The sequence below is a fragment of the Rutidosis leptorrhynchoides genome, chromosome 5 (genome assembly GCF_046630445.1).
Source record: "Rutidosis leptorrhynchoides isolate AG116_Rl617_1_P2 chromosome 5, CSIRO_AGI_Rlap_v1, whole genome shotgun sequence".
In the NCBI taxonomy this organism is placed as follows: Eukaryota; Viridiplantae; Streptophyta; class Magnoliopsida; order Asterales; family Asteraceae; genus Rutidosis; species Rutidosis leptorrhynchoides.
The window spans coordinates 435715494-435787582 of NC_092337.1; the positions used below are offsets into that span (position 1 = coordinate 435715494).

Below are 72089 nucleotides of genomic sequence, written 5' to 3' on the forward strand. Positions count from 1 at the left end.
CACATTCTCGAGCAGCATACTACCCGGGCTCTGATGAGAAAGGATCAGAAAGTGAGAAATATGTCATATAAATATAAATAAACATACACATAAACATAAACATATATACATGTAAACTTGATAAAGTTATAACATTTGATATTATATTTGTTTACAGTAGGGAGATGTGGATATGGACCGTTTGGAGCAACAATTAACGATGGGTATGTAGCAGCTGGATCTGATCTCGTTTATCGAGATGGTGTAGGATGTGGCGCATGCTACCAGGTGATAATAAGCATTACATTTACATGATTTTTTTTATTATATGAATTACTAAATTAATCAAAATAATTAAATAAAATCAGGTGAGGTGCACAAACAGTAAAGATTGTTCCAATGAAGGAGTGACTGTTGTTGTAACTGACCATGGTTCGAGTGACCGTACAGACTTCATTATGAGCCAAAAAGCCTTCCGTAAAATGGCTCAGTCTACGTACGCAGAACCGTCTTTACTATCACAAGGAATTGTGGATATTGAATATAGAAGGTGATATTATATAACTGAATATTAATTATTAATTAATATTATGAAATTATGAATGTTACTATCATTTAACAAAAAAACATATATATGCAGGGTTTCATGCAGGTACTCAAAGAATAATATCACCATAAAGATTGATGAGAGTAGTGATTATCCATATTATCTTGCTTTTGTCATATGGTATCAACAAGGGCAAAACGACATAACTGCAGTGCAATTATGTGAGGTAAGTTTATGAATGTCATTTATATTGATATGCATATATATACTTTTTACTGTGGTGATATGTTTATATGCTGTAATTTATACGCAGACACAAAATTTTAACTGCAAACTGTTGGATAGAAGCTATGGATCCGTGTTTACAACCACATCACCACCTAGTGGATCGTTGTCTTTAAGAATGCTATTAAGTGGTGAAGATGGAGATGAAAAATGGGTCGTTCCGGTTAATAATATACCTGATAATTGGAAGAAGGGAGACATATATGACACTGGAGTACAAGTAGACTAATAAGTGGATAATAGTATTTATCAACATTTGTTTATCACTAATAAGTAATAATATAGAATTAAAAGACCACAATAAGCAGAGACAGATCATCTCTAGTATGTTTGATTTAACAAAAAAAAGTATATGTTTATTATCACTTTAATGTTATGGTTATTCATTTACAATAAGTTAGGATTGTTAAAGAGTTTATTATATTCTTTGTTATTTGATTTTGTTGAAAGTTGTAACAATGTTTGTTATGGTTTCCTTGTAAGAATTGTCCAAACAGTAGAAGTATATTCATTAATTTACATAAACAAATCATGGTCTGGAATTAAGTGGGGGACTAATTAATAGAGTAAAAGTTCTTATAATGAGTAGATAAAAATCTTATCTTTTTTTTATATGATTTGTGGAGATAAGGAGTTCTTTTTATGGCAAAAGGAATGATGTGATGCTTCTCAAAATGCAATTTTCCTGACCTAAAGAGTGGGATGCCTTTATATAAAAAGTGATTTCAAGCTTTTGTTCTAAGTACTGTTTGAGTTGTTACCATAGTGTAACTAGCATTTTTCCATAAAGATGATTTTTTTTTTTTTTTTTTTTTTTGGCAGAAATAACAAAAAAATTTATAAGAAACGGAAAATGTTTTCGAACAGAAAACGAATTCAACGTGAGATACAAGAAAGAAACACCGATGAGTAGAAATATCAGTATATTTATGATGGAAATTTTTTGTTCTATACCTAGTTTTCCATTTTATATATATTTTTATTTTTATTTATGCGTGCGGAGTAGCGGTGTTCTGATTTTAAATAATAAATTATACCGTATACAATGTTTGTCATAAGTAGATATAGTACAGTGAGGTTAATATCTGAAATCTGAAATCTGAAATATACAAGAAAAGAAAGCATGTACCAAATAGTGTTTAGCTCTAATTTATACTATAAGCTACTAATTCAAGTATCAAGGAGGAACTTATTTAAGATATAAACAAACCTCATAAATTTTAATGGGACAAATGTATGAGTTTGTTTCTTAATGTGACACAATAGACAAGAGAACAATATCAATACCTCTTGCAACGTGAAGTACGTTTCTATTAAACACAAGCATTAAGATGAATCAGTTTAGATGATTACTCGAAGGAACCCTTTGGTGGTCCTCTTATGCAGTAGACATTTGTTCCTTTGCCTCGTGTGTTTGAGTTTTCATCTCCTCTTTAGAACACATCACCATGAAACTAGCATGACGCTTGGTAGAATAGGTGGCAAAACGGGCGGGCGGGTCAGTTCTGGTAATCATGTCATAATAGGTTGGGGTCAAAGCAAATAAGGTAATAGCAAAAGTGTTTTATTGGAAAATGAGCAAAAATCTTTCTCCTCCAACTACTGACCCATTGTACTCATTACGGTTTTCAAAAGTCGCCCATTTTACGCGTCACTACTCACTACTGTCAAAGATGCCAAAAACTACCCAAAAACATAGATAAAGATGCCCAGGTTGACCCATTAAATGTCTGAAATTTCATAATCCTTGTGTACATAAACTTTCTATTGAATCTTATCTACTTATTCTTCAAGGTATCATGTTTCTGTATGACGTTTTCATTTGAGTACCCATATCACTCAACATGGAGTACACTAATTTTCTTTTACGACCCGAAGCGCCTCCTTCAACACCATAATTTTCTGAACGAACAACGCTCGATCCTACATATTTATGTAACCCTTTTTTCTTCATCATCTCTCTCACATTTTCAACATCATCCCATCTCTCACCAGCAGCATATATATTCGATAACATCACATACGGTCCCACATCACCCGGTTCCAATTCAATTAACCGTTTGGCAACCATTTCACCTAGTTCTAAATTAGAGTGGGTCCTACACGCCGCTAGTAACGCTCCCCATAAAGCTGACCCTGTTCCCACATTCATACTCTTTAACATCTCTTCAGAATCATTCATTAAACCAGCTCGTGATAATAGATCGACCATACAACCATAATGCTCGACTTTTGGTTTGATCTTATAAACGCGTTGCATTAGGTCAAAATACCACCATCCTTCTAAAACCATTCCCGCATGAGTACACGCACTAAGCAAACACACAAAAGTAGTATCATTTGGCACAATGTCACTTTTTTCCAAATTCAAGAACATTTCTAATGCCTTTTCTCCTTGACCGTGCATACCATATCCCATTATCATTGAATTCCATGATACAATAGTTCTCTCAGGCATTTCATCGAACACCTGTTTAGCCAAGTCCATAGCTCCACATTTAGCATACATAGTCAACAAAGCAGTCGAAAGTAACACGTCGATAATAATATTATTCTCGTTACTCTTAATATAAGCGTGTACCCATTCACCCTTATCAAGTCTTCCCAAATGTGCACACGCCGTTAACACACTCATAACACTCGCTTCATTCACCCTCACATCTTTTTCCTCCAACATATCATCAAAAAGCACCAAACACTCATCATACTTTTTACACCGCACGTAAAGCGCTAACAAAGTATTCCACGACACAACATTTCGCCGCGGCATCCAATCAAAAAATTTACGTGCACACACTACATCTCCAATTCTCGCATACCCGTCAATCAAACAATTCCACGAAACGATATCTCTACAAGGCATTTTATCAAACAACTCTTGTGCATTGCCCATGTCCTTAACGCAAACATACCCACCAATCATCGTATTCCAACTAAACACATCTCTCTCAGGCATTTCATCAAACACCTGGCGCGCATCATCAACCATCCCATTCTTCACATACCCATCAATCATCGAATTCCACGTCACCATATCCATTACCAAACTCATATCAAACACCTTTTCCGCATCCTTAATCCTCCCACAAACCGCGTACATATGAATCAAACCGTTTCTTACAAACAAATCAATCTCAAACCCTTCTTTCACGACCCGCGAATGCGCTTTTCCACCTTCTCTAACCAACCCCAATTCACCACAAATTTTCAAAACCAATGGAAACGTGTAATGATTTGCAGGCACGAACCTCCCCACCATTTCTCGAAGATAAAAGTCCAACGCTTTAACTGATTCATTCGCGTTAACTAAACCTCTAATTATAGTATTGCATATAAACGAATCAGGGTCATCTAGAGAATTAAACACATCAATTGCATGAAAAACAGTTGATGGTGATGAGCATAGTTTCTTGATCACTCGACCTGATGCGAGTGAGTGTTGAGAGAGACCTGAAAGAATGAGTTGTGTGTGAATTTGATTGAATTGTTTGAGAGTTAGGATTGGGAAGGATTCAAGTTTGGCTAAAATGGGATGGGTTAAGCGTAATGTTGGTTCGAGTTCATGGTGGCTGTTGTTGTGGTCGTGATCGTGCCAAAGTTTAGGTGAGGATCTGAAAGATGAGAGGTTTTTGTGGATTTCGCGAAATTTTTCGATGGGTTTTGAGAGTTTAGGAATTTTACCGGTTGCAGACATTGTGTATGTGTTTTTTATGAACCTTGAGTTTATCCTCCATTTTCGGCTTTTATTTTGAAATAGTGAGAATTAAATTAAGCGATTTATACTTTCATAATTTTGTTAAAACTGAAATGCGAATTGAAAATTTAAACGTGAAACTGAAAACTAAAACGTGGAAACTGAGAGAAGACAAATTACTATGTTTAGAAAAACGAGTCTCGACCCAATCTGGCATAGCATAACCCATTTAGACTCGACCCATTTAATGTTTAGATCGGGAAGCGTTTAGATCCAAACTCATTTTGACCTTATCCAAACTCATTTGCTTGAATGCTAAGTTCAAAATTCAGTGGTAAAAAGTGAGAAAATGTGAAATTGATAAAGCGGTATTATATAGAGGGTTTTGCTAACGTATGACACGGTAGCATACGTTGAGGTGCAATCAATGAATTCGAAATTTCAATAAATATTAAAAATTTGTTATTAATACACGCATGAAAATAGAAATAATTAGATTGAATTAATGAGTATTAAATATAAATAATACGGAGTAATATATAAGAAAAATTTCGAGTTCATTAAATGCACCTTAACGTATGCCCGTGACATACATTAGCAAAACCCTTTTAATTCTCCAGATATGGTTTGATTAACTTATCAAGGAAACTGCTTCATTACCATGTGATTGAAAATTGCATCTATTCTATGTACCATTTATATTTGTGTTTTTTTTTAAAAAAGGATTTAACATTAAGATTCAACACTTCTACTTAGTTTGTCTAATTTTATTTCTATATAAGGGTTTTGCTAACATAAATCACATGGTAATAAAGCAGTCTCCTTGATAAGTTAATCAAACCATATGTGGAGAGTCAGAATTATCAAGAAAATACAAATATGTTGATTTTTGGCTCAAGTGGAAAGCTTTATCTCACTATACTAGTTCAAGGACCCGTGAACTCACGGGTTTATTATAGCTACCATTGTTGTTAAAGAGATATGTGATTTAATTTAATAGAAACTGATGATCTAAACTGAATTTTAATTTAATTTTAAAGATAGATTGAGAATAAAACAAATAAAGAGGAACACAGATACAAATGTTGAATATAATTCTATTTTTAATTTAATAAAATTTTTATAGATGTGATGGATTTATTACATCTGACTTTATTTAAATTTATTATTTTATCTAATATTATAAAATTTTAACATATATGAACATAGATATAGATACTTGTTTATTGTGAAAGATTAATTCTTTTATCATATGTCTAAGGAATAAAATTATACTTGACAGAATTTTTTATAGAGAATTAAAAATATAACAATTGAAATGTCAAAAAACCCCTGTAAAGTTACAAACATGTATCTTATGTTGAATAATGAATGAAAAAGACCGAATGAACAAAGTCTCTCACATGTGAAAATATGAAAAAGGTTGTGATACATAATGACTAATAAAATATATAATGGTTGATAAAATTTAAGAAATGATTTTAATTCTCAAGGTTTTTTTTTTTTTACCATATTTAATTATTCCAACGTTTTTTGTTTTGTTTAATTTTCGTGAATTAGCTAAAAAAAAAAAAGTTTGTTGATTGTATTGACTTATTTTAATTGAGGAGTAAAAACAATTAAAGTCATTTAAATTAGGCGAAAGTTATTTATCTATTTTTATAAAGTTTTTAATTAAAAATTATATGTAGTAATTAATTAATTAATAGATGATATATGATATCAGCACAAGTCCTCACATCGCGACACGTGTCAAGTCCTTTGTTTAAGATGACATCATCAAGTTAGCATTTTAATATTAACTATAGATAACGAGTAAACGAAAGAGATTTTCACTGTTCAAATTATTCAAGAAGAGAAGGTACACGTCATATACTCATATCACTATCCCTTTGTACATAGGTACATTTTTTTCGGTTCCTATGATATTATCCGATATTGAAGATGAAGCACAACGAACATAACTGAAGCAGCTAGACATAGAAATCGATCTACATTTCTTAATGTTAATTAAAATAACATTTGACTTGCTAGCTGTTTTTTTTTTTTGTTCAAGACAAATGACTAGACAACACCAAAAGGAAGCTTCTAAAGCAACTCAAAACCAAAATCCTTGTTATTTCCTCAACCAACAATGTGATAATTAATTCTTAACCTAAGACATTTCTCTGAATCTAGCGAGTGCCTTCTTATGAACCAGAGTGCGGTAGCTATCACCTGGTTGCACCTCTAGGCTAGGATCCAACTTCTTGTTCGGTTGACTGCCAAGTCCTGCTCTCTTTTCACTTGCTTGTGCCTGCACCGGCTCCACCATCCCACTCCCATCTTTTCCCAACCCCTGTTGTTGCATCAAATCACCAAAAGTAAAAAAAAAAAAAAAAAAACAACAATCCCCCGGTTCAAGTCAGAAGATATAACATTTGAATTTGATTTACTACGACCTTCAGGAGTTTATCATTTTGACCTTGTAGAGCCAACTCAAGACAACAAAAAAGTCCGGTTCTTCTCATGTAATCTGGCTAAAAGGCACTATCTATTGAGTTTGTGACTTAAATAAAGTAGGAATTTCAACCCATTTAAGTAAAAGTGAGTTTACCTAGGCTTTACTAAAATGCAAATGGGCCAAAGAATGCGAATTGAAAGTCGCACATTAGACAATCAATTGTTGTATAACCTTTTAAACTGCATTATTTATACAAAACTTAACAATTTAAATAAATTGTTTTATTATCATATCTATATTAGTGAATAACCCAACGCAGCTCGACCAGTCCAAAAAGTTTACTTCCCGCTATCCAACCCAGTTGTTTTACTACCTATTGTAAATATTGTTGATCAGTTTCAAGTTGCAACTATATGACCTTGACTTGAAAACTTTTAACGTGTATTGTTGATCATTAATTGTTTCCTACTTAAATTTCAAAATTAATATTAATATAAAATGATTATTGATGAAATTAATTATATGACTATTTTGTTTCTTATTTTTTGGAAGGATGCAAAAACATCTAGAACATAAAATTTACTAACTTATCAACAATGTTACAGATGCCATAAAAATTAAATCCTGCCCCTTAAAACCTCCATCCATGATTGCATGAGCTTATGGATCATATAGACAAGACACAAAAATCTAAGAAAATGACCAACTGACCATTGACATGTTGCAAACAGAAAAACTTAAAATAGTGACAAAAGGAACAAAAGGGTACTTTAGGATATTCACATACTTAGACCATTGGAATTGTGAAACATGACATGTTGTAGGTTGTGTGAGATCATAATATCAATCCAATGTACCTAATTTTCCGAAAAATGGGTATAACACAACACCATTAAAATGAGTAATGAAATAACATGTATCTATCTATATCTATATGTTTAATATATCGTATGCAATGTTAAGAAAATAATTACTATTTCTTGCAATGGAAAAATACAGAAAGAGTTAAAAGACTTACTATGCCTTCTTGCCAACCCATGTTGCGAAGCATTCGGTTGCCAACATTACTCTCATCAATTGCCTTTTCACCTGTGATTACCTCATAGCTCTGGGCCCCACTATTACCACCCTCTTCACCTCCACGTCCTCCAACACCAGGAGGAAATGGCATTGACTCCATCACACCCCTTTTCAATCCCGAATCTCCATCTTACAATTTCAAAATTTTATATAATAAAAAAAATCCACACATGTCAATAGGCGAATAACAATCATATTTACAAGTCCTTTTACATATCCATTTTTTTTATTATACTTCTATAAAAAAAGAATCGTTGAGGTGCTTACCATCTCCAACCCCAAGATCATATAAATCATCGCCAAAAGACGATGGACCGTATAAACTCCTCCGTTCAGCAGCTCGATCTCTATAAGTAGTAGTATGAGTCTGCTCTTTAACAGACGATGATGACTGTACAGGCAACTCTGAAAACCGTCTCTTACCACCCACAGCAGGTGCAGGTGGGGTGTAAGAACCTAAAGCAGATGCATCTGTCCTAAAAGGCATTGCGGAATTGTGTTGTTCCGTAACTGTTGGCGAACTCGTAGAAACATTTGTAGACGGTCCCACATATGTTGACCCCCTTATTACACCTCTTAAAGCTGCGGGCCTGGTGTTATCATGTGCATCTAAGCTAGCAGATGTGTTTAATGAAACTGGAGCTAAATTGTCTTTAACCAATTTTCCCTTCGTCGATGGTGCAACGGGCTTAGGTTTTTCTTCTACTGCAACCGATGGCTGATTACGTGTTTGACTTTGACTCTCGTGGCTTCTTTGTTTCCACATGGACAAAACGTTACTCATTTTCTTCTTATTAGCCAAAATGCTACTTTTTGACGCAAGTCTTATTTCTTTTATTTTCTCTTTTTCTAATTTCTCTGCAGCTACGGCTGCTGCAGCTGCAGCCTGAACAGCATCTGGTAATGAAGTAGTTTTATCAGTCGATGTTATTGTTGCAGCTGGTGCAGATATAACTACTTTTCTACTATTAGACGCCTTGACGGGCTGCTTCTCGTTTTCAGACGTTTTATTGTTTTGGTCATTACAAGGCATGTATTGTTGACTCTGTTGATCGTATGAATACCAGATACCGTTATTACCATCATAGTACAGACCTATACATACATGAGTAACATAATACACATGTTAAACAAATGTATGCACTGATATATATCATTACAAATATTGTTGTGTAGCTACACACCTGTATTTCCATCGTAATAGAAGCCAGAAGTAGCATCATAATAATAGCCAGATGCTTCATCCCAAACGAAACCAGACTGCGGTGCCGTGGCATCCGTTGGATCTCGACTCTGATCTTGCTTGCCGTTAGATTGCTTGTCATCTGGATTATACTCTTTTGGTGCCCATCCAACACCATCATACTACAACAAAATAGGTAAATTAATGATAATATCACTTTATTTCAAGATACATGCATGTGTAACCAGCAAATAATAACAATAACAATAACAATAACAATAATAATGAAAATTGATAATAATAACTTTGCATAGCCTTTAGAGATTATACAGTTACGTATATTCTAATACTCTCCCAATTGCAGTGTTGCAGAACTCAAAATTACTCAGTGAGTACTAGGCAAGTACTCGGTCAAACTTGACAGAAACTCGGGATTACTCGGAAAATCGGTCAAAACTCGGGATTACTCAAAAAATCAGTCAAAACTCAGTCAAAGTCAAACTTAGTCAACATCTGAGTACTCCGAGTTGCCTACTTCTAAACAAAAAGTCAACCTTAGTCACCTTGGTCAGCATCCAACTTAGTCAAAGTCGGTCAAAGTCAAAGTTAGTCAACATCCGAGTCGCCGAGTATTCCCCAAAAAGTCCCGACCGAGTACTCCGATTTTTGCAACCTTGCCCAATTGTTTTACCTGCTGAGAAAATGCTGCAGCTTCGATGGCTGCAGCAGCAAGACTACTCGAGTGAGACGACGATGCACCAGTTGCGGGTCCCAAGATGCCTTTTGCATATGCTACTCGTAAAATTTGGCCGTTTTTATCCAATGTTGTCCCATTTGTTGCCTTTAGGGCTTTGGTGGCATCTGCAACCTAGAAAATATTTGATTTCTTAATGCAAAATCTCTTTACAATGAGTAACAAAATAAGATAGTCGTATATGAGCCATACCGAATGAAAATGAACAAACGCAAATCCCCTTGAAACATGAGTAAATTTGTCTCTAACAAGTCGAAGATCCTGAAAAATGAAAAATTAGTATTTACTATAACTTTTTATATCGAATAGTCTAAAGCAAAGATACAGCAATATGCACTTTAATTGCAGCGTGTTTAGAAAATTCGTAGCGAAGCATTTCCTCGTCAGCATTTTCATCTAATCCTCTCACAGCAAGAACATGTGTGGGACCTGAACAATCGAGACGTTAAAAAAATGCTTCATACGTGTCCAAAACACATGCTAGTATGAACTATGGAGAAACTAACCTGTCTCCCCTTTCTTAGTGTTTGATGATGCCATGTCAGCAAGGGGAGCATCGTCTGTCCTAGGTTCATTACACTGATATCAAACAGCCAATTAGCAATCAATAATCTCAAATGCTCAATTATAACTTTGGTTCTATCGATTAATTATTTATTACCTGAAAACATAATGTCCTGCGAGCAAAATTAACACAACTACATATTGTGCACAACCAATCAGAAACAAGTGTCGTACTTCTATACTTCATATGCCCTGACCTCGATGAACCATCTGATCCAAATGGAAGACCAGTTGGCTTACTGTACAGCAATAAACAAATTCACTCAACCTAAGATTATAGTATAAAGACCCGTTATACACACACTAACACAACTTTGACGACAATATAAACAGAAAATAACTACATAAATATATAAGACTGTACACAAGCAATTACCTGTACTCGAAGAATAGCTTCCTACCATCCACAACAAGTCCCTCATCACCAACCGTGTCCATCATTGAACGTGCAGATCCCTGATTCGCAAAATTAGGTTCATGTATTTCCACATATAAAACTACATGACAAAAAAGTAGATAAAACACACAATAATATTACCATGGTAGGGAAATCTATAAACGCAAATCCACGAGAAACGCCAGAACTTCGCTCCTTAATGAGACGAACATGGCGAAGTGGTCCCCATTCAGCCTAGTTAAAGACCCAAGAGTATGATATCGAAAACTAAGCAAACAAATACCAAATATCGCAAAGTGATAGGTGAGAAAGATACAAGGATTTGATGTAAATCTTCTTCAGTTGTCTTCTGGGACAAACCCTTCACAACAACAGTTGCAGATGGTGCCTACAAATAACAGATAAGCATAAGTCATCAAACTAGACCTAGAAGTTTCATAATTGGAAACATCTCTAAAACAATCTATACCGTCCAATAAACCCCGTGATGACGCTTTTCATCGCGATCTCGTCTTCTCTCTGACCTGTCATATCTATCATCATCATAACTGTCCTCTCGGTAACTTCTCCCAAGACTACAGCTTCGAGGAGATCTTGACCTAACACGCTTGCCGTGACCACGAGACCTGGACCGATCGTACCTTTTGTATGGACTTTGGTCCCTTTCACGGCTCAAACCTTTTCTCTCACATTCTCGATCACGGGACCCACGGCTTCGCAAACTACCCTCTCGTCTACCACCTCTATCATAATCAAAATCATAACTGTGTCTTCCATATTCATAATCTCTCTCACGGCTATAGTCATAATCATCATATGTATAATCATCACGATTACGTCCACTATATCTATGAGGTCTCTCATATCCATAATCATCATAATAATCAACCTCGCGATATTTTAAAGATTCACGAGGCATATCCATTTCATGATATGAATCAACATGCCGCCTTGAATCTCGATGAACCGGATAATACCTCCTATCATCGTATGGATCACCCTCACTGCCAATTAAATACAATCCAAATGCAAAATGAAAAACAAATTGGTGATATAAGAAATATAAGTAACATATATAACACAAAAGTGTGGTGGTAGAATCATGGAAGTATAACTCACCGAAAATTATGTTCATGGATTTCACCATATCGATCAGGGGCCTGTGGATTAAAGTAAATAAGGTGTGTCAGCATGTTATAATCAAGAGAACTAGAAAGCGAATCGATTCCATATCCTCACTGTCCATGGCTTTATCTCACAGTCAAAAAATCCCTAATTTCTTTGTATATGATCCCATATACGTGATTAAAAAGAAAACCACAATTACGCTGTTATTTTCCCATTCATGCTGAAGACCGTAGCGATTCGGATCCATTTTGTATGACCCGTCAATGTTACCCCTGCGAAGCTCTTGAGATCGCTTACTTTATAACCCTTTTCCTGTAAAGGATACACAAACACAGTCGAAACAATCTTCAGACCTTGGCCTTCCATTTTACTAATTCTCCCAAATATTTTACACTTCAAATTCTTAAATTACAGAATTAAAACTTTTCAAAAACAAACCAACACAAGATATATTATAAACTTACATACAACTAGCTACTCAAAGAATAGCATATTATATATTATATATTATATATTATATATCATAATCAAAGCAAATTAATATCAACATTATATGTTAAAATGTTAACCATACAAATCTTTCACAATACTGCCATGCGAAATTTCATCATAAAGATTTACATTTTACTTTAAACAATTCACAACAGGATAATAGAATCATGTATAGCATAAAACTAATCAAATAGAATATAGAGAAGCTAATATGAGAACAATTTAGTCCGTGCCACCTGGCACTAAATAAGATCAGATGTACAAACATCCATAAACCCTAAATAATTCAATATTCATAATAAAATACACACATAAAGTCACAATTCTTACGTTGCAGACGATTAATCAGACTGCGCCCGTAGCAGATAGACGATTACGACGACTGTGTATAATCGAACAAAACGATTATATATGAACGATTCAAAAACAAAATTGAAGATGAAAATATGCAATTTGTGATAACTAATGACCTAAAAATACACGAATATTAATAAGGAAAATGCTAAACTTAGCCCTCAGCCTAAGAGCTACGTTTAAGCATACAAAAAATAATTTTATTCCATTTATATAATTTAACCGTGCCATTAACATCAAAGTTATATAAGGAAAGTCAATACTAAAAAATAAATATTTATACTTTATAATTAATTAACCGGAGTTTTCAAACTTAAATTTGATATGCTTAAGCGTAGCCCTAAGGGCTACGTTTAGGATTGTCCTATTAATAAATAATCATCAGATATCAGATAATACAGGGAAGAACTTGTGTTTCTGCAATTAGGTTTTTAAATTCTATATATATAGATTTGAGTAGTTACACATAAAGTCCTTGTACTTTTGTTAGTGCAAAATTGACCACTCTGATAGCAATACACATGGTACTTCAATTTAACAATACACGTGGTACTTCAAATTAGGCTTTTGTTACTCTAAACACTCATGGTCTAAATGGAATTAGCATAACACATGGTAATTTAAATTTGGAACTAGCAATGCACATGTTACTTCAAATTTGAGCATGTTATGGTTACATTGACAAATTAAGGGTGTGTTTGATGAGTGTTAATTGAATGGCTAAGATTGAATGATGAATCATTTAATATTTAGTGCGTTTGTTACTGACATTTGAATGACATATAATGAATTAATGATGAATCATTCGACTATCTATGCCGAATCATTTAGAGTTGAAATAGTCTTTTAACCCTTCAAAACATTCATTTATTTAATATACTCATTAAATTATATTTAAAGCATTTATTAAACCGTTATATACTTTTATTTTTTTATTTAAAAGGTTTATACATTAATTTTACATCAGTCATATATTTTATTCAAAATAATTATAACAACTTATTGTCGTTCAAAATTAAAAAGTTTAAGCGGAACCTTTAATCATTTAGATATTGAACTATACAACGATTAATTATTATTATCCCTATATACTAAATTTGCAAATTTAGTAGTTTTAGTTTTACCGTCTTGTCGTTTTGAGTTTGCGTTCCCACTACAAACGGACCCTCAACTTTCTTTCAATTTACACAACGACCCCTCAAATTTACACATTTTCAGGATAAAAAGTGTAAATATATAATTTTATTAAAATAAAAGAAACTAATTCCACCCGAATTTATAACGGGCCCTATCTTTTCGCTCAGTGCGAGTTAAATTTTTCCGAGACCACCATTCAACTCGAAAAAATCTGATGAACCCAACGGGACTAACTATACGCGAAACGGACATCGTTAAAAAAACACTAAATAACGGGCCCTATATTCTCGCTCGGTGTGAGTTAAATTTTTTCGAGACCACCATTCAACTCGAAATACTTTTACGAACACAACGCGACTAACTATACGCGAAACGGGCATCGTTAAAAATATATAATTTGGACTATATTTCATACATATACATACACGTCCAACAAACAACCCAACCTACGAGATATATTAGGTACCAAACAACGTATATCCAAATTCGACCGCACGTTGAATAGAACCGCAACAACGCGCGGTCGAATTTTTTTCTAGTTATGTTTATCAGACCATTGTTAGCGGGCCTCGTAATAGGCTAGTGATAGCCTTGTCCTCGAGGACACCGTTATCATTGGTGTGCCATGGGCTCCGCCCTCGAAATGTCTTTCATGATTCGCCCTGTTTTTTACAAATAGCATATTGCATCACGAGTCAGATTCATATTTCTTTATTTATTTGTGTTATATTTATCCGTACTCATAACTTTAATACTTGTAAGCTATTTTATTTAATTAATTTGGCGAGGTATATGATGAGAAAAAAGTATGTTATGATCGGGAGTGTTATGTGATGGCTGCGTGATAGGAGAAAATGTTGATGTTACGTTGACATGCCGTTGTGTGATGGAAAGGAAGGGTTTCATGATTGAGAGCGGTCTCTTTTTTTTTCTTTTTTTTCTTTTTTTTTTTTGCTAAAATAATGATGATTATTAATTATTAAAATAGTTGATGAATTCATACAAAAATGAAGACACTCGAGAACCAATACATTCAAACTGTGACCATAAAGGCTCGAGAAGAGTAAACAAATTAGTCGAGCATAAACAAAAGCGAGCAAACTATACCCGAGCCCAAACAAATACGCCTAAGTCTATGACAATACAAAACCAACTAACCAGATTACAACAGAACAAAACGCACAAGAGACCAAAGGAACCAATTAGCCGGCATTGGAGGTACCTTTTCGATTCTGTTTGTCCGGGTGCAACGTCTTCTCATTTACTTTGTCAATGAAAACACCTTTCTCACTCGGGGAGACAAAGAAGTAGGATAAAACGTTGGACGACAGACGACTTATTAGTTCACTAATAAGAAGAGTCGTCTCATATTTCACCTTAAATTTTATGAAGCAACATGGTCCGTAAACGGTAAACCCAAGCCAACCCAACTTTTTTGTATCTTCATGTCTTTCTGCACTCCTTTAAACCTTCTCCTTTTTACTTCCCAATCAGACCCTTTACAGTTCATCCTGCATCTGCTTTTCAGTCTCCCTTTTAACCGGACCATTCGCTCCAAATTCAATTACTGCTAGTGACATCCGGGTCGGAGTCAGCCCGACCCTGCAACCCAATCCCCACCTCGTCATTCCCATGAACCTGAACAACCCAAAAGATCTAGATTCAAATAAAGAAAGCATCTTGATCAAGATTATAATTCAGTACCCAATTTAGATGAAACCCTAGACAATAATTGCAAGAACGATTGTACAAATAATGATTTTAGTGAAAATGGTAACGTGGGTATAGTTGAAAGAGATTGTACGAAAACAGTTGCTGATATAAATGGGATTTTAGGAGCTCAAAAGCTTGGTCATTTATCGGTATTGTTCTATTAGTTTGAGCATAATATTTAGTTCTACAGCCTTTTTAGTTAACAAAATTCATTACATACAGTTTTAATACTATTTAGAGTTGGAATTAAAATATCTTTAATGGTTAAGCTACATAGTGTTTGTGTTCTATGTTTTGATTAAAAAAGTTTTAATCAAATGTAGAACATTATACCTTGAACAGTTAACATTCTTTATCTTTATTTCATATAATTCAATATCCATAAACCGATTATATCGTTCATTTAAGCTCTATACACACTATATACCACTTCATTGCTCAAATGATGTCCTTTTTTTCGCATTCGTTTGTATATATATAAACCACCCCCTTCTATAACAAGAAAACTGAAAAAAATCATAATAATTCTAAATCTACAAAAATTCAAGATCAAGAATGCATAAACTCGGGTTTATGTTAATGCTATAGTTCCAGCTCTTCATCGAAAATGATAACAGGGTGCACAGCAGCACTAGTCAAATTGAGAGCTCTACGTAGCTTTCGTGGGTCAAATATTTCAACCTCAACTGCAAATACTGAACTAACGGGTCGATGATCAGACATCTTTATCTCTGCTCGGTTGTAACAAAGTTGTTTTATACCTTTTCCCAACCATAATATTCGATCACACCTGCATATTTGAGTCAATTTAATATCTTATATCTGATACCCCACTTATGATATAGCAACACATTTTGACTTTTGAGGTTAAATAGGCTGCTTTTGGAAACAAAATGCGTGAACCTTGTGACAAATCTTAATCAATCACAAGTTCACAACAACTTCACTTGATAATAAAACTTGGTAAAATGCATGCATCTATGCATACATCGAGTTTGAAAAAGGGCCAACCCTTGACTTCTAAGGGGAAAGAGTAATTTTAAACGAAACGTTTTGATAATTTTTCTTAGGTGTGAATTGTTTATGAAGTTCAATTCAATATAGATACAACAACTTCAGGAGCTTTTAATACATCAATCAAAAAATTTGTTGAAAATGGCCAGTTTGACACCAAAAGTCAATGTCTACTCTTGTTGAAAGAGAGGTATGCATCAGACTATGGCGTTTTACAATTGTTAGCCGAACTGTAAAAGTTCACTAGGTAAACATATCATTAATGGAAATTTTTATGAATTTTACTCCCCAGGTGAAATGTTAATTTAAAAGTATTCCAGTACCAAAGAGCAAATGGCTTGATGGTATCGAGGTCACTCTTACAACCTTGAGTTTGAGGGTTCGAGTCCTGCTTAGGACATTTCGTGGTGTATATATTCGTGTCAGTATTAGGTGGGTGTTTGAGTTTGCCTTAAAAAAAACTATTCCAGTTGACTTGAGAAAGTCAAATCCTACTTGTTGAAAAAGAGAAAAGACTTACCATGCTGGTGTTCTCCTTTTCTCTCCTTCTTTTGGATTTTCACCTACATATCGATCCGAATTAACTTCATATTTGTATGTCGGAGGAAACTTGATAATTCCTTCGTTCCATCCCTCAAAAACATGTCCCCTTCTCAGTTCTTTGCAAAGCTACAACGTGTAAAACACTTCGCTTAGCATCATTAACTATTCATGTCATGTGCATTGATGTCACTATAGGTGGTAAAATGGGTAAGTTGGGTAACATATCTAAAATTTTAATAAATGCGTTGGATGTACACTTTTAGTTTTGTGTATTTTAATTTTATTAATTATATATATTTGCGAACCCATTTGAGATTAAACAGAACCCATATCATCCCACTGATAAGTATATGAATTGAAATTGCCACATACACAAAGTAGTTAATACCTGATCGCTATAAAGCAGTTCATCCCATTTTTTCGCGCCAACAAGCTTTCTAACGTCTTCATCGTGTTTATTGATACGATAATTCAAGTCACCAAACCAGAATATTTGACTGTAAAACCAAACCAGAAACTTAGCATCATATGAATGTTTTGAAAACACAACACTAAATGGAAATGGAAATAAAACATAATAAAGATACCATAATGGTTTTTTTTTTTTAAAAAAAAAAAATAGATACAATGATAGTTAATTTTAAATGTGCTTACTCATGACATGGGATTGTTTGTGGTTGATCATGATCTAAAACAGATGAAAAACGTGTGCGTTTCAAGATCTCAGATACATTCGAGTTGCGTCTGTCTTCATCCCCAACCTTGTGTCCCGAAGTCAAATGAGAACATACAAAGCATAGACGTGTTTGATATAAAGACATACTAATTGAAACGGATCCCTGAAACATAAAAGAGTTATCAGTTTGACCTCTTAAACAGACTGAACAAATATCAGCTGTTGAGGTGGCAAAATGGGCAGGTTAGTCTGGTTTGCGGGTCAAAAAGTGTTTGGGTCGAAAGGACACATATGGCCCAATTCATTTTAATTTCTTTTTATTTTAGTCAGTTGATCCATTAGATAAAACTTAACCCAAATCAACCCATTTTCAGATAAATGGGTTGAAATTGCCACCCGTATGTTGAACGAATCACGTACAAAAAATCTAGGCAAGCTTGAGACCGAGCCAATTACCTTGTTACCCATGTAGCCCATAAGCCCGACACCAACTGGTGCAACTTTTAAGTTGTTTATACGCCTTCTCAGCCTTTTTCGGACCCATATTGAAATGTATATCCCCACCATTTGCTTACTAACGATCCTTACATACCTGAAATATATCTTCAACAATTAGCATGTGCTGCATCATACACTAAAATGGGTCTAAATTGCCCCATCAAACATAACCCAAAATGACCATTTACATAAATGGGTCGAAATGGCCCCAGTATACACTTAATGATCCGTAGGAAAAGGGATAAAAGATGTTGGTACCTATGATTTGAGTATATTTGATCATCTAAAGGCAATTTCTCGCGTTCCATTTCAGGTAAATCTTCAACAAAATCATCCTCTTCTTCCAAAACTTGTTGCGATGCATCTTTAAGTGATACAACCATGTCGGTCCTCTCTTGCTGCTCGGTCCAAAGCAGACCCAAATCACCCGAGCTATGGTGCACCCGTTTTAACCCACCGATAACATCTTGTGGTGCGAACCAATCAGAACTTACTCTTGCAGAGCTACTTAACACCCTTCTTAGCTTTGCGCCAGTAGAAATAATCTTTGGTTTTATGTCCAATGCTTTTTCGGGCCAAGTTAATATATTAATCACTTGTGGTTCAGGCGCGATTATTATCTTTGTGGACCCCATATCACCATTGTTGTTCATAATTGGAGAAGTTGGAGCACTGTAGCTTTTATGTATGGCTACTCGCTCGGGTGATTTGTTTAATGCTTTTCGAATGATCTCTTCCCATTTTAATATCGGTCTTCGAGTTTCGGCTCCCAAAACATTCCCAGCACTTAAGGGGACAACTTCCTGGAAACTGTAAAAGTAATTCTTGATTCAGAACAAGAAGGTGCTTTGACTAATAAAGTCAAACTTGTTTCTTTCAAGTTTCAGATTACTCATATGAAGTTACTACAAATATTTAAAAAGTTCATTCCTTTTTTATTCAAAGATTCAAGATTTCAAGAAAATAGCACTTGAATCTATCTAAATTACTCAATTAACATCACTTTTGAAGTGTGAACATTATCTGTTTGACTTAAAAAGTCAAACTTTATGGTTTATGAAATGGATTATTACCCAAGAATGTAGATATCAGCTGGTTGTTGCATACAAAGCCACTCATCGATTTCAAGATCTTCGTTAGGGAGCCTTCCAGCAACATTCCATGTCCCAATTGTCATTCTGCATTTTAATAATTAATAAACAGGTGATATTATAATCACAAAATCATTTTTAGAAGTACAAAAAAGTCTGGTAATAACTATATATTCTAGAGCCAAACCTCACATCTTTTGTTTTAATATAATGAACACGCATCGTCTCTGATTGTCGCCTCTTATGTTTTATGGTTCCTTTTGCTGGGATCCCTGAATCAAAGCCATAATTCAATGGTTAAGTCATAAGTGAATGAAACGGTGACAAATCTTACCCGAAACTCTATTTTATGTAACAAACTTATAATTTTCTATTTTTTTGTAAAAAAGTTCCTTTATTGCTAATGTATCGTACTCATTCTTCATCAGGATTCAGTAACAATTTTTGTTTTTAGGCCATACAAGTTGCCAAGTTACATACATACAATACAATAACAGTAATTGAAACTTATGAAACAGTAAGAAAAGAACTATCAAGAATTTTGGGTTAATTAATATTACTCAATCTGTCCATTATAAATATCCATGTTACTATTTTAGATTGTAAATATCACTTAATCCATTACAAATATCCATGTTACTATTTTAGATTGTCTCGTTATAAATGTCCACTTTGTTGTTTAACAAATAAGAACAGACTTTAGGTAGAGATAAAACTTGATTGGTGAAAATTGTAAGTAACGAATTTCTTAAAACTATGTGTCCAGTAAAGTGGACGTTTTGACCAGGACAGACAGATGGAGTAAGAGCACTCGGTGTCTGCTGTTTCTTTTTGCCGTCGTCCCTCACCGACGCCGGAATCAACCGTTGGTCGACACCGGGCCGGCGTTAATCTTGCCGTCGGTTGCCGAAGTCGTTAAGAGACAGTGGGTTTAATAAGATTTTCTTTTGTTTTTCTTATTTTTAAATTATTCTATTTTCACACGTCATATTCGACCTTGAGATGTACAACGAAATGAACACCGAACGACACCTCACTTTAATCAATTTCAAGGTCCATTTTCGAACTTAAAATGGACACTGAAAAATATACACCGGCATCTCGTGCTCTAATAATAGAATCCGGGCGTTTGTGGATCATATTAACCGCGCAAAAGATTGCTATGATGAGCATATATGGTCATTTTCACTTTACCAAAAGGTGAAAGCTTGTGGTTCTTGTAAGATACTCAAAGAAAGAAAAAAAAATTTGCCACACAACCAAAATGTTACCATCTTGTGCATGATTAGTACATGAAGTCATGTTTCTCTGTGTTCGGCGAGCTTGAATCTTAACAAAATCCATTTGTTCTTCTTTAACAGAGCTAACTGGGAAATTTTGAAAAGAAAAAAAAAATTAGAAACAACCAAAAAAGCTTAAAAGGTATTACCTTTTGAAATTTGATGATGTTAATATATAACTTATATATACCATCATCTTCACTTTCAGTTTCTGTATCAACTTCATCTTCACTAAAATCATTATTTTTCGGCTGAATGTTTAGCCATTTCTTCATCACCATTGATGGCCAAAATGCCTAAAAATAAACACACCCTTCATAAAGATCAAAACTTTTCACCATTTTTTTTCTACCTTTTTATCCAAATAATTGTTCAAAACATACCTCAGAGCGTTTTCCTCTTCGGGTTTTCATTGTCTCACAAGAAAAAGAAAAAAGTTGATTTTTTTTTTTTTTTTGGTTGTAGATTTTGCAAGCACTTAGAAAGGTGCATGTAGATTTATATACGGCATGTTTTCATGGATATAAATATTATTATAAGGGCCTACTACTTGTTATAGTGCAATCTTACATCGTTTATTTTTGATCTACACTCTACAAAACACGCTAGGCATGCACAACTTGGCCACTTTTCATATTTAAGGACAATTTCATAAAGACAATAATACCCCGGATTGTTGGAGTCTTCTCATAACATCCAAGATTCTTAGTGGATAATAATTGTTATATAAAATTAAAAAATGTTATTTAAAAGATGGAGATTGACATTTTGAGCCATCATGCACAAAATATTTGTAGTAAACAAACCAATAACCATCAGGGCCTACTCTGGTACGGGTTGCATGAGGACCCATAACTTCCAAGTATTGTTGAGCATTATAAAATTGTGCTTACCTGTATAATTTTGGTTTAAAAATGCAAGAAGCGTCATTTTGAAATAATTTATATTGAACATATAATTAATTTAGCCCAAAGGCAGATGTAATATGTAATGACCAGTATCACGCGCTACCAATAAAATACACGATTTTATTGGGAAAAAATGGACTTTTTTTAAAAGCATCCAACTAATATTGATATACTCGAATTGAAGATTTACAATGGGAGCCTTGGAGAAAAGGCCGAGAATCCGCGGATCTAAAATATTAACCTATTAAACGGATAAACAATTAACATATACCACATATACTAATAACGAAAAGCAAATAAACTCGAGACGAAAAGCAAACAATTTTACGATTAACTATGATCTTCTATAGTGTATGGATTAAGAGACCATCGGAGCCAATCGAAGGAATTTCTCTTCAACCGATTTGATATCCACTCGTAGCTACGGACTTGAATTTCTTGGAAAACAAATCGGACCAACCAATCCAAAATTTGAAATAGCTTATTGTTTATGTTGTGCCAAATCTTATACGCGCAAACCCACACACAAGCTTGCCACACAGTGACATTATTTACTTGTGGTGGGCTCCCGGATAGTAGATGATCGATCGATTAGAGTGGGTGATAAATCTGAGCCCACCTATGGAAAAGTCTTTGCCATATATCCTTTGTGAACGCACAATTTAAGAGAATATGCTCTAAAGTTTCAACGTCATTGTCACACACCGGGCATCTAGTTGAATCAAGATCAATTCCTTTCTTGTCTAGCTCTGTTCTAACATGAAGACGGTTCCTTAACGCTCTCTAAATGAATACCTCGATCTTTTGTGGTAACAGTTTGTTTCGTGTCGTTGCTGTAGACGAATTTAAAACATGCAAGCAACCTGTCGTTAATGATATCATTTAAAACACGCGAAGAAAATTTACCGATTCTATGAAGAGACCATTTCCAAGTGTGTTTATCTTGGCTTCTAAAACCAAAAGATAGAACCTATGCTTCCAATGACTGCAACTCGGATAGGGATCTGCCTGTTGGTTCACGGTTCCAGTTACAAATATCATCTATGACCGAACAATTTCTTGCAATTCTTTCCTTGACTAAAGCATTCTTGCTGACTTCAAACTTGTAAAGTCTATCAAAATGATCGCATAACAGTTGACTCCTAAGCCATGTGTCCTTCAAAAGAATATGTCTTCGCCATTGTTTATTACCTTACAAAAGAGTTAGCATAATGGATGTTCAATTTAGCAAAACCCTAAGTTAACCGAAGCAATACTTTTCCAAATCGAACCAGAGATGATAATGGTATTATGACCATTTGAACCCACACCACCCTCCCGACCATGAATACTTTTGATAATTGAGTCCCAAAAACATCTTTTTCTAGGCGAAAACGCCACCACCATTTTTCAAGTAATGCAAATTATACTTATATAAAACCCGCCCCGCCATATGGAGAAAGGATTGTTTCCCATTAAACCCATGACATTTTAGCATTATCACCCGACCTGCCCTAAAAGAATTTTCGTCTCAAACCTTCGAGAAAGTTGATGATACTTGAAGGCGTGGAATAGTAAGAAAGCATACAACGGAAGGCTACTAAGTACCGATTTAATGAGGGTGATTCGCCCACCGAAAGACATAGAATTAGCTTTTCAATCCGACAAACGTTTCTTGAACTTTTCCACCGCGAAATCCCATTCCTTTTTTATTTTATTTCACATCCAATGGAAAAACCGATATATGTGAAGGGTAGAGAACCGGTGCTACAAGTCATGTAGTTGGCCATGTCTTTCAAAGATTCATTCGAAATACTTAAATGCGAATACCAAATAAGCTGCTTTTAGAGTAGTTTACTTTATGTCTCGAGGCTTTCTCAAATCATTGAAGGATTTCTACAAGACTACACACATTGCGTCTACTCCACTCCTTAAAGAAAATGAATTTTTTTCACGTATTGTAGATGAGAAACAACAATCCTATCTTGAACCACTTCAATTCCTTTGTACATTCTCAGATCAACAACCTTCTTAACTAGTCGATTTAGTGCTTCAGGTGCAATTATGAATAACTAGTCGAGATGGAACTCCTTAGTTGGAGATCCATTTACTAATATAGAAATTGCAGCAGATTTGAGACACTCACTTATCCACATCCTCCATTTTTGTCCAAAGCTCATACATACCATAACCGAGTCAAGAAAATGCCAATTTAAGCTGTCAAAAGCTTTCGCAAAGTCAGCTTTAAAAACCAAACTATTCCTTTTGTTCCTTTTGAGGTCGTCAATACATTAGTTTGCAACTAATACCATCAAAGTTTTGACGTCCCTTGTTGAAGGCACTTTGGTCAAGTCCGATAATTTTATAGATTACCTTTTTGATGCGATTTGCTAAGATTTTTGACACGATTTTGTAGTAGCTACCTATTAGTCTAATAATACTTTTAACTAGTGATACCATTTATTAATGTAAATTTGAATGACGCTATTGAATAGTATAAATTTTATTGAGCTTTAAATTGGTGACATATGTGACTACGATTCTTAGATTCGACACTGATTTAACGTAATTAGTAGTAACCATTTTTTTGTTAAATTTTGACTAATAGGATGAAAAGTCAAACTTGACCATCTCCACTCGGTCACACCTATAATCTTTTTCTTTCAAAAACAAATTAAGTAATACATAATGTTGTTGATCGCAGATTTGCAGTGATCAATGAAGCCCATAGGACTGTTTAAAATAAAAAAGCTAAACATCACTTTCACCACAACTAATATACAGTGAAATTGTTTGATTGATGGAACATATACGCTTAACTTTCAACATGTATTTAGGCCACTTAAATCATTGACTTTTTAAATACTTTTTATAATTGAATATTGACCTGCATATAAAAACACATGCATTATATTGTAATATTTTTTTATCAAGTGGGTTTAAATTTTTTTTTTTTTATATAAGTACATTTTCATTGGATGCATATATAACAAAAATATAAAACATCAATTATAGCTAGATTATGGTCCCCAATCGAAGCTTATTTCGTATCATCAATAACCCAACTACTATAAGTAGTTTGTTTTACCGGTAAAAAGACGTCTGAAATATCAAATCATTAGATGAACATACAAAAATTATACTAGTTTAATATTTTATATATTTATAGTATACGTACTAATTAAGAAGTAATCCACTTAAAAGTATATTTATAGTATATTAATTTTAAGACTTCGTGCGTTACACAGTAGTTTTATAAGCGTATGAGCTACGCATGGAAGTTTTAATGAGTTTGTGTGTTGTACGGAAGTTTTATGAGCTCGTATGTTGCAATTATATTTGCATAATTAATTCTTTGTTGTTTTTTATAGAAATCATTTTACGTAAGTTTTGTTAAGTAAAGGTGATAAAGACAATTACTTTTGTATCGTATAGATGATAGAATGATACTCCCTCTGTCCCATATATTAATAGATTACAGGCAAAAAAACATACAGTTTAAGAAAATGTCATAAAAGTACTGTACTTTCTACTATCTTTCCTGTTTACTTTTCAGTTTTACTCTTACATTTTATTTCCCCTTTAATCATATCCACATACATTAAGGGCATAAACTTAAGTTTCTTACTTTTTTTCTAATTATAAAAGTTAATAATTAATTTGAGACATTTTAAAATGGAATACTGGACTATTAATATGGGATGGATAGAATATGATTGATGATGATACAACTATATTTATAAGATTATTTACATCAATTATATAATTAACTCTATTGTTTTAAAGAAATCATATTACCTACTTGTAAAACTAAATAAACGTTGATAAAGAAATTTATTTTGTGTTATACGGATGATGAATGATACTACTCCTACTATATTAATAAAGAAATACATCGTAATATATATGCAATTTGACAACTTTATTAAGAATTGATATTAATTATTAATTTCAAACTTAAACAATACTTATGTAGTAATCGAAACAAATCTTATCATTTAATAATGTAGTAACATGTTGCAGAGTGAAATGTCGAGCTGACATGTGAGAATAATGCACACGTTTTATATAATGTATAAAGATAGATATATAGATAGATAGATAGATAAAAGATTATACAAATTGCATACCCACCTACAAAAAGAACCATAGTTAAGCAAAAAGGGCTAAATACCCAAAGGCGTACAACACAAATATTATATATCACAAAATATGTTAACTTGTTAAGTCAATTGTGTGTGTTTATAGAATAAAGCATACGAGTATCATATAGAACAACTGTATTTAGTACGTAGGTGTGATCAGTGAATCAACAAAAAAACACATAAAGTGACCTCTTGAATAGTTAAATTATAATAAAGCAAAGGACCCATTATGAATTGATTTAAAGAGAGTTCTTCATTAACAAGAGCACTATATGTGGAGGTTAGTGATTGAGCTAAAACAGATTTGGTTAAAACCCTTTATTATGAATAAAAAATGTTAAGAATAAAACACGTGAGCCCTAATCAGACTTGATAACTCTAGGTTATCAAACCCACTTACAATAAACGAAAAAAGTTGATGTATATGAAAAAACTAGCAAAAAAACGATAAAGACAAGAGAATATAACGAGATTATATGTAATCACGAATGATTACTTTAATCATCGGCCACGAAAGAGAGCTCTTTTATTGATAATTTTCGTTGATACATGTATGGGTTACAATAAGATTCTTAAATAGACAAAACTCAACAAGGAAATAGCTTTGGATACAAGAAAACGCGTTTTTTCTCGTCAGACTTCCGGTTAGGCTTAAGCTGCGCCGCGGCTGGAGGAGCCACGTCGTGGCTTAAGGCATGATTTTGAATCCGACAACATTGCACCTTCGAACCTCAATCCAAGTGTTAAGCCGCGCCGTGGCTAAAGGAGCCGCGGCGTGGCTTAAAGCTGCAACGAATTTTTTTCTCGTTTTTCAAATCCTTGTTTAACTCGCTTCGCACTCCGACAATTACCACTCGAAGAGACGTTAAACAACATCCATCTTAACCTAACATCATTAACATCATCATCCCACAATAACAACTTGGCCCGCTAATTATACCTCCTTTTGATACCGCCAGATTTGCACCCAAATCACGCCGCACTTCATTCAATAACCTTCGAACAAGTGAAGTCTTTCGACACCGAAAATTACCGCTGAGCTATAATACGATCTTTATATTACCAGCTTGGGAAATAATAACAACTCTTTGGCTATGGCACCCACCTCCTTAGTTTAGGAGATAACGGTTCGTTTGAGTCCGACCCGACTCAATTAACCCCATCGCCAAGCGATCCACCTGTACACAATATCATCCACCCGATTCAACTTTCCAACAAAGAATAAACTCCCCGGTAGATCAAACATGTGGATAACACCATTAAGGCAGCCGTATGAGAACGCAATCACATCCTTGATCTTCCACATAACCGCCTTTGCTTTCACCATTAGAACACCGACCACATACGTGCGCACGTCTTTTGACAAACCCGATTTCCATCCCGAGCCAACTCCCACTGTACGGATCTATCATCAACCATGACTCTTAAGAAAACCTCTTGTTCATCTTCCTCGGTCGACCACAACAAAGTTGCCATTGGAGAAGATCTACCCGAAGTACCGAAAGCTCTAGTGTACCCAATTCGACCCGAATTTTCACTAGCTTCAACTTCCTTTAAGCTCCCACTCAAACAAGATCCCTCAACAATTCCGGAAAGCATTAGCATGTTAAGACTTTTGACATCCACAAAATCACCTAGCCATTCCTCTTTAGGAACTTCAACCATATGCATGGTTCCCCTTTTAAACCCGTGAGCAACCACATAATCTCCCTTAAACACTACCCACTTTTGATCTCCAAATATGACATGACAATTATCGGCATCCAATTGCCCAACCGAAATCAACCGACTCTTGAGCTTTGGAACGAACCGCACATTCCTCAAGATCCAAGCATAATTCAAGTGTCTAACCACGAGATCACCAATACCCACAATATCAAGTGTACTCCCATTCGCAACTCGAACCTTACCGGAGTATTCCTTGAAGTTCACAATCTCGTTCATGTATGGGGTAACATGATACGAGGCACCCGAATCTAAAACCCAAGATTCGTCAAGAACCGCTTTTTGGCACATCAATGCATCTTCGATCACCATAGTCGATACGCTCCCAACCGATTTATGACTCGGGCACTTTGACTTATAGTGTCCAACTTGTTGACAATTCTAAAACACTACGTTCTTGCTCCTTGACGGACTTCTTGACCTAGCTCTTCCCCGACTAACACTTTGAACCGAACCCGAACTGAAATGTCCCGTTCATATTGATTATAAACGTTCCATATTAATTGATTTCGTCGCGAGGTTTTGACCTCTATATGAGACGTTTTTCAAAGACTGCATTCATTTTTAAAACAACCATAACCTTTATTTTATCGATAAAGGTTTAAAAAGCATTACGTAGATTATCAAATAACGATAATCTAAAATATACCGTTTACACACTACCATTACATACTGGTTTACAATAAGAATATATTACATCAAAAATAAGTTTCTTGAATGCAGTTTTTACACAATATCATACAAGCATGGACTCCAAATCTTGTCCTTATTTTAGTATGCAACAGCGGAAGCTCTTAATAATCACATGAGAATAAACATGCTTAAAACGTCAACAAAAAATGTTGGTGAGTTATAGGTTTAACCTATATATTTATCAAATCGTAATAATAGACCACAAGATTTCATATTTCAATATACATCCCATACATAGAGATAAAAATCATTCATATGGTGAACACCTGATAACCAACATTAACAAGATGCATATAGAATATCCCCATCATTCCGGGACACCCATCGGACATGATAATTTCGAAGTACTAAAGCATTCCAAATTCCAGAATGGGGCTTGTTGGGCTCGATAGATCTATCTTTAGGATTCGCGTCAATTTGGGGGTCTGTTCCCAAATTCTTAGGCTACCAAGCTAAAAAGGGGCATATTCGGCTTCGATCATTCACCCATATTGTAGTGACCCGAACTTTTCCATGTTTATATATATTAATTGAGATTGATATTTACATGATTAAATGTTTCCAACATGTTAAGCAATCAAACTTGTTAAGACTTGATTAATTGAAATATGTTTCATATAGACAATTGACCACCCAAGTTGACCGGTGATTCACGAACGTTAAAACTTGTAAAAACTATATGATGGCATATATATGGATATATATATAGTTAACATGATACTATGATAAGTAAACATATCATTAAGTATATTAACAATGAACTACATATGTAAAAACAAGACTACTAACTTAATGATTTTTAAACGAGACATATATGTAACGATTATCGTTGTAAAAATATTTAATGTATATATATCATATTAAGAGATATTCATACATGATAATATCATGATAATATAATAATTTAAAATCTCATTTGATATTATAAACATTGGGTTAACAACATTTAACAAGATCGTTAACCTAAAGGTTTCAAAACAACACTTACATGTAACGACTAACGATGACTTAACGACTCAGTTAAAATTTATATACATGTAGTGTTTTAATATGTATTTATACACTTTTGAAAGACTTCAATACACTTATCAAAATACTTCTACTTAACAAAAATGCTTACAATTACATCCTCGTTCAGTTTCATCAACAATTCTACTCGTATGCACCCGTATTTGTACTCGTACAATACACAGCTTTTAGATGTATGTACTATTGGTATATACACTCCAATGATCAGCTCTTAGCAGCCCATGTGAGTCACCTAACACATGTGGGAACCATTATTTGGCAACTAGCATGAAATATCTCATAAAATTACAAAAATATGAGTAATCATTCATGACTTATTTACATGAAAACAAAATTACATATCCTTTATATCTAATCCATACACCAACGACCAAAAATACCTACAAACACTTTCATTCTTCAATTTTCTTCATCTAATTGATCTCTCTCAAGTTCTATCTTCAAGTTCTAAGTGTTCTTCATAAATTCTACAAGTTCTAGTTACATAAAATCAAGAATACTTTCAAGTTTGCTAGCTCACTTCCAATCTTGTAAGGTGATCATCCAACCTCAAGAAATCTTTGTTTCTTAGAGTAGGTTATCATTCTAATACAAGGTAATAATCATATTCAAACTTTGGTTCAATTTCTATAACTATAACAATCTTATTTCAAGTGATGATCTTACTTGAACTTGTTTTCGTGTCATGATTCTGCTTCAAGAACTTCGAGCCATCCAAGGATCCGTTGAAGCTAGATCCATTTTTATCTTTTCCAGTAGGTTTATCCAAGGAACTTAAGGTAGTAATGATGTTCATAAAATCATTCGATTCATATATATAAAGCTATCTTATTCGAAGGTTTAAACTTGTAATCACTAGAACATAGTTTAGTTAATTCTAAACTTGTTCGCAAACAAAAGTTAATCCTTCTAACTTGACTTTTAAAATCAACTAAACACATGTTTTATATCTATATAATATTCTAACTTAATGATTTAAAACCTGAAAACACAAAAAAACACCGTAAAATCGGATTTACGCCGTCGTAGTAACACCGCGGGCTGTTTTGGGTTAGTTAATTAAAAACTATGATAAACTTTGATTTAAAAGTTGTTATTCTGAGAAAATGATTTTTATTATGAACATGAAACTATATCCAAAAAATATGGTTAAACTCAAAGTGGAAGTATGTTTTCTAAAATGGTCATCTAGACGTCGTTCTTTCGACTGAAATGACTACCTTTACAAAAACGACTTGTAACTTATTTTTCCGACTATAAACCTATACTTTTTCTGTTTAGATTCATAAAATAGAGTTCAATATGAAACCATATCAATTTGATTCAATCAAAACGGATTTAAAATGAAGAAGTTATGGGTAAAACAAGATTTGATAATTTTTCTCATTTTAGCTACGTGAAAATTGGTAACAAATCTATTCCAACCATAACTTAATCAACTTGTATTGTATATTATGTAATCTTGAGATACCATAGACACGTATACAATGTTTCAACCTATCATGTCGACACATCTATATATATTTCGGAACAACCATAGACACTCTATATGTGAATGTTGGAGTTAGCTATACAGGGTTGAGGTTGATTCCAAAATATATATAGTTTGAGTTGTGATCAATACTGAGATACGTATACACTGGGTCGTGGATTGATTCAAGATAATATTTATCGATTTATTTCTGTACATCTAACTGTGGACAACTAGTTGTAGGTTACTAACGAGGACAGCTGACTTAATAAACTTAAAACATCAAAATATATTAAAAGTGTTGTAAATATATTTTGAACATACTTTGATATATATGTATATATTGTTATAGGTTCGTGAATCAACCAGTGGCCAAGTCTTACTTCCCGACGAAGTAAAAATCTGTGAAAGTGAGTTATAGTCCCACTTTTAAAATCTAATATTTTTGGGATGAGAATACATGCAGGTTTTATAAATGATTTACAAAATAGACACAAGTACGTGAAACTACATTCTATGGTTGAATTATCGAAATCGAATATGCCCCTTTTTATTAAGTCTGGTAATCTAAGAATTAGGGAACAGACACCCTAATTGATGCGAATCCTAAAGATAGATCTATTGGGCTTAACAAACCCCATCCAAAGTACCGGATGCTTTAGTACTTTGAAATTTATATCATATCCGAAGGGTGTCCCGGAATGATGGGGATATTCTTATATATGCATCTTGTTAATGTCGGTTACCAGGTGTTCACCATATGAATGATTTTTATCTCTATGTATGGGATGTGTATTGAAATATGAAATCTTGTGGTCTATTATTATGATTTGATATATATAGGTTAAACCTATAACTCACCAACATTTTTGTTGACGTTTTAAGCATGTTTATTCTCAAGTGATTATTAAGAGCTTCCGCTGTCGCATACTTAAATAAGGACGAGATTTGGAGTCCATGCTTGTATGATATTATGTAAAAACTGTATTCAAGAAACTTATTTTGTTGTAACATATTTATATTGTAAACCATTATGTAATGGTCGTGTGTAAACAGGATATTTTAGATTATCATTATTTGATAATCTACGTAAAGCTTTTTAAACCTTTATTGATGAAATAAAGGTTATGGTTTGTTTTAAAAATGAATGCAGTCTTTGAAAAACGTCTCATATAGAGGTCAAAACCTCGCAACGAAATCAATTAATATGGAACGTTTTTAATCAATAAGAACGGGACATTTCAGTTGGTATCCGAGCGTTGGTCTTAGAGAACCAGAATTTTGCATTAGTGTGTCTTATCGAATTTGTTAGGATGCATTAGTGAGTCTGGACTTCGACCATGTTTACTTGAAAAATGATTGCTTAACAAATTTTGTTGGAAACTATATATTTTTAACATGTGAATATTATGTGATATATTAATCTCTTAACGCGTTTGATATTATGTGATAGATGTCTACCTCTAGAACACGTCCCATTGACTCACCTAATAATAATGAAGAGTCAAATGTAAATTGGAATGATTCGTGTACTGATTCACAAGTTCCCGAAGAGGAACCGGAAGAAGAGTCGGAACAGGAAGAAGAATCGGAACCGGAAGAAGAATCGGAACCGGATGAAGAAATAGAACCGGTGGGGGAAATAATAAAACGGTTAAGTAAAAGAAAATCCTCAACCAACCGACCAAGGTTAATTATGGTCAATGGTATTTCCGCCAAGGAAGCAAAATATTGGGAGGATTACCAATTCTCCGATGAATCGGATTCCGACGAGAATTCCAATGATGTTATAGAAATTACCCCAACTGAATTTAAAAAGGCAAAAGAAAATAATAAGGGAAAGGGCATAAAAATAGAGAAATCTAATTCTAACCCCGATGAACTTTATATGTATCGTCAACCCCCGAAGTCCTTAAGTTGTAACAATGACCCGGGAACCTCTAAACCACCAGGTTTTTCTAAACCAATGTGGAAAACGACGGCTCGTATTAGGGGAACATCATATATCCCTAGAAACTTGGCAAAACGAACCAAAATCGAAGAAGAAGAAACAAGCGAGTCGGAATAAGATAGTTGTATTCGTGTGGTGTAATATATGTAATATAGTGTGCTTATGCTTTATGATATATGTAAAAATTGCTTGTATTAATAAGTATTTTTTTATGAATATAACTCTTGTCTATTTTACAGTATAAAAACACAAAATGGATAGACAACCCAATATTTTAAGAGACCTGCCCGGAGACATGATTGATGAAATCTTGTCTAGAGTCGGTCAGAATTCTTCGGCACAACTATTTAAGGTGAGATCAGTTTGTAAGACATTCGAAGAACATTCCAAGAATGCCTTGGTTTATAAAAGGCTTTCGTTCGAAAGATGGGGGATATCACATTGGAAAATCCATAAGTTACGATGTGTTTACTTTGACGCATATATTGCGGGGAACCCAAATGCTATTTTACGCAATGGGTTAAGAAATTATTTTGACTCAATATATCCGAATATTGGACTTCGTGATTTATAAAAAGCGACTAACATGCAACATAAAGAAGCATGTTATGCTTACAGATTAGTAATGTTCGCTTCTCACCAAAGTGAGAACAAGAACATCGGGCTACAACTATTAAACAAAACATTCCCACAAGTGACGGAGTCGGTAATTGGGGTAAGAAATGAGGTTTTTAGATTGTTATGGGACTGTTGGACATTACGTAACCCTCGTCCCTTTGACGACGTTACAACATGCTGTCTTATCAACGGCCATAACGGTTATGTTCCACAAGACCAAGGATGGGAAGTAATCCTAGTAAAACCAAAATGCATGACTTGTTTCTGGACGTATGAATTACGTGTCTTTATTGCCTTTGCTGAACGACTTGTGTACTAGCTAGAATTATCTACACAACCATCTTGTATCAAATTTATTGTGTGCTATATTTCATGCTATATGTAAAATAAGCGGTATTGTAAGTTTGTAAAATATTGTGTAAAAGTTTGAACGCGAAATATTATTATAATCAGTTTTTCATATAGAATTGTAGTAGTTGAATTGTATATTAGCTACTAAGTATGAACTTAACGGGTAGGTACTACCCGAATTTAAACTTATAAAACGCTAATATGAAGAAAAAGCTTTTATAAATGAGTTCATATTATGCTACGAAATACTATTAACTACTCTTAATATTCTGTATGATTAACTTGTTCCATTTGACTATTTTGAAGGAAATGGCACCGACTACTCGACACACCGTGAATATGAATGAAGAGGAATTCCGTACTTTTCTAGCTTCAAACATAGCCGCAGTACAGGCTGCGCTACATACCAACAATAACCTTGGATCTAGCAGTACAGGAAATCGTGTAGGATGCACCTACAAAGAATTCACTGCCTGCAAACCTTTGGAATTTGATGGAACCAAAGGACCGATCGGATTGAAACGGTGGACCGAGAAGGTCGAATCGGTGTTTGCCATAAGTAAGTGTACTGAAGAGGACAAAGTGAAGTACGCTACGCATACCTTCACAGGTTCTGCGTTAACATGGTGGAATACCTATCTAGAGCAAGTGGGACAAGACGATGCGTACGCACTACCGTGGTCAGCATTCAAGCACTTGATGAACGAGAAGTACCGTCCCAGAACTGAGGTCAATAAGCTCAAGACAGAACTTAGAGGGTTACGAACCCAAGGATTTGATATTACCACATACGAAAGACGATTTACAGAATTGTGCCTATTGTGTCCGGGAGCATTCGAAGATGAGGAAGAGAAGATCGACGCGTTTGTGAAAGGATTACCGGAAAGAATCCAAGAAGATATAAGTTCACACGAGCCCGCCTCCATACAACAGGCATGTAGAATGGCTCACAAACTAGTGAACCAGATTGAAGAAAGAATTAAAGAACAGACTGCTGAAGAGGCCAATGTGAAGCAAGTCAAAAGAAAGTGGGAGGAAAACGGTGATAAGAATCACCAATACAACAACAACAGCAATTACAACAATAATCGCAACAATTATCTCAACAATCGCAACATCAATCGCAACTACAACAAACGGCCCAACAACAACAACAACAACAACAACAACAGTAACTACAACAATCATCCCAACAACAATAACAACCGCAACAACAACAACAATCAGAAGCAGCTATGCCAAAGGTGTGAAAAGTATCACTCGGGGTTCTGCACCAAATTTTGCAACAAGTGTAAAAGAAATGGTCATAGCACGGTGAAGTGTGAGGTCTACGGACCAGGGGTTAACAGAACGAAAGGAACAAATGGTGTCGGAACGAGTAATGGCGGAGCAAGTAGTGTCGGAGCAAGTTATGCCAATGTAGTTTGTTATAAATGTGGAAAACCGGGCCACATTATTAGAAATTGCCCGAACCAGGAGAACACGAATGGACAAGGCCGCGGAAGAGTTTTCAATATTAATGCGGCAGAGGCACAGGAAGACCCGGAGCTTGTTACGGGTACGTTTCTTATTGATAATAAATCTGCTTACGTTTTATTTGATTCGGGTGCGGATAGAAGCTATATGAGTAGAGATTTTTGTGCTAAATTAAGTTGTACATTGACGCCTTTGGATAGTAAATTTTTACTCGAACTAGCAAATGGTAAATTAATTTCAGCAGATAATATATGTCGGAATCGAGAAATTAAACTGGTTAGCGAAACATTTAAGATTGATTTGATACCAGTAGAGTTAGCGAGTTTTGATGTGATAATCGGTATGGACTGGTTGAAAGAAGTGAAAGCAGAGATCGTTTGTTACAAAAATGCAATTCGCATTATACGAGGAAAAGGAAAACCCTTAATGGTGTACGGAGAAAAGGGCAACACGAAGCTACATCTTATTAGTAATTTGAAGGCACAAAAACTAATAAGAAAAGGTTGCTATGCTGTTCTAGCACACGTCGAGAAAGTACAAACTGAAGAAAAGAGCATCAATGATGTTCCCATTGCAAAAGAATTTCCCGATGTATTTCCGAAAGAATTATCGGGATTACCCCCACATCGATCCGTTGAATTTCAAATAGATCTTGTACCAGGAGCTGCACCAATAGCTCGTGCTCCTTACAGACTCGCACCCAGTGAGATGAAAGAACTGCAAAGCCAATTACAAGAACTTTTAGAGCGTGGTTTCATTCGACCAAGCACATCACCGTGGGGAGCTCCTGTTTTGTTTGTCAAGAAGAAAGATGGTACATTCAGGTTGTGTATCGACTACCGAGAGTTGAACAAACTTACCATCAAGAACCGCTACCCACTACCGAGAATCGACGACTTATTTGATCAACTACAAGGCTCGTCTGTTTATTCAAAGATTGACTTACGTTCCGGGTATCATCAAATGCGGGTGAAAGAAGATGATATTCCAAAGACTGCTTTCAGAACACGTTACGGTCATTACGAGTTTATGGTCATGCCGTTTGGTTTAACTAATGCACCAGCTGTGTTCATGGACCTTATGAACCAAGTGTGTGGACCATACCTTGACAAGTTTGTCATTGTTTTCATTGATGACATACTTATTTACTCAAAGAATGACCAAGAACACATTGAACATTTGAGAAAGGTGTTAGAAGTATTGAGGAAGGAAGAATTGTACGCTAAGTTTTCAAAGTGTGCATTTTGGTTGGAAGAAGTTCAATTCCTCGGTCACATAGTGAACAAAGAAGGTATTAAGGTGGATCCGGCAAAGATAGAAACTGTTGAAAAGTGGGAAACCCCGAAAACTCCGAAACACATACGCCAGTTTTTAGGACTAGCTGGTTACTACAGAAGGTTCATCCAAGACTTTTCCAGAATAGCAAAACCCTTGACTGCATTAACGCATAAAGGGAAAAAAATTTGAATGGAATGATGAACAAGAGAAAGCGTTTCAGTTATTGAAGAAAAAGCTAACTACGGCACCTATATTGTCATTGCCTGAAGGGAATGATGATTTTGTGATTTATTGTGACGCATCAAAGCAAGGTCTCGGTTGTGTATTAATGCAACGAACTTAAGTGATTGCTTATGCGTCTAGACAATTGAAGATTCACGAACAAAATTATACGACGCATGATTTGGAATTAGGCGCGGTTGTTTTTGAATTAAAGACTTGGAGGCACTACTTATATGGGGTTAAAAGTATTATATATACCGACCACAAAAGTCTTCAACACATATTTAATCAGAAACAACTGAATATGAGGCAGCGTAGGTGGATTGAATTATTGAATGATTATGACTTTGAGATTCGTTACCACCCGGAGAAGGCAAATGTGGTAGCCGATGCCTTGAGCAGGAAGGACAGAGAACCCATTCGAGTAAAATCTATGAATATAATGATTCATAATAACCTTACTACTCAAATAAAGGAGGCGCAACAAGGAGTTTTAAAAAAGGGAAATTTAAAGGATGAAATACCCAAAGGATCGGAGAAGCATCTTAATATTCGGGAAGACGGAACCCGGTATAGGGCTGAAAGGATTTGGGTACCAAAATTTGGAGATATGAGAGAAATGGTACTTAGAGAAGCTCATAAAACCAGATACTCAATACATCCTGTAACGGGTAAGATGTACAAGGATCTCAAGAAACATTTTTGGTGGCCGGGTATGAAAGCCGATGTTGCTAAATACGTAGGAGAATGTTTGACGTGTTCTAAGGTTAAAGCTGAGCATCAGAAACCATCAGGTCTACTTCAACAACCCGAAATCCCGGAATGGAAATGGGAAAACATTACCATGGATTTCATCACTAAATTGCCAAGGACTGCAAGTGGTTTTGATACTATTTGGGTAATAGTTGATCGTCTCACCAAATCAGCACACTTCCTACCAATAAGAGAAGATGACAAGATGGAAAAGTTAGCACGACTGTATTTGAAGGAAGTCGTCTCCAGACATGGAATACCAATCTCTATTATCTCTGATAGGGATGGCAGATTTATTTCAAGATTCTGGCAGACATTACAGCAAGCATTAGGAACTCGTCTAGACATGAGTACTGCCTATCATCCACAAACTGATGGGCAGAGCGAAAGGACGATACAAACGTTTGAAGACATGCTACGAGCATGTGTTATTGATTTCGGAAACAGTTGGGATCGACATCTACCGTTAGCAGAATTTTCCTACAATAACAGCTATCATTCAAGCATTGAGATGGCGCCGTTTGAAGCACTTTATGGTAGAAAGTGCAGATCTCTAATTTGTTGGAGTGAAGTGGGGGATAGACAGATTACGGGTCCGGAGATTATACAAGAAACTACCGAGAAGATCATCCAAATTCAACAAAGGTTGAAAACCGCCCAAAGTCGACAAAAGAGCTACGCTGACATTAAAAGAAAAGATATAGAATTTAAAATTGGAGAGATGGTCATGCTTAAAGTTGCACCTTGGAAAGGCGTTGTTCGATTTGGTAAACGAGGGAAATTAAATCCAAGGTATATTGGACCATTCAAGATTATTGATCGTGTCGGACCAGTAGCTTACCGACTTGAGTTACCTCAACAACTCGCAGCTGTACATAACACTTTCCACGTCTCAAATTTGAAGAAATGTTTTGCTAAAGAAGATCTCACTATTCCGTTAGATGAAATCCAAATCAACGAAAAACTTCAATTCATCGAAGAACCCGTCGAAATAATGGATCGTGAGGTTAAAAGACTTAAGCAAAACAAGATACCAATTGTTAAGGTTCGATGGAATGCTCGTAGAGGACCCGAGTTCACCTGGGAGCATGAAGATCAGATGAAGAAGAAATACCCGCATCTATTTCCAGAAGATTCGTCAACACCTTCAACAGCTTAAAATTTCGGGACGAAATTTATTTAACGGGTAGGTACTGTAGTGACCCGAACTTTTCCATGTTTATATATATTAATTGAGATTGATATTTACATGATTAAATGTTTCCAACATGTTAAGCAATCAAACTTGTTAAGACTTGATTAATTGAAATATGTTTCATATAGACAATTGACCACCCAAGTTGACCGGTGATTCACGAACGTTAAAACTTGTAAAAACTATATGATGACATATATATGGATATATATATAGTTAACATGATACTATGATAAGTAAACATATCATTAAGTATATTAACAATGAACTACATATGTAAAAACAAGAATACTAACTTAATGATTTTTAAACGAGACATATATGTAACGATTATCGTTGTAAAAGCATTTAATGTATATATATATCATATTAAGAGATATTCATACATGATAATATCATGATAATATAATAATTTAAAATCTCATTTTATATTATAAACATTGAGTTAACAACATTTAACAAGATCGTTAACCTAAAGGTTTCAAAACAACACTTACATGTAACGACTAACGATGACTTAACGACTCAGTTAAAATGTATATACATGTAGTGTTTTAATATGTATTTATACACTTTTGAAAGACTTCAATACACTTATCAAAATACTTCTACTTAACAAAAATGCTTACAATTACATCCTGGTTCAGATTCATCAACAATTCTACTCGTATGCACCCGTATTCGTACTCGTACAATACACAGCTTTTAGATGTATGTACTATTGGTATATACACTCCAATGATTAGCTCTTAGCAGCCCATGTGAGTCACCTAACACATGTGGGAACCATCATTTGGCAACTAGCATGAAATATCTCATAAAATTACAAAAATATGAGTAATCATTCATGACTTATTTACATGAAAACAAAATTACATATCCTTTATATCTAATCCATACACCAACGACCAAAAATACCTACAAACACTTTCATTCTTCAATTTTCTTCATCTAATTGATCTCTCTCAAGTTCTATCTTCAAGTTCTAAGTGTTCTTCATAAATTCTACAAGTTCTAGTTACATAAAATCAAGAATACTTTCAAGTTTGCTAGCTCACTTCCAATCTTGTAAGGTGATCATCCAACCTCAATAAATCTTTGTTTCTTACAGTAGGTTATAATTCTAATACAAGGTAATAATCATATTCAAACTTTGGTTCAATTTCTATAACTATAACAATCTTATTTCAAGTGATGATCTTACTTGAACTTGTTTTCGTGTCATGATTCTGCTTCAAGAACTTCGAGCCATCCAAGGATCCGTTGAAGCTAGATCCATTTTTCTCTTTTCCAGTAGGTTTATTCAAGGAACTTAAGGTAGTAATGATGTTCATAACATCATTCGATTCATATATATAAAGCTATCTTATTCGAAGGTTTAAACTTGTAATCACTAGAACATAGTTTAGTTAATTCTAAACTTGTTTGCAAACAAAAGTTAATCCTTCTAACTTGACTTTCAAAATCAACTAAACACATGTTCTATATCTATATGATATGCTAACTTAATGATTTAAAACCTGGAAACACAAAAAAACACCGTAAAACCGGATTTACGCCGTCGTAGTAACACCGCGGGCTGTTTTGGGTTAGTTAATTAAAAACTATGATAAACTTTGATTTAAAAGTTGTTTTTCTGAGAAAATTATTTTTATTATGAACATGAAACTATATCCAAAAATTATGGTTAAACTCAAAGTGGAAGTATGTTTTCTAAAATGGTCATCTAGACGTCGTTCTTTCGACTGAAATGACTACCTTTACAAAAATGACTTGTAACTTATTTTTCCGACTATAAACCTATACTTTTTCTGTTTAGATTCATAAAATAGAGTTCAATATGAAACCATAGCAATTTGATTCAATCAAAACGGATTTAAAATGAAGAAGTTATGGGTAAAACAAGATTGGATAATTTTTCTCATTTTAGCTACGTGAAAATTGGTAACAAATCTATTCCAACCATAATTTAATCAACTTGTATTGTATATTATGTAATCTTGAGATACCATAGACACGTATACAATGTTTCGACCTATCATGTCGACACATCTATATATATTTCGGAACAACCATAGACACTCTATATGTGAATGTTGGAGTTAGCTATACAGGGTTGAGGTTGATTCCAAAATATATATAGTTTGAGTTATGATCAATACTGAGATACGTATACACTGGGTCGTGGATTGATTCAAGATAATATTTATCGATTTATTTCTGTACATCTAACTGTGGACAACTAGTTGTAGGTTACTAACGAGGACAGCTGACTTAATAAACTTAAAACATCAAAATATATTAAAAGTGTTGTAAATATATTTTGAACATACTTTGATATATATGTATATATTGTTATAGGTTCGTGAATCAACCAGTGGCCAAGTCTTACTTCCCGACGAAGTAAAAATCTGTGAAAGTGAGTTATAGTCCCACTTTTAAAATCTAATATTTTTGGGATGAGAATACATGCAGGTTTTATAAATGATTTACAAAATAGACACAAGTACGTGAAACTACATTCTATGGTTGAATTATCGAAATCGAATATGCCCCTTTTTATTAAGTCTGGTAATCTAAGAATTAGGGAACAGACACCCTAATTGACGCGAATCCTAAAGATAGATCTATTGGGCCTAACAAACCCCATCCAAAGTACCAGATGCTTTAGTACTTCGAAATTTATATCATTTCCGAAGGGTGTCCCGGAATGATGGGGATATTCTTATATATGCATCTTCTTAATGTCGGTTACCAGGTGTTCACCATATGAATGATTTTTATCTCTATGTATGGGATGTGTATTGAAATATGAAATCTTGTGGTCTATTATTATGATTTGATATATATAGGTTAAACCTATAACTCACCAACATTTTTGTTGAAGTTTTAAGCATGTTTATTCTCAGGTGATTATTAAGAGCTTCCGCTATCGCATACTTAAATAAGGACGAGATTTGGAGTCCATGCTTGTATGATATTGTGTAAAAACTGCATTCAAGAAACTTATTTTGTTGTAACATATTTATATTGTAAACCATTATGTAATGGTCGTGTGTAAACAGGATATTTTAGATTATCATTATTTGATAATCTACGTAAAGCTTTTTACACCTTTATTGATGAAATAAAGGTTATGGTTTGTTTTAAAAATGAATGCAGTCTTTGAAAAACGTCTCATATAGAGGTCAAAACCTCGCAACGAAATCAATTAATATGGAACGTTTTTAATCAATAAGAACGGGACATTTCACATATAATGTAGTTTCATTTACTTGTGTCTATTTCGTAAAAAATTTATAAAATTGCATGTATTCTCATCCCAAAATATTAGATTTTAAAAGTGGGACTATAACTCACTTTCACAGATTTTTACTTCGTCGCGAAGTAATACTTGGCCACTGGTCGATTCACGAACATATAACAAATATGTATATATATATCAAAATATGTTCAAAATATATTTACAACATTTTTTTAATACGTTTTATCGTTTTAAGTTTATTAAGTCAGCTGTCATCGTTAGTAACCTACAACTAGTTGTTCACAGTTAGATGTACAGAAATAAAGCAATATATAATATCTCGAATCAATCCACGACCTCGTGTATACAAGCCTCAGGCTAGATCACAACTCAAAGTATATATAATATTTTGGAATCAACCTCAACCCTGTATAGCTAACTCCAACATTACTGCATATAGAGTGTCTATGGTTGTTCCAAAATATATATATAGATGGGTCGATATGATATGTCAAAACATTGTATTCGTGTCTATGGTATCCCAAGATTACATAATATATTAGAATACATGTATAATACAATATGAGTTAGCTAGAATTTGATTAATATAGATTTGTTACAAATTTTCACGTAGCTACAACAAGCAAAATTATCCAATCTTGTTTTACCCATAACTTCTTCGTTTTAAATCCGCTTTTAGTGATTCAAGTTGCTATGGTTTCATATTGAATTTAAGTTTATGAATATAAACTGAAAAAGTATAATTTTATAGTCAGAAATACAGGTTACAAGTCTTTTTTGTAAAGGTAGTCATTTCAGTCGAAAGAACGACGTCTAGATGACCATTTTGAAAAACATACTTTCACTTTGAATTTAACCAAGATTTTTGAATACAATTTCATGTTCATATGAAAAATCATTTTCCCAGAAGAACAACTTTTAAATCAAAGTTTATCATAGTTTTTAATTATCCAAACCAAAACAGCCCCGGTTTCACTACGACGGCGTATATCCGATTTTATGGTGTTCATCGTGTTTCCAGGTTTTAAATCATTAAGTTAGCATATAATATAGATATAGAACATGTGTATAGTTGATTTTAAAAGTCAAGTTAGAAGGATTAGCTTTTGTTTGCGAACAAGTTTAGAATTAACTAAACTATGTTCTAGTGATTACAAGTTTAAACCTTCGAATAAGGTAGTTATATATATATGAATCGAATGATGTTATGAACATCATTACTACCTCAAGTTTTGTGGATAAACCTATTGAAAATTAGAAAAATAGATCTAGCTTCAAAGGATCCTTGGATGGCTTGATAGTTCTTGAAGCAAAATCATGACATGAAAACCAATTCAAGTAAGATTTTCACTCGAAATAAGATTGTTATAGTTATAGAAATTGAATCAAAGTTTGAATATGAGTACTACCTTGTATTAGAGAGATATCTTACTGTAAATAAGAAAGATTTCTTGAGTTTGGATGATCACTTGAAATGGATTTGCAAGATTGAAAGCAAGCTAGCAAACTTGGAAGTGTTGTTGGTGTGTTCTTGAGTAGTTGTTTTGTATCTTGGTTTATGTATGGATTTATGAACTATATTGAGCTAGATTTTGATGAATATGATGAAGAACACTTAGAACAATGTAAGAACACTTGAGAGAGAGAGAGAGAGTAATTTGATTCAAGAAAAATTGAAAATGAATGTGTTTGTGTACTCCTCCATTCACGTGAATCTTAAGCATCCATATAGGCTCCATTAGTTTGTTATTTTGTGAGATATTTCATGCTAGATGTTAAATGATGGTTCCCACATGGTTAGGTGACTCTCATGGGCTGCTAAGAGCTGATCATTGGAGTGTATATACCAATAGTAAATACATTTAGAAGCTGTGTATTGTACGAGTACAAATACGAGTGTATACGAATAGAATTATTGATGAAAATGAATGAGGATGTAATTGTAAGCATTTTTGTTAAGTAGAAGTACTTTGATAAGTGTCTTGAAGTCTTTCAAAAGTGTATGAATACATATTAAAACACTACATGTATATACATTTTAACTGAGTCGTTAAGTCATCGTTAGTCGTTATATGTAAGTGTTGTTTTGAGACCTTTAGGTTAACGATCTTGTTAAATGTTGTTAACCCATCGTTTATTATATCTAATGAGATGTTAAATTATTACATTATCAAGATATTATGATGTATTAATATATCTTAATATGATATATATACAATTAAATGTCGTTACAACGATAATCGTTACATATATGCCTCGTTTCGAAATCCTTAAGTTAGTAGTCTTGTTTTTACATATGTAGTTCATTGTTAATACACTTAATAATATATTTACTTATCATTTATCATGTTTAACAAATTGTATCAATATCTTAATATGATTCATATGTACTTAGTAAGACGTTGTTATAACGATAATCGTTATATATATCGTTTTCGAGTTTCTTAATTCAATAGTCTCACTTTTTGTGTATATAACTAATTGTTAAAATACCTAATGAGATACTTACTTATCATAATATCATGTTAATTATATATATATATATATATATATATATATATATATATATATATATATATATATATATATATATATATATATATATATATATATATATATATATATATATATATATATATATATATATATATATATATATATATATATATATATATATATATATATCCATATATATGTCATCATATAGTTCTTACAAATTTTAACGTTCGTGAATAGCTGGTCAACTTGGGTGGTCAATTGTCTATATGAAACCTATTTCAATTAATCAAGTCTTAACAAGTTTGATTGCTTAACATGTTGGAAACACTTAATCATGTAAATAACCATTTCATTTAATATATATAAACATGGAAAAGTTCGGGTCACTACAGTACCTACCCGTTAAATAAATTTCGTCCCGAAATTTTAAGCAGTTGGAGGTGTTGACGTATCTTCTGGAAATAGGTGCGGGTATTTCTTCTTCATCTGATCTTCTCATTCCCAGGTGAACTCAGGTCCTCTACAAGCATTCCATTGAACCTTAACAATTGGTATCTTGTTTTGCTTAAGTCTTTTAACCTCACGATCCATTATTTCGATGGGTTCTTCGATGAATTGAAGTTTTTCATTGATTTGGATTTCGTCTAACAGAATAGTGAGGTCTTCTTTAGCAGAACATTTCTTCAAATTCGAGACATGGAAAGTGTTATGTACAGCCGCGAGTTGTTGAGGTAACTCAAGTCGGTAAGCTACTGGTCCGACACGATCAATAATCTTGAATGGTCCAATATACCTTGGATTTAATTTCCCTCATTTACCAAATCGAATAACACCTTTTCAAGGTGCAACTTTAAGTATGACCATCTCTCCAATTTCAAATTCTATATCTTTTTCTTTTAATGTCAGCGTAGCTCTTTTGTCGACTTTGGGCGGTTTCAACCGTTGTTGAATTTGGATGATCTTCTCGGTAGTTTCTTGTATTATCTCCGGACCTGTAATCTGTCTATCCCCCACTTCACTCCAATAAATCGAAGACCTGCACTTTCTACCATAAAGTGCTTCAAACGGCGCCATCTCAATGCTTGAATGGTAGCTGTTGTTGTAAGAAAATTCTGCTAACGGTAGGTGTCGATCCCAACTGTTTCCGAAATCAATAACACATGCTCGTAGCATGTCTTCAAGCGTTTATATCGTCCTTTCGCTCTGCCCATCACTCAATTGTAGAATTGACAACATTAGGTCTCGAGGAAAAGACATCAACTATTGCTTCCAACTAAATTTCGGGACGAAATTTCTTTTAAGGTGTAGGTAATGTAACATCCCGCGTTTTTCTGTTAAATTTATTTTAACACCGTCTTTTTTTTAGATAATATCTTTTGTTATCTAAATTCGTGTCTTTCGTTAACTTACGTTCTTAATATTCCCGTTATTTAATTATAAGATCACTCGTTTACTCTAGCGTTTTTAAAATAATTCGTTTGGTTAATTTCCGCACCCGCTTTAAACTCGAGGGACCAAAGTTGGCTAGTGGGCAAACTAGTTGACTAGGTCAACTAGTCAACCCACCATCTCCACCATTCATTCATTTGAACACCCACCACCATTCTTACAACTTCCTTTTTCTCTCAAATCCTCTCAACAAAGAATCATCATCCAAATCTTTTCAAGGAAGCAAACATCAAAACAAATTACATATTCGTGATCCTCTCTTCATCCTCTACATTTTGGTACCAGTTTCATCACATTTGGGTAACATTTCTAAAACTCTAGATTTCTCTAAATTCGTTTTATATACTTGAAATGGTGTTAGTTAGTGTCTATGGCTCAAGTATAACATGAATATATGTTTTGTTTGCTCGATTTGTTGTTTTAGAGTAACTAGCATGAACTTGAAAATGGGTGTACTTCATCTTTGATTTTGGATGAGTTAATGTTGTCAAATTGTTAAAGTTCATGTTTTAATTGTGTTACTAGTATCACTAGCTTCGTTTTGATGCGTAGGTTGATTAAGAAAACTTCAAACACATGATTATTGATTTTTGTGAATTTTGGTTAGGGTTTGATAGACTTAAAACGAACTTTCGATGTTTTGAATGCCATGAAATGTTATTAGTAAGTGTTTAGTTGTAATGTATGTTTCATTACCTTCAAAACGGCGTATCATATGCGTGAATTGGATTCTCGAATCTTAAAGTGCTTTTTGTGAACTTGAAACTTTGAAAACAAACCTTTAATGATCACTTGACGAGATTTCGGTTATTGTATTTGATGTTTTTGCTTGATAAAAAGTGGTTAGTTATATTCCTTGTCAAAAGAGCTTTCCAACGATATAAGATACGTATTCTAAGTGTTTACGGGTTGTGTTTTGTGTTTGTTTGAATTTTGGGTTTGGGACTTAGACAATTGAGACTGACCAGGTACCAGCACCCGTTATTCGCCGCGGCGCGGCCAGCCTTTGTCGCGGCGCGACAATAGGCATGGTTTGATTCTGTCTTGCTTGTCCAATATACGAAAAATGTGTGGCATGCTATGGACCTCCGATTCACATGAAACTTGTTCGAACATGCTTATATATGAATAATTAGCACAGAAAAGTAGTTCGGGATCCGACCCGAATGTGTTGACTTTTTCGTTGACTTTGACTTAACCGAGTTTGACTTTTAGTTAAACTTAACCAAACGTTTATGCAATCGTTCTAATCTTCTTTTATACTTGATTCTTGCATGAAACTTGACAATGTGATTCACATGCTATACTATTCGAGTCGTAACGAGCCATAGGACTAATTGAGCACATTTCACCCGACCTTGCGTCGTAACCGGTTAATTGATACAACTTACTTGTTTAGGTCAAGGCTAAGCAACTATCATGCACACGTTTACTTTGTGAAGTACTTTTATACTCGTGCACTCGAGGTGAGATCATAGTCCCATCTTTCAACAACTTTTATACTTTTAAATCATGGGATGAGAAACGTATACGGTTTTATACTACATACTTTTACACTTTGAACACAAGTACGGAAACGAACATTCCACGTACGGGTTTGAACAAAAAGCCTCAATTCAATTATCATTAGTTACACTTACAGGGTGTAAACGTGAACTTATATTATGTGATCACATGGGCTTGACGAGCCTCATTCGGACGGTTCGCTACCTTTAGCGGATGAAATATATTTTCGGGTCTAGTGTATGTTCTAACACTACGCAAAGGGTGCAAAACAGTTAAGTTTGATAATTGGGTGCCCGGGATACAAACAACAACTTTGGAACGCAAATGATTTTGATAATCATCTTATATTAAATCTTGTGGTTCAAATACAACGTTTACTAAAACACCTATGATTTCACCAACGTTTTTCGTTGACAGTTTTCTATATGTTTCTCAGGTTCATACTTGGCATTTTGTTACATGCTTCCGCGTACACTCATACTTGCTTGGTGTCAAGCATACATGCATACACTTTGATTTCGTGCTTGGAGTCAAGCATACATACATACATACATACATACGCTAGTGATAGCACCTTTGGATTCAAACTTTGGTCTACAGACTTACGCTATTTATAGCAACCGTGATTTTCAACTTACATTATGTCGCCAGTTTATTTCATTTATACATTATACTTTCGTAAACTTAAACTTGTAGTCAATCCGTTTGGCAAACTAAACTTTGTAAGTCTTGTACTTTTCAAATGAATGCGACGTAATTTTGGTCAAACGAGTCTCATATAGGGACTACGACCACGTAACGGGACCTAAGTTAGTGGCGCCGTCAATGACGGTTTTGTCGGGTCGCTACAGATGGTATCAGAGCGTTGGTTGTAGGGATCTAGGATGTGCATTAGTGTCCTGACAGAGTCGTTAGGACGCATTAGTGAATCTAGACTACAACCGGATAGTTAATCATTGCATCCTGACTTGCATTTGCTATAGATAGCACTTACTTGACTACTTGTGCATATATACTTGAATCTTTCTTAGGTGAACTCCATAATGGTACCAAACTTTCATCATACGAATTCGTATTCTGCCACTTCCTGGTAACACACGTAAATTCAAGATTCATACGCGTAAGGATGACGACGACTTCATTAGTCACACTAGTTCGGGAACTCTGTCTCCCGGATTGTTATTCGCCACCATTTCAACTTACTATCGGTTTCCCACCGGTGTTTCTTACTATCTACTTTTCGTGTTACTACCATCACTACTCTAGGTGAGTATCGTTGTCACTACTTATCACTACGGTTGCGTACTATTCGTTATCATGATGCATTACTCTTTTAGTACCTAAATGCATTGTTGTTTGACTTGAACTGCATTGACGTGAACAATCATTTATACACTTCCCTCGGGGAACGCTTCTTTAGAGTTGCACTAATTCTTGCGATTAAATACGAGTCACGTTGGTGATGTCGCTATGCTTTATTCATTTTAAAACTTCACGATTACACGAACCTGAATCTATGGAGTGATGTGGAGATGGAGGTATGAGTTAGCGTAATATAATGACACTCGATCAATGTGGTTATATTATGGTAAGTCATACCAAAGTTCTAATGACACGTGATGGTGGTTGGACTCGATCAACCTAATCACCACCATGTACCATGTACATGACTTCATTTTTCTTGTTTGAACATCCGACAACTCCGAGAATAGTGATAATAACCATACCTGGGACACATCGTCGATTATTATCGAACCATACTTATGCTTCCGAATGAATGACAAATTCCTTCGACTTCAACCATATGCTATACGTGTATACTATCTCATTTTCGCACAATTTTATCGACGAACTACAAAATGCTTGGTATGCTCACATCGAGGCGAAAACCTCTCTCGTCTTACACTCGCACTTTCGTATAAGGAAATATTTATCCTAAATTCTCAATGGAGGGAGAGACTCCTCACGCTATACTAGCATTCACCACGAGGGTGAATAGTCCTAACGAACGTTTTTAGAAACCGATAAATCATCCGCGACGCGAAATTCTTGAGAAACAAAAACTTGTTCCAACAAACGTTTTCAAGTCCTAACAAACTTGTTCGAATATACCTTATAGAACTGTACCTCATTTCGGATCGAGATCTTCTTTTCACTTCTAGATTTCGGAGTGCCTTACAAGAGCCTCGAGACCACGTTTAGACCTGAGTACAACACATCAACCACAACCTGAAGGACCAAGCAAACATACGATTCAAACCTTGGAAACCATAATACGAGTTTGCATTATCAACTTCAAATTTACTTGGGGGAAAGTTTTTGTCTTTAGCCGAATTCTCTTACTACAATAATTTTCATCCGAGTATTAACGCCACACCTTTCGAGAACTCATATAGCCATAATTGTCATTTTCTTAATCGTTGAACCGAAGTAGGTGACAAGCAAACCACCGGACCCGAACTCATTCATGAAGTAACCGTTAAGATCGTTCCAATCCGAGAAAGGCTCGAGACGGCCCGTAGTCGCCAAAGGAGCTATGTCGATGTTAGACGTAAACCTCTCGAATTCCAAGTGGGTAACCGCGTAACGTTAAAAGTCGCACCTTGAAAAGGTGTAATCCGTTTTGGGAAACGTAGAAAGCTAAATCTGCGATATTTTTAATCCTTTTGAAATCTTGGGGCGTTTTGGACCCGTTGCTAGCCATTTAGATTTTTCCTACTCATTTGAGTCTCAGTTCATCCTACATTCCATGTATCAACTTAAAGAGGTGTCTTGCGAAACAAGAACTTGTTATCCTCTTCGACGAGCCTACTATCGATGATAAACTTTCCTTCCTAGGAGAATCGGTTGAAATATTGAATCGTAAAACCAAGCCTTAATACAATGTAAAACCCCGACTATCAAGATTCATGGAAATGCCAAAAGAGGACCAAATAAAAAGGAAGTACCTTCACTCAATTGTAGAATTGACAACACTAGGTCTCGAGGAAAAGACATCAACTATTGCTTCCAACTAAATTTCGGGACGAAATTTCTTTTAAGGTGTAGGTAATGTAACATCCCGCGTTTTTCCGTTAAATTTATTTTAACACCGTATTTTTTTAGATAATATCTTTTGTTATCTAAATTCGTGTCTTTCGTTAACTTACGTTCTTAATATTCCCGTTATTTAATTATAAGATCACTCGTTTACTCTAGCGTTTTTAAAATAATTCGTTTGGTTAATTCCCGCACCCGCTTTAAACTCGAGGGACCAAAGTTGGCTAGTGGGTAAACTAGTTGACTAGGTCAACTAGTCAACCCACCATCTCCACCATTCATTCATTTGAACACCCACCACCATTCTTACTACTTCCTTTTTTTCTCAAATCCTCTCAACAAAGAATCATCATCCAAATCTTTTCAAGGAAGCAAACATCAAAACAAATTACATATTCGTGATCCTCTCTTCATCCTCTACATTTTGGTACCAGTTTCATCTCATTTGGGTAACATTTCTAAAAATCTAGATTTCTCTAAATTCATTTTATATACTTGAAATGGTGTTAGTTAGTGTCTATGGCTCAAGTATAACAAGAATATATGTTTTGTTTGCTCGATTTGTTGTTTTGGAGTAACTAGCATGAACTTGAAAATGGGTGTGCTTCATCTTTGATTTTGGATGAGTTAATGTTGTCAAATTGTTAAAGTTCATGTTTTAATTGTGTTACTAGTATCACTAGCTTCGTTTTGATGCGTAGGTTGATTAAGAAAACTTCAAACACATGATTATTGATTTTTGTGAATTTTGGTTAGGGTTTGATAGACTTAAAACGAACTTTCGATGTTTTGAATGCCATGAAATGTTATTAGTAAGTGTTTAGTTGTAATGTATGTTTCATTACCTTCAAAACGGCGTATCATATGCGTGAATTGGATTCTCGAATCTTAAAGTGCTTTTTGTGAGCTTGAAACATTGAAAACAAACCTTTAATGATCACTTGACGAGATTTCGGTTATTGTATTTGATATTTTTGCTTGATAAAAAGTGGTTAGTTGTATTCCTTGTCAAAAGAGCTTTCCAACGATATAAGATACGTATTCTAAGTGTTTACGGGTTGTGTTTTATGTTTGTTTGAATTTTGGGTTTGGGACTTAGACAATTGAGACTGACCAGGTACCAGCACCCGTTATTCGCGGCGGCGCGGCGGCCAGCCTTTGTCGCGGCGCGACAATAGGCATGCTTTGATTCTGTCTTGCTTGTCCAATATACGAAAAATGTGTGGCATGCTATGGACCTCCGATTCACATGAAACTTGTTCTAACATGCTTATATATGAATAATTAGCACATATAAGTAGTTCGGGACCCGACCCGAATGTGTTGACTTTTTCGTTGACTTTGACTTGACCGAGTTTGACTTTTAGTTAAACTTAACCAGACGTTTATGCAATCGTTCTAATCTTCTTTTATACTTGATTCTTGCATGAAACTTGACAATGTGATTCACATGATATACTATTCGAGTCGTAATGAGCCATAGGACTAATTGTGCACATTTCGCCCGACCTTGCGTCGTAACCGGTTAATTGATACAACTTACTTGTTTAGGTCAAGGCTAAGCAACTATCATGCACACGTTTACTTTGTGAAGTACTTTTATACTCGTGCACTTGAGGTGAGATCATAGTCCCATCTTTCAACAACTTTTATACTTTTAAATCATGGGATGAGAAACATATACGGTTTTATACTACATACTTTTACACTTTGAACACAAGTACGGAAACGAACATTCCACGTACGGGTTTGAACAAAAAGCCTCAATTCAATTATCATTAGTTACACTTGCAGGGTGTAAACGTGAACTTATATTATGTGATCACATGGGCTTGACGAGCCTCATTCGGACGGTTCGCTACCGTTAGTGGATGAAATATATTTTCGGGTCTAGTCTATGTTCTAACACTACGCAAAGGGTGCAATACAGTTAAGTTTGATAATTGGGTGCCCGGGATACAAACAACAACTTTGGAATGCAAATGATTTTGATAATCATCTTATATTAAATCTTGTGGTTCAAATACAACGTTTACTAAAACACCTATGATTTCACCAACGTTTTTCGTTGACAGTTTTCTATATGTTTCTCAGGTTCATACTTGGCATTTTGTTACATGCTTCCGCGTACACTCATACTTGCTTGGAGTCAAGCATACATGCATACACTTTGATTTCGTGCTTGGAGTCAAGCATACATACATACATACGCTAGTGATAGCACCTTTGGATTCAAACTTTGGTCTACAGACTTACGCAATTTATAGCAACCGTGATTTTCAACTTACATTATGTCGCAAGTTTATTTCATTTATACATTATACTTTCGTAAAATTAAACTTGTAGTCAATCCGTTTGGCAAACTAAACTTTGTAAGTCTTGTACTTTTCAAATGAATGCGACGTAATTTTGGTCAAACGAGTCTCATATAGGGACTACGACCACGTAACGGGACCTAAGTCAGCGGCGCCGTCAATGACGATTTTGTCGGGTCGCTACAGTCTATTTGAAATTCAACGGATCGATGTGGGGGTAATTCCGGTAATTCTTTCGGAAATACATCGGGAAATTCTTTTGCGACGGGAACATCACTGATGTTCTTTTCCTCAGGTTTAACTTCCTTGATGTGTGTTAGAATGACGTAACAACCTTTTCTTATTAGTTTTTGTGCCTTTAAACTACTAATAAGATTTAATTTTGCGTTGTTCTTTTCTCCGTACACCATTAAAGGTTTTCCTTTTTCACGCATAATGCGAATCGCATTTTTGTAACAAACGACCTCTGCTCTTACCCTTTTCAACCAGTCCATGCCAATTATTAGATCAAAACTCCCTAGCTCGACTGGTATTAAATCAATTTTAAACATTTCATCCCCCAGTTTAATTTCTTTACCCCGACATATATTATCTGCTGAAATTAATTTACCGTTTGCTAATTCGAGTAAAAATTTACTATCCAAAGGCGTCAATAGGCAACTTAATTTAGCACAAAAATCTCTACTCATATAACTTCTATCCGCACCCGAATCAAATAAAACATAAGCAGATTTATTGTCAATAAGAAACATACCCGTAACAAGCTCCGGGTCTTCCTGCGCTTCCGCCGTATTAATATTGAAAACTCTTCCGTGACCCTGCCCATTTGTATTCCCCTGATTCGGGCAATTACTTCTAATGTGGCCCGGTTTTCCACATCCATAACAAACAAAGGCGGAATTACTTGTTTCGCCACTATTTGTTCCTTTAGTTCTGTTAAACTTTGGTCCGTAGGCCTCACACTTTTTTGCACCATGGCCAGTTCTTTTACACTTGGTGCCAAATGTCATGCAGAACTAATTCTGGTGATACTCTTCACACCTTTGGCATTTTTGGTTTTTGTTGGCATTGTTGTTGTTGAGATTGTTGTTGGAATTTTTATTGTTGTTGAAACGATTATTGTAGTTGTTGTTGTTGTTGGGACGTTTGTTGTAGTTATTGTTAGGATTGCGGTTATTGTTGCGATTGTTGTTGTGGTTGTTATGATTGTTATTGTGATTATGGTTGTGATTGTTGTTGTTGTTGTTGTATTGGTGACCCTTGTCACTGGTTTCTTCCCACTTTCTCTTGAGTTGTTTCGTGTTGGCTTCTTCGGCCGCCTGCTCTTTAATTCTTCCCTCAATCTGATTTATGAGTTTATGAGCCATTCGACTTGCCTTTTGTATGGAAGCGGGCTCGTGTGAACTCACATCTTCTTGAATTCTTACTGGTAACCCTTTTAAAAACGCGTCGATCTTCTCTTCTTCATCTTCGAACGCTCTCGGACACAATAGGCACAACTCTGTGAATCGTCATTCATATGTGGTAATGTCGAACCCTTGTGTTCGTAACTCTCTAAGTTCTACCTTGAGCTTATTGACTTCGTTTCTAGGACGGTACTGCTCGTTCATCAATTGTTTGAATGCCGACCACGGTAGTGCGTAAGCAGCATTTTGTCCTACTGTTGAGTCCCCAAAATAATTAAGGATTTAATTATGACAAAACTGTAATTTATTTGCACTAAAGTGTTATGTGCAGCCAGCAAAAGTTTGTTCATGTATAGACAGCAGATATAGCTGTGACGAGTGTTTAGTTTGCTGCTCAGTCTACCAGCACAAGATAGACAGTGTTCTTCAATCAGCACAGGATGTGTAGTCAGCAAATCAAGAACATGAAGTGACTCAGCAATGAAGAACCAGCATAGCTGGAATGCAGCTCACTACACAAGACAGCTATGCTCCATTATAAGCATAGTCATTTCCCGAGTGGTCTACATCAATGGTACTATTCAACAAAAGTCAAAGACAAAGTTGAACAGAAAAGGACAAGCGTCGGCGGCTGACAAGTGACCTTACAAGACTACGTGGGAATGCAGAAGGTTAACGCATGTGCAGACATGGGTTATACTTTGTCATCACCTAGGGAACATAACATTCTATTTGTTTAATCAAATAGTGGTGCCAAACCGAATTGGGGTGTTCCTGCAAATAGCTACCAAAGAGGAAAGAAGAGAGCATGCTCTCTGATATAGTTGTCTCCACAAGTACAGACATCCTATGTACCAGTGGACAATAGAACCATTACACGGTTAATAGGACTACTATAAATTGTTGTATCCACTATTGTTACAATTAGTGGTGTGGGTTTATTTTATAGAGTCAAAAACGTGTAATAGCTGTTAGTTTACCTCTTAGCTATAATCTAGGTAATCTGTATCAACCAACTATCATTCTGCCAAGGATAGTTGTGATTCTTTGTGATTCAATCAATAAAGAATAACTGTTAAAAACTACCCGTGACTCTATTTATTTGCATGCTTGAATACTAATCGAGTTTAACTGTTTAGTTAATTAAAAAGATATTGTATTTACCCCCCTCTACAATACTCCTGTTGTTATCAAGGGACCAACACCTACTTGTTCAAGATAGGTGTTCCACCACGTTAACGCAGTACCTGTGAATGTATGCGTAGCGTACTTAACTTTGTCCTCTTCAGTACACTTACTTATGTCAAACACCTATTCGACTTTCTCAGTCCACCATTTCAATCCAATTGGCCCTTCGGTTTCATCAAATTCCAAAGGTTTACAGGCAGTGAATTCTTTGTAGGAGCATCCTACACGATTTCTTGTGGAATTAGTTCCACTTCTAGATCCAGAGTTATTGTTATTTTGCATCGCAGCCTGTACTGTGGCTATGTTTGCTGCAAGGAAAACACGGAAGTCTTCCTCACTCATGTTCAAATTCTGACGAGTTGCCGGTGCCATTGTAGTGACCCGAACTTTTCCATGTTTATATATATTAATTGAGATTGATATTTACATGATTAAATGTTTCCAACATGTTAAGCAATCAAACTTGTTAAGACTTGATTAATTGAAATATGTTTCATATAGACAATTGACCACCCAAGTTGACCGGCGATTCACGAACGTTAAAACTTGTAAAAACGACATGATGATATATATATGGATATACATATGGTTAACATGAGATTATGATAAGTAAGTATCTCCATAAGTATATTAACAATGAGTTATATACATATAAACAAGACTACTAACTTGAGGATTTCGAAACGAGACATATATGTAACGATTATCGTTGTAACGACATTTAAATGTATATATATCATATTAAGATATATTAATATATCATAATATCATGATAATATAATAATTTAACATCTCATTAGATATAATAAACAATGGGTTAACAACATTAATTGAGATCGTTAACTTAAAGGTTTCAAAACAATACTTACATGTAACGACTAACGATGACTTAACGACTCAGTTAAAATGTATATACATGTAGTGTATTTAGATGTATTAAAATACTTTTGGAAGACTTCAATACATATATCAAAACACTCATACTTAATGAAAATGGTTACAGTTACTTTCCCATTCTTTTCTTTCATCAAGAATTCTAGTCGTATTCTTACCCGTATTATACACAACTTCAAAACGTACTTACTATGGGTATATACCAATAGGAACTAGCATGGGATTCCACTCTTGATTATGTCATGTATGACTAATCAATTTTAACTTCTACCATGAGCTAGTCAACTAACTAGAACGCCTTTTAACCCCACTCACCACTCACCAATTACCACTCATCATTCACTCCATTTCACTTCCAATTCTCTTTCTAATTCTCTCTCTACACACACACACACACACACTATTATGAACGTATTTTTCCAGTAGTTAATCATCATCTTCATCAAAAATCACTTCAAGAATCAAGCTATAATCATCATAGGAAGAACACTTCAAGAACACTTCAAAAATCCCTTCAAGTTTACTAATTTACTTCCAAGCTTTCTAATCCATTCCAAGTAATCATCTAAGATCAAGAAACCTTTGTTATATACAGTAGGTTATCTTTCTTATTCAAGGTAATATTCATATTCAAACTTTGATTCAATTTCTATAACTATAAACTATCTTAATTCGAGTAAAAATCTTACTTGAACTTGTTTTTGTGTCATGATCCTACTTCAAGAACTTTCAAGCCATCCAAGATCCTTTGAAGCTAGATCATTTCTTGTCACTTCCAGTAGGTTTACCTACTAAACTTGAGGTAGTAATGATGTTCATAACATCATTCGATTCATATATATAAAACTATCTTATTCGAAGGTTTAAACTCGCAATCACTAGAACATAGTTTAGTTAATTCTAAACTTGTTCGCAAACAAAAGTTAATCCTTCTAACTTGACTTTTAAAATTAACTAAACACATGTTCTATATCTATATGATATCCTAACTTAATGATTTAAAACCTGGAAACACGAAAAACACCGTAAAACCGGATTTACGCCGTCGTAGTAACACCGCGGGCTGTTTTGGGTTAGTTAATTAAAAACTATGATAAACTTTGATTTAAAAGTTGTTATTCTGAGAAAATGATTTTTATTATGAACATGAAACTATATCCAAAAATTATGGTTAAACTCAAAGTGGAAGTATGTTTTCTAAAATGGTCATCTAGACGTCGTTCTTTCGACTGAAATGACTACCTTTACAAAAATGACTTGTAACTTATTTTTCCGACTATAAACCTATACTTTTTCTGTTTAGATTCATAAAATAGAGTTCAATATGAAACCATAGCAATTTGATTCACTCAAAACGGATTTAAAATGAAGAAGTTATGGGTAAAACAAGATTGGATAATTTTTCTCATTTTAGCTACGTGAAAATTGGTAACAAATCTATTCCAACCATAACTTAATCAACTTGTATTGTATATTATGTAATCTTGAGATACCATAGACACGTATACAATGTTTCGACCTATCATGTCGACACATCTATATATATTTCGGAACAACCATAGAGACTCTATATGTGAATGTTGGAGTTAGCTATACAGGGTTGAGGTTGATTCCAAAATATATATAGTTTGAGTTGTGATCAATACTGAGATACGTATACACTGGGTCGTGGATTGATTCAAGATAATATTTATCGATTTATTTCTGTACATCTAACTGTGGACAACTAGTTGTAGGTTACTAACGAGGACAGCTGACTTAATAAACTTAAAACATCAAAATATATTAAAAGTGTTGTAAATATATTTTGAACATACTTTAATATATATGTATATATTGTTATAGGTTCGTGAATCAACAGTGGCCAAGTCTTACTTCCCGACGAAGTAAAAATCTGTTAAAGTGAGTTATAGTCCCACTTTTAAAATCTAATATTTTTGGGATGAGAATACATGCAGGTTTTATAAATGATTTACAAAATAGACACAAGTACGTGAAACTATATTCTATGGTTGAATTATCGAAATCGAATATGCCCCTTTTTATTAAGTCTGGTAATCTAAGAATTAGGGAACAGACACCCTAATTGACGCGAATCCTAAAGATAGATGTTGTGGTCTATTATTATGATTTGATATACATAGGTTAAACCTTTAACTCACCAACATTTTTGTTGACGTTTTAAGCATGTTTATTCTCAGGTGATTATTAAGAGCTTCCGCTGTCGCATACTTAAATAAGGACGAGATTTGGAGTCCATGCTTGTATGATATTGTGTAAAAACTGCATTCAAGAAACTTATTTTGTTGTAACATATTTGTATTGTAAACCATTATGTAATGGTCGTGTGTAAACGGGATATTTTAGATTATCATTATTTGATAATCTACGTAAAGCTTTTTAAACCTTTATTGATGAAATAAAGGTTATGGTTTGTTTTAAAATGAATGCAGTCTTTGAAAAATGTCTCATATAGAGGTCAAAATCCTCGCAACGAAATCAATTAATATGGAACGTTTTTAATCAATAAGAACGGGACATTTCAGTTGGTATCAGAGCGTTGGTCTTAGAGAACCAGAATTTTGAATTAGTGTGTCTTATCGAGTTTGTTAGGATGCATTAGTGAGTCTGGACTTCGACCGTGTTTACTTGAAAAATGATTGCTTAACAAATTTGTTGGAAACTATATATTTTTAACATGTGAATATTATGTGATATATTAATATCTTCACGCGTTTGATATTATGTGATAGATGTCTACCTCTAGAACAAGTCCCATTGACTCACCTAATAATAATGAAGGGTCAAATGTAAATTGGATTGATTCGTGGACTGATTCACAAGTTCCCGAAGAGGAACCGGAAGAAGAGTCGGAACCGGAAGAAGAATCGGAACCGGAAGAAGAATCGGAACCGGATGAAGAAATAGAACCGGTGGGGGAAATAATAAAACGGTTAAGTAAAAGAAAATCCTCAACCGACCGACCAAGGTTAATTATGGTCAATGGTGTTTTCGCTAAGGAAGCAAAATATTGGGAGGATTACCAATTCTTCGATGAATCGGATTCTGACGAGAATTCCGATGATGTTATAGAAATTACCCCAACTGAATTTAAAAAGGCAAAAGAAAATAATAAGGGAAAGGGCATAAAAATAGAGAAATATAATTCCAACCCCGATGAACTTTATATGTATCGTCAACCCCCGAAGTCCTTAAGTTGTAACAATGACCCGGGAACCTCTAAACCACCAGGTTTTTCTAAACCAATGTGGAAAACGACGGCTCGTATTAGGGGAACATCATATATCCCTAGAAACTTGGCAAAACGAACCAAAACCGAAGAAGAAGAAACAAGCGAGTCGGAATAAGATAGTTTTATTCGTGTGGTGTAATATATGTAATATAGTGTGCTTATGCTTTATGATATATGTAAAAATTGCTTGTATTAATAAGTATTTTTTTTATGAATCTAACTCTTGTTCTATTTTACAGTATAAAAACACAAAATGGATAGACAACCCAATATTTTAAGAGACCTACCCGGAGACATGATTGATGAAATCTTGTCTAGAGTCGGTCAGAATTCTTCGGCACAACTATTTAAGGCGAGATCAGTTTGTAAGACATTCGAAGAACATTCCAAGAATGCCTTGGTTTATAAAAGGCTTTCGTTTGAAAGATGGGGGATATCACATTGGGAAATCCATAAGTTATGATGTGTTTACTTTGACGCATATATTGCGGAGAACCCAAATGCTATTTTACGCAATGGGTTAAGAAATTATTTTGACTCAATATATCTGAATATTGGACTTCGTGATTTAGAAAAAGTGGCTAACATGCAACATAAAGAAGCATGTTATGCTTACGGATTAGTAATGTTCGCTTCTCACCAAAGTGAGAACAAGAACATCGGGCTACAACTATTAAACAAAACGTTCCCACAAGTGACGGAGTCGGTAATTGGGGTAAGAAATGAGGTTTTTAGATTGTTACGGGACTGTTGGACATTACGTAACCCTCGTCCCTTTGACGACGTTACAACACACTATCTTATCAACGGCCATAACGGTTATGTTCCACAAGACCAAGGATGGGAAGTAATCCTAGTAAAACCAGAATTCATAACTTGTTTCTGGACGTATGAATTACGTGTCTTTAGTGCCTTTGCTGAACGACTTATGTACTAGCTAGAATTATCTTCACAACCATCTTGTATCAAATTTATTGTGTGCTATATTTCATGCTATATGTAAAATAAGCGGTATTGTAAGTTTCTAAAATATTGTGTAAAAGTTTGAACGCGAAATATTATTATAATCAGTTTTTCATATAGAATTGTAGTAGTTGAATTGTATATTAGCTACTAAGTATGAACTTAACGGTTAGGTAGTACCCGAATTTAAACTTATAAAACGCTAATATGAAGAAAAAGCTTTTATAAATGAGTTCATATTATGCTACGAAATACTATTAACTACTCTTAATATTCTATATGATTAACTTGTTCCATTTGACTATTTTGAAGGAAATGGCACCGACTACTCGACACACCGTGAATATGAATGAAGAGGAATTCCGCACTTTTCTAGCTTCAAACATAGCCGCAGTACAGGCTGCGCTACATACCAACAATAACCTTGGATCTAGCAGTACAAGAAATCGTGTAGGATGCACCTACAAAGAATTCACTGCCTGCAAACCTTTGGAATTTGATGGAACCAAAGGACCGATCGGATTGAAACGGTGGACCGAGAAGGTCGAATCGGTGTTTGCCATAAGTAAGTGTACTGAAGAGGACAAAGTGAAGTACGCTACGCATACCTTCACAGGTTCTGCGTTAACATGGTGGAATACCTATCTAGAGCAAGTGGGACAAGACGATGCGTACGCACTACCGTGGTCAGCATTCAAGCACTTGATGAACGAGAAGTACCGTCCCAGAACCGAGGTCAATAAGCTCAAGACAGAACTTAGAGGGTTACGAACCCAAGGATTTGATATTACCACGTACGAAATACGATTCACAGAATTGTGCCTATTGTGTCCGGGAGCATTCGAAGATGAGGAAGTGAAGATCGACGCGTTTGTGAAAGGATTACCGGAAAGAATCCAAGAAGATATAAGTTCACACGAGCCCGCCTCCATACAACAGGCATGTAGAATGGCTCACAAACTAGTGAACCAGATTGAAGAAAGAATTAAAGAACAGACTGCTGAAGAGGCCAATGTGAAGCAAGTCAAAAGAAAGTGGGAGGAAAACGGTGATAAGAATCACCAATACAACAACAACAGTAATTACAACAATAATCGCAACAATTATCTCAACAATCGCAACATCAATTGCAACTACAACAAACGGCCCAACAACAACAATAACAACAACAACAACAGTAACTACAACAATCATCCCAACAACAATAACAACCGCAACAACAACAACAATCAGAAGCAGCTATGCCAAAGGTGTGAAAAGTATCACTCGGGGTTCTGCACCAAATTTTGCAACAAGTGTAAAAGAAATGGTCATAGCGCGGTGAAGTGTGAGGTCTACGGACCAGGGGTTAACAGAACGAAAGGAACAAATGGTGTCGGAACGAGTAATGGCGGAGCAAGTAGTGTCGGAGCAAGTTATGCCAATGTAGTTTGTTATAAATGTGGAAAACCGGGCCACATTATTAGAAATTGCCCGAACCAGGAGAACACGAATGGAAAAGGCCGCGGAAGAGTTTTCAATATTAATGCGGCAGAGGCACAGGAAGACCCGGAGCTTGTTACGGGTACGTTTCTTATTGATAATAAATCTGCTTACGTTTTATTTGATTAGGGTGCGGATAGAAGCTATATGAGTAGAGATTTTTGTGCTAAATTAAGTTGTACATTGACTCCTTTGGATAGTAAATTTTTACTCGAACTAGCAAATGGTAAATTAATTTCAGCAGATAATATATGTCGGAATCGAGAAATTAAACTGGTTAGTGAAACATTTAAGATTGATTTGATACCAGTAGAGTTAGCGAGTTTTGATGTGATAATCGGTATGGACTGGTTGAAAGAAGTGAAAGCAGAGATCGTTTGTTACAAAAATGCAATTCGCATTATACGAGAAAAAGGAAAACCCTTAATGGTGTACGGAGAAAAGGGCAACACGAAGCTACATCTTATTAGTAACAAAAACTAATAAGAAAAGGTTGCTATGCTGTTCTAGCACACGTCGAGAAAGTACAAACTGAATAAAAGAGCATCAATGATGTTCCCATTGCAAAAGAATTTCCCGATGTATTTCCGAAAGAATTATCGGGATTACCCCCACATCGATCCGTTGAATTTCAAATAGATCTTGTACCAGGAGCTGTACCAATAGCTCGTGCTCCTTACAGACTCGCACCCAGCGAGATGAAAGAACTACAAAGCTAATTACAAGAACTTTTAGAGCGTGGTTTCATTCGACCAAGCACATCACCGTGGGGAGCTCCTGTTTTGTTTGTCAAGAAGAAAGATGGTACATTCAGGTTGTGTATCGACTACCGAGAGTTGAACAAACTTACCATCAAGAACCGCTACCCACTACCGAGAATCGATGACTTATTTGATCAACTACAAGGCTCGTCTGTTTATTCAAAGATTGACTTACGTTCCGGGTATCATCAAATGCGGGTAAAAGAAGATGATATTCCAAAGACTGCTTTCAGAACACGTTACGGTCATTACGAGTTTATGGTCATGCCGTTTGGTTTAACTAATGCACCAGCTATGTTCATGGACCTTATGAACCGAGTGTGTGGACCATACCTTGACAAGTTTGTCATTGTTTTCATTGATGACATACTTATTTACTCAAAGAATGACCAAGAACACGGTGAACATTTGAGAAAGGTGTTAGAAGTATTGAGGAAGGAAGAATTGTACGCTAAGTTTTCAAAGTGTGCATTTTGGTTGGAAGAAGTTCAATTCCTCGGTCACATAGTGAACAAAGAAGGTATTAAGGTGGATTCGGCAAAGATAGAAACTGTTGAAAAGTGGGAAACCCCGAAAACTCCGAAACACATACGCCAGTTTTTAGGACTAGCTGGTTACTACAGAAGGTTCATCCAAGACTTTTCCAGAATAGCAAAACCCTTGACTGCATTAACGCATAAAGGGAAGAAATTTGAATGGAATGATGAACAAGAGAAAGCGTTTCAGTTATTGAAGAAAAAGCTAACTACGACACCTATATTGTCATTGCCTGAAGGGAATGATGATTTTGTGATTTATTGTGACGCATCAAAGCAAGGTCTCGGTTGTGTATTAATGCAACGAACGAAGGTGATTGCTTATGCGTCTAGACAATTGAAGATTCACGAGCAAAATTATACGACGCATGATTTGGAATTAGGCGCGGTTGTTTTTGCATTAAAGACTTGGAGGCACTACTTATATGGGGTCAAAAGTATTATATATACCGACCACAAAAGTCTTCAACACATATTTAATCAGAAAAAACTGAATATGAGGCAGCGTAGGTGGATTGAATTGTTGAATGATTACGACTTTGAGATTCGTTACCACCCGGGGAAGGCAAATGTGGTTACCGATGCCTTGAGAAGGAAGGACAGAGAACTCATTCGAGTAAAATCTATGAATATAATGATTCATAATAACCTTACTACTCAAATAAAGGAGGCGCAACAAGGAGTTTTAAAAGAAGGAAATTTAAAGGATGAAATACCCAAAGGATCGGAGCAGCATCTTAATATTCGGGAAGATGGAACCCGGTATAGGGCTGAAAGGATTTGGGTACCAAAATTTGGAGATATGAGAGAAATGGTACTTAGAGAAGCTCATAAAACCAGATACTCAATACATCCTGGAACGGGGAAGATGTACAAGGATCTCAAGAAACATTTTTGGTGGCCGGGTATGAAAGCCAATGTTGCTAAATACGTAGGAGAATGTTTGACGTGTTCTAAGGTCAAAGCTGAGCATCAGAAACCATCAGGTCTACTTCAACAACCTGAAATCCCAGAATGGAAATGGGAAAACATTACTATGGATTTCATCACTAAATTGCCAAGGACTGCAAGTGGTTTTGATACTATTTGGGTAATAGTTGATCGTCTCACCAAATCAGCACACTTCCTACCAATAAGAGAAGATGACAAGATGGAGAAGTTAGCACGACTGTATTTGAAGGAAGTCGTCTCCAGACATGGAATACCAATCTCTATTATCTATGATAGGGATGGCAGATTTATTTCAAGATTCTGGCAGACATTATAGCAAGCATTAGGAACTCGTCTAGACATGAGTACTGCCTATCATCCACAAACTGATGGGCAGAGCGAAAGGATGATACAAACGCTTGAAGACATGCTACGAGCATATGTTATTGATTTCCGAAACAGTTGGGATCGACATCTACCGTTAGCAGAATTTTCCTACAACAATAGCTACCATTCAAGCATTGAGATGGCGTCGTTTGAAGCACTTTATGGTAGAAAGTGCAGGTCTCCGATTTGTTGGAGTGAAGTGGGGGATAGACAGATTACGGGTCCGGAGATTATACAAGAAACTACCGAGAAGATCATCCAAATTCAACAACGGTTGAAAACCGCCCAAAGTCGACAAAAGAGCTACGCTGACATTAAAAGAAAAGATATAGAATTTGAAATTGGAGAGATGGTCATGCTTAAAGTTGCACCTTGGAAAGGCGTTGTTCGATTTGGTAAACGAGGGAAATTAAATCCAAGGTATATTGGACCATTCAAGATTATTGATCGTGTCGGACCAGTAGCTTACCGACTTGAGTTACCTCAACAACTCGCGGCTGTACATAACACTTTCCACGTCTCGAATTTGAAGAAATGTTTTGCTAAAGAAGATCTCACTATTCCGTTAGATGAAATCCAAATCAACGAAAAACTTCAATTCATCGAAGAACCCGTCGAAATAATGGATCGTGAGGTCAAAAGACTTAAGCAAAACAAGATACCAATTGTTAAGGTTCGATGGAATGCTCGTAGAGGACCCGAGTTCACCTGGGAGCGTGAAGATCAGATGAAGAAGAAATACCCGCATCTATTTCCAGAAGATTCGTCAACACCTTCAACAGCTTAAAATTTCGGGACGAAATTTATTTAACGGGTAGGTACTGTAGTGACCCGAACTTTTCCATGTTTATATATATTAATTGATATTGATATTTACATGATTAAATGTTTCCAACATGTTAAGCAATCAAACTTGTTAAGACTTGATTAATTGAAATATGTTTCATATAGACAATTGACCACCCAAGTTGACCGGCGATTCACGAACGTTAAAACTTGTAAAAATGACATGACGATATATATATGGATATACATATGGTTAACATGAGATTATGATAAGTAATTATCTCCATAAGTATATTAACAATGAGTTATATACATATAAACAAGACTACTAACTTAAGGATTTCGAAACGAGACATATATGTAACGATTATCGTTGTAACAACATTTAAATGTATATATATCATATTAAGATATATTAATATATCATAATATCATGATAATATAATAATTTAACATCTCATTAGATATAATAAACAATGGGTTAACAACATTAATTGAGATCGTTAACTTAAAGGTTTCAAAACAATACTTACATGTAACGACTAACGATGACTTAACGACTCAGTTAAAATGTATATACATGTAGTGTATTTAGATGTATTAAAATACTTTTGGAAGACTTCAATACATATATCAAAACACTCATACTTAACGAAAATGGTTATAGTTACTTTCCCATTCTTTTCTTTCATCAAGAATTCTAGTCGTATTTTTACCCGTATTATACACAGCTTCAAAACGTACTTACTATGGGTATATACCAATAGGAACTAGCATGGGATTCCACTCTTGATTATGTCATGTATGACTAATCAATTTTAACTTCTACCATGAGCTAGTCAACTAACTAGAACTTCTTTTAACCCCACTCACCACTCACCAATTACCACTCATCATTCACTCCATTTCACTTCCAATTCTCTTTCTAATTCTCTCTCAACACACACACACACACACTATTATGAATGTATTTTTCCAGTAGTTAATCATCATCTTCATCAAAAATCACTTCAAGAATCAAGCTATAATCATCATAGGAAGAACACTTCAAGAACACTTCAAAAATCCCTTCAAGTTTACTAATTTACTTCCAAGCTTTCTAATCCATTCCAAGTAATCATCTAAGATCAAGAAACCTTTGTTATATACAGTAGGTTATCTTTCTTATTCAAGGTAATATTCATATTCAAACTTTGATTCAATTTCTATAACTATAAACTATCTTAATTCGAGTAAAAATCTTACTTGAACTTGTTTTTGTGTCATGATCCTACTTCAAGAATTTTCAAGCCATCCAAGATCCTTTGAAGCTAGATCATTTCTTGTCACTTCCAGTAGGTTTACCTACTAAACTTGAGGTAGTAATGATGTTCATAACATCATTCGATTCATATATATAAAACTATCTTATTCGAAGGTTTAAACTCGTAATCACTAGAACATAGTTTAGTTAATTCTAAACTTGTTCGCAAACAAAAGTTAATCCTTCTAAATTGACTTTTAAAATTAACTAAACACATGTTCTATATCTATATGATATGCTAACTTAATGATTTAAAACCTGGAAACACGAAAAACACCGTAAAACCGGATTTACGCCGTCGTAGTAACACCGCAGGCTGTTTTGGGTTAGTTAATTAAAAACTATGATAAACTTTGATTTAAAAGTTGTTATTCTGAGAAAATGATTTTTATTATGAACATGAAACTATATCCAAAAATTATGGTTAAACTCAAAGTGGAAGTATGTTTTCTAAAATGGTCATCTAGACGTCGTTCTTTCGACTGAAATGACTACCTTTACAAAAATGACTTGTAACTTATTTTTCCGACTATAAACCTATACTTTTTATGTTTAGATTCATAAAATAGAGTTCAATATGAAACCATAGCAATTTGATTCACTCAAAACGGATTTAAAATGAAGAAGTTATGGGTAAAACAAGATTGGATAATTTTTCTCATTTTAGCTACGTGAAAATTGGTAACAAATCTATTCCAACCATAACTTAATCAACTTGTATTGTATATTATGTAATCTTGAGATACCATAGACACGTATACAATGTTTCGACCTATCATGTCGACACATCTATATATATTTCGGAACAACCATAGGCATTCTATATGTGAATGTTGGAGTTAGCTATACAGGGTTGAGGTTGATTCCAAAATATATATAGTTTGAGTTGTGATCAATACTGAGATATGTATACACTGGGTCGTGGATTGATTCAAGATAATATTTATCGATTTATTTCTGTACATCTAACTGTGGACAACTAGTTGTAGGTTACTAACGAGGACAGCTGACTTAATAAACTTAAAACATCAAAATATATTAAAAGTGTTGTAAATATATTTTGAACATACTTTAATATATATGTATATATTGTTATAGGTTCGTGAATCAACAGTGGCCAAGTCTTACTTTCCGACGAAGTAAAAATATGTTAAAGTGAGTTATAGTCCCACTTTTAAAATCTAATATTTTTGGGATGAGAATACATGCAGGTTTTATAAATGATTTACAAAATAGACACAAGTACGTGAAACTATATTCTATGGTTGAATTATCAAAATCGAATATGCCCCTTTTTATTAAGTCTGGTAATCTAAGAATTAGGGAACAGACACCCTAATTGACGCGAATCCTAAAGATAGATCTATTGGGCCTAACAAACCCCATCCAAAGTACCGGATGCTTTAGTACTTCGAAATTTATATCATATCCGAAGGGTGTCCCGGAATGATGGGGATATTCTTATATATGCATCTTGTTAATGTCGGTTACCAGGTGTTCACCATATGAATGATTTTTATCTCTATGTATGGGATGTGTATTGAAATATGAAATCTTGTGGTCTATTATTATGATTTGATATACATAGGTTAAACCTATAACTCACCAACATTTTTGTTGACGTTTTAAGCATGTTTATTCTCAGGTGATTATTAAGAGCTTCCGCTGTCGCATACTTAAATAAGGACGAGATTTGGAGTCCATGCTTGTATGATATTGTGTAAAAACTGCATTCAAGAAACTTATTTTGTTGTAACATATTTGTATTGTAAACCATTATGTAATGGTCGTGTGTAAACGGGATATTTTAGATTATCATTATTTGATAATCTACGTAAAGCTTTTTAAACCTTTATTGATGAAATAAAGGTTATGGTTTGTTTTAAAATGAATGCAGTCTTTGAAAAATGTCTCATATAGAGGTCAAAATCCTCGCAACGAAATCAATTAATATGGAACGTTTTTAATCAACAAACACGGGACATTTCAGCCATTTTCTTCAAAAATAGCCCAAAAGAATTAAGTTAATCATATAGAATTTTAAGAGTAGTCAATAGTATTTCGTAGCATAGTATGAACTCATTTATAAAAGCTTTTTCTATTAGCGTTTTATAGTTTTAATTCGGGTAGTACCTACCCATTAAGTTCATACTTAGTAGCTAATATACAATTCAACTACTACAATTCTATATGAAAAAAAAACTGATTATAATAAAATTTCGCGCTCAAATTTTATACAATATTTTACAAACTTACAATACCGCTATTATACATATAGGATGAAATATAGCACATAATAACTTGTTAATCGGTAGCTATAAAGGCAATTCTAGTTAATACGCAAGACGTTCAGCAAAAGAAATAAAGACACGTAATTCATAAGTCCAGAAACAGGTCATGCATTCTGGTTTTACTAAGACGACTTCTGGTCTTGTGGAAAGTAACCGTTATGACTTTTGGCTAGGCAGCATGTTGTAATGTTGTCAAAAGGACGAGGGTTTCGTAATGTCCAACAGCCCCTTAATAATCTAAAAACCTTGTTTCTCACCCCAACTACTGAATCCGTCACTTGTGGGAAGGTTTTATTTAAAAGTTGTAATCCGATGTTCTTTTTCTCACTTTGGTAAGAAGCGAACGTCACTGACCCGTAAGTATAACATGCTTCTTTATGTTGCATGTTAGAAGCTCTTTCTAACTCACGAAATCCTATGTTGGGATATGTTGAATTAAAATAGGTTCTTAACCCCTAGCGTAAAATTGCATTTGGGTTCCCCGCATTTAACGCTTTAAAGAAAACACGGCGTAACTTACAGTCTTCCCAGTGTGATATACCCCACCTATCAAAGGAAAGCCTTTTATAAACTAAGGCATTTCTGGAAAGTCTTTCAAATGTTTGACAAGTTAATTTTGCCATAACTAAATGTGCTGATGAATTCTGACCGACTCTAGACAAGATTTCCTCAATCTTATCTTCTGGTAGGTCTTCTAAAATATTCGATTGTCTACCCTTAACGTCTATTTTGTTTTTATACTGTAAAATAGACAAGGATTAGATTTGTAAAAGATAATTAACAAACAATACAAGCAATTTTTACATAGAACATAAAATTACAAGCACACTACAATACATATAATACACAACATGATTACAACCCTCTAATCTGAATCACTGATTTCTTGTTCTTCGGACTTGGTTCATTTTTCTAATTTTCTAGAGATATACGGTGTTCCTCTAATACGAGCCGTCGTTTTCCACAATGGTTTAGAAAAACCTGGTGGTTTAGAGGTTCCCGGGTTATTGTTACATTTTAGAAAATACGGACGTTGCCGATACATGTAAAGTTCATCGGGGTCGGAATCAGTTTTCTCTATTTTTATACCTTTTCCCTTATTATTTTCTTTTGCTATATTAAATTGGGTCGAGGTAATTTATATAACATCATCGGAATCCTCATCGGGATCCGATTCATCGAAAAATTGGTAATCTTCCCAATATTTTGCTTCCTCGGCGGAAACACTATTGACCATTTTTAACTTTGGTCCATTGGTTGAGGATTTTCTTTTATTTAAATGATTTACTATAGGTATCAATATTTCTTCCTCCGGAACCTCTTCTTCTTCCGGTTCTTCCTCCTTCGGTTCCTCCTCTTACGGTTCCTTTTCTTCCGGTTCCTCCTCTTCCGGTTCTTCTTCTTCCGGTTCTTCTTCGGGAATTTGTGAATCTTCCCAAATTATATTCGACTCTTCATTATTATTAGGTGAGTCGATGGGATTTGTACTAGTGGTAGACATCTATCACACAATATCAAACATATTAAGAGGTTAATATATCACATAATAATTACATGTTAATAATATATAGTTTGCAACAAAAGTGTTAAGCAATCGTTTTTTAAAGAAAATACGGTCGAAGTCCAGACTCACTAATGTATCCTAACAAACTCGATAAGACATACTAATGCAAATTTCTGGTTCTCTAAGACCAACGCTAGGATACCAACTGAAATGTTCCGTTCATATTGATTATAAACGTTCCATATTAATTGATTTTGTTGCGAGGTTTTGACCTCTATATGAGACGTTTTTCAAAGACTGCATTCATTTTTAAAACAACCATAACCTTTATTTTATCGATAAAGGTTTAAAAAGCATTACGTAGATTATCAAATAATGATAATCTAAAATATACCGTTTACACACGACCATTACATACTGGTTTACAATAAGAATATATTACATCAAAAATAAGTTTCTTGAATGCAGTTTTTACACAATATCATACAAGCATGGACTCCAAATCTTGTTCTTATTTTAGTATGCAACAACGGAAGCTCTTAATAATCACCTGAGAATAAACATGCTTAAAACGTCAACAAAAAATGTTGGTGAGTTATAGGTTTAACCTATATATTTATCAAATAGTAATAATAGACCACAAGATTTCATATTTCAATATACATCCCACTCATAGAGATAAAAATCATTCATATGGTGAACACCTGGTAACCGACATTAACAAGATGCATATAGAATATCCCCATCATTCCGGGACACCCATCGGACATGATAATTTCGAAGTACTAAAGCATTCCAAATTCCAGAATGGGACTTGTTGGGCCCGATAGATCTATCTTTAGGATTCGCGTCAATTTGGGGTCTGTTCCCAAATTCTTAGGCTACCAAGCTAAAAAGGGGCATATTCGGCTTCGATCATTCACCCATATAATGTAGTTTCATTTACTTGTGTCTATTTCGTAAAACATTTATAAAATTGCATGTATTCTCTTCCTAAAATATTAGATTTTAAAATTGGACTATAACTCACTTTCACAGATTTTTACTTCGCCGGGAAGTAAGACTTGGCCACTGGTCGATTCACGAACCTATAACAAAAATGTATATATATATGTATATATATATATATATATATATATATATATATATATATATATATATATATATCAAAATATGTTCAAAATATATTTACAACATTTTTTTAATACGTTTTACCGTTTTAAGCTGTCATCGTTAGTAACCTACAACTAGTTGTCCACAGTTAGATGTACAGAAATAAAGCAATATATAATATCTCGAATCAATCCACGACCTCGTGTATACAAGCCTCAGGGTAGATCACAATTCAAAGTATATATAATATTTTGAAATCAACCTCAACCCTATATAGCTAACTCCAACATTACTGCATATAGAGTGTCTATGGTTGTTTCGAAATATATATATAGATGGGTCGATATGATATGTCAAAACATTGTATTCGTGTCTATGGTATCCCAAGATTACATAATATATTAGAATACATGTATAATACAATATGAGTTAGCTAGGATATGATTAATATAGATTTGTTACAAATTTTCATTTAGCTACAACAAGCAAAATTATCCAATCTTGTTTTACCCATAACTTCTTCGTTTTAAATCCGTTTTTAGTGATTCAAGTTGCTATGGTTTCATATTGAAC

At 34.6% G+C, this 72089-nt stretch overlaps 4 protein-coding genes across 7 annotated transcripts in view; 1 reads left to right on the forward strand and 3 right to left on the reverse strand.

Annotated features, from left to right (window-relative positions):
* LOC139846925 (expansin-like B1) overlaps positions 1-1091 on the forward strand; it is a 1209-nt gene extending 118 nt beyond the window's left edge. The window contains exons 1-5 of the mRNA XM_071836506.1: positions 1-51; positions 158-267; positions 348-529; positions 620-752; positions 840-1091. The exon at positions 1-51 is cut by the window's left edge and continues 118 nt beyond it. Coding sequence (XP_071692607.1) covers positions 1-51; positions 158-267; positions 348-529; positions 620-752; positions 840-1040 — 677 coding nt within the window. The 3' untranslated portion in view covers positions 1041-1091. The remainder of the gene's footprint in view (positions 52-157; positions 268-347; positions 530-619; positions 753-839) is intronic.
* LOC139850081 (putative pentatricopeptide repeat-containing protein At5g37570) overlaps positions 1-4505 on the reverse strand; it is a 4867-nt gene extending 362 nt beyond the window's left edge. The window contains exons 1-2 of the mRNA XM_071839675.1: positions 2165-4505; positions 1-30 (exon numbers count right to left, since the gene is read on the reverse strand). The exon at positions 1-30 is cut by the window's left edge and continues 362 nt beyond it. Coding sequence (XP_071695776.1) covers positions 2601-4505 — 1905 coding nt within the window. The 3' untranslated portion in view covers positions 1-30; positions 2165-2600. The remainder of the gene's footprint in view (positions 31-2164) is intronic.
* Positions 4506-6329: 1824 nt separating this feature from the next.
* On the reverse strand, positions 6330-13034 carry LOC139850660 (SUPPRESSOR OF ABI3-5-like). Of its 2 annotated transcripts, none has more exons than XM_071840211.1 (16): positions 12877-13034; positions 12254-12366; positions 12046-12086; positions 11396-11930; positions 11243-11314; positions 11068-11160; positions 10906-10985; positions 10627-10768; positions 10472-10544; positions 10303-10394; positions 10158-10226; positions 9903-10079; positions 9213-9393; positions 8296-9123; positions 7967-8157; positions 6330-6830 (listed from the first exon to the last, which is right to left on the reverse strand). In XM_071840211.1, exons 2-16 carry the CDS (start codon positions 12299-12301, stop codon positions 6735-6737), a joined length of 2718 nt encoding a protein of 905 aa, XP_071696312.1. In that variant the 5' UTR covers positions 12302-12366; positions 12877-13034; the 3' UTR covers positions 6330-6734. The 2 variants fall into 2 exon arrangements, with proteins under 2 accessions (XP_071696312.1, XP_071696311.1); XM_071840210.1 differs by having other exon boundaries at positions 6330-6843.
* Positions 13035-16098: 3064 nt separating this feature from the next.
* On the reverse strand, positions 16099-21326 carry LOC139846870 (type I inositol polyphosphate 5-phosphatase 2-like). 3 transcript variants are annotated; one of them, XM_071836415.1, is made up of 11 exons: positions 21236-21326; positions 21043-21148; positions 20865-20939; positions 19760-19844; positions 19555-19659; positions 18740-19291; positions 18440-18575; positions 17962-18146; positions 17696-17804; positions 17285-17433; positions 16099-16540 (listed from the first exon to the last, which is right to left on the reverse strand). In XM_071836415.1, the coding sequence occupies exons 1-11, from the start codon at positions 21263-21265 to the stop codon at positions 16333-16335; spliced, it is 1740 nt and encodes a 579-aa protein (XP_071692516.1). In that variant the 5' UTR covers positions 21266-21326; the 3' UTR covers positions 16099-16332. The 3 variants fall into 3 exon arrangements, with proteins under 3 accessions (XP_071692516.1, XP_071692515.1, XP_071692517.1); XM_071836414.1 differs by having other exon boundaries at positions 20844-20939; XM_071836416.1 differs by lacking the exons at positions 20865-20939; positions 21043-21148; positions 21236-21326 and having other exon boundaries at positions 19765-19844.
* Between the last annotated feature and the right edge of the window lie 50763 nt (positions 21327-72089).

What these genes read in the sequence shown, in the direction of transcription:
- LOC139850660 (XM_071840210.1), bottom strand. Translation starts at nt 12,301, where the DNA reads ATGGATCCGAATCGCTACGGTCTTCAGCATGAATGGGAAAATAACAGC. An exon ending in TTATAGATTTCCCTACCATG is followed by an intron (nt 10,986 to 11,067) that starts GTAATATTATTG and finishes TTTGCGAATCAG; the next exon opens with GGATCTGCACGTTCAATGAT. An exon ending in CGTTTGTTCATTTTCATTCG is followed by an intron (nt 10,080 to 10,157) that starts GTATGGCTCATA and finishes AATATTTTCTAG; the next exon opens with GTTGCAGATGCCACCAAAGC.
- LOC139846870 (XM_071836414.1), bottom strand. Translation starts at nt 21,265, where the DNA reads ATGAAAACCCGAAGAGGAAAACGCTCTGAG. An exon ending in ATTAAAACAAAAGATGTGAG is followed by an intron (nt 19,660 to 19,759) that starts GTTTGGCTCTAG and finishes ATTAAAATGCAG; the next exon opens with AATGACAATTGGGACATGGA. An exon ending in CAAACAATCCCATGTCATGA is followed by an intron (nt 17,805 to 17,961) that starts GTAAGCACATTT and finishes TTGGTTTTACAG; the next exon opens with TCAAATATTCTGGTTTGGTG.